Raw genomic sequence first — 71,291 nt, 5'->3', positions numbered from 1 at the left:
GAGAGGGAAGATGGTGGGTGGTCTTTGTGGCTATGGCTGACAAGGGTAGGGATTGGGGAGGGATTTTTTTTTTTTTTTCTCTCTAATTTTGTTGATCATAAAAAAGTGGAATCACCAAAATGAAAAGAAAAAAATGGAATGACCTTTTTACCCCTGCACGTGGATGAGATTTTGATACAAATTTCAATTTGGACTACGATTGATAACGAACTTCACCATAGGGTTAAGATTAACACTTTTTCACTATAACGGTCGATTTAAAAGTAGTGTCTCACCACAGAGATCAAGAAAAAAAATTTAACCTTATTTATTATTTCAATTTATTATTATTTTTTATAAAACACTAAAATTTTAAGTACTTTTTAATCTAAAGATAATAACAAATGAAATAAAAATTAGATAAAGTTTTTTTAAAAAGAAAATAAAATGCTCTGTTTAAATAATAAATAATTAATTAGAGGTAATAAGAATTGTACCAGTTCCAAAGGAAAGCTAGCTGGAATCTATATTGACTCATTTGATTTGAACAATATTTGAGAGAGAGAGAGAGAGAGAGAGAGAGAGAGAGAGTGCTTCCGCCTCTTCCAATCTCCCAACCCCCACACCACCAACCCTTAGTCATTGGCGTTTCGGCAGATACGGCTTCGGGTGAGACGACGCTCTGTGATATGATCATCCAACGGACCAACAGCTTCACGATCATCGTGTCGTCGTGCATGAGTATAATTTCGTTCTGACGCTTTTGACGCCGAGGGCTGCGTTTAAACTAAAATGAGGGCAATCTGTCCAAGTTCCGATTTATGCTTTTAAGATACATCGACGAAGCTCAAGTGAACGAATGCTTCTGATGTAATAATCTTGGAAGAAATTCTGGTATATATTCGAGGACCAACGGGTCTGCAATCTAATCTCTTCTCCTAAAAAAATCAACGGTTTCCATCCTTGAAGATTGACACCAATTAAGAGATTGACGTTGCGCTGCATGAAGAGTCTGTGTCGTACCCGAAATATGGGATTGATGGGGACCCTATATTATTGGTTCAGCCTCTTTGCTTGAATTGTTTCAACTTTCAACCCATGAGCTAACTCCGCACCTTAGATGGTGAGAGTCCAGCAGCCGAAAGCATCACTAGCTTGCGCTCTGATGCGAGTAACATGGGACACGTGGAATCTCATGTGAATCAGCAAGGACCACCTTGCAAGGCTAAATACTTTTGGGTGATTGATAGTGAAGTAGTACCGGGAGGAAAGGGTAAAAAGAACCCCTATCAGGGAGTGAAATAGAAAATGAAACTATAAGCTCCTAAGCAAAGGGAGGAGCCCAAGACTCTGACGGCGTGCCTATTGAAGAATTAACCGGCGACTCATAGGCAATGACTTGATTAAGGAAACCCAGTAGAGAAACAAATTACCCTTTAGATCGACTAAAATATTTCCTCTTTTTCTTTATTAGTCTAGCGGGTATCATGACGTCCACTTATTTTTTTTTGGTCAAGGTGAAACTTTTATTAAACAGCAAATTCAAATTTACAAGCAAACCAAAGGCCGAGATTACACCTATAAACAACCAAAAAAGGGCCTAAAACAACAGAAAAATAGAAAGAGGGCCCAACAACAGTGAAGCCCAAAAAAACACCACGGCAGCCAAGAAGCTTCCACTGTAATCTCCACCTACACAATTCTAGGCCAGCCAAAATAAGTGTCGTCCACCACCGAGTATTGCCTCTTCAAACACCACCTCCAACCTCGAACAACTACCAGAGCACACAACCATAAGCAAGAGATAGTTGGCAGCTATGAGTGATAAGCCAACTATTAGTAGGAAGCTCGTAGAAACCCACGAGCGATACTGCCAAAAGTGGCAGACAGCAAGGAGAACATGGTGGTGTTGAAAATACCTAAGCCAGTGAAAACGTTGAAACTCTACATAAGAACTCATCAGGAAATATGGCTGAATATCGGACCAAGGAAGAGTTGGGAAGAGGTATACCGACGGGAGTTGAAGAACAGGACAGGCCGGAGTGAAAAATGGGGAGAAACATCAGTAGAGGCAAGGAAAGAAGACTCGACAATCGACCCCAGTTGAAGCTAGGGCAGGTGCCACCGAAGAAAAGCCTTTGTCTTTCCTTTTCCTGTTGGAGACATGAAAAACTTGTAATAACCATTAGTGATTGTTAAATGCATGTTTATATCACACCTTTGGGCAAGAGATATAAACTGCCATTGACCTTCATTGTATAGCCATCATTCAAGATGCCATACACTGATTAAAACTACCAACAATTTATACATCCCCTTCTTTGGAAAAGAATGTGAACATTTCATGAGTTTTAAACCACAAATATTCTTCCTTTACTGTAATCGAACAATGTTCTTAATTGTTCATAACATTTTACTGCAAACCAAACTATCATTATAGGAGCGGAAAAGATAGAACCGGATTGTAAACGAGATCAAACCAGATTAACGTAGTGAACAAGCAAACATCTGCAAGTGTGAGTCCATCTCCACACAGGTATCTCTAACTGCTTAAATGATCTTCGATCATGTCCAGTGTGTCGAACTTGTTTACCACTGTATCGTTTGCTTGTTGAAACTGAGCAAACCCACATCTATGAACTTCATTATTGACATTGGGGTAGATTATGCTATTCCACTTGTCAATCTTATGCTTCATTGGAGTTGGCAAATGATCCAGACCCGAATTACGAGCCAACTCATTGAGTTTGAAGTTGAACAATTGGATTGTATGGTAGGTTTTGTTGCAGGCCACTTCATTCCTCTTCGCATACTAAAGCATCGGCACTGTCAATAACCAAAACAGTTGAGAACCATGTTATCCCTGTCATGCAATTTAACTATACAATGGATCTAGGGCCTGCTAAGGGCTCTGATACCAAATGTTGGAGCAAAAATTTAACTTAACATGAACCCTATATCACATGTTAATCTATATGAGTAGAAGACTTACTTGTTGAAGACATGGTGGTCGTAAAAAAAACTCTTCTACTCAGTTAGAGACCTTTATATTCTAATGGTGATAGACCCCGACGTAAAACCCTTTCTCTATGAGTAGGGAATTCATTTATATGATGCAATGGTATCCAACTTCCATCTATCGTGGAGGGTTGGTTGTTCACCCGTTGCACCAAATCCCAACCATGTATGGAGTGGCTTTAGAAGCACGTTGGATGTATTTCCTCAATTATAGGAAGTTAGTTTTACACGTATTCAAACTCTAATGATTTGCATTACCAACATATTACTTCTTTATCACAACTAGTTGAGTCCACATAGGATTCTTACATTCTCCCACATGGATGTTAACTCGCTGTGGTTTGAAGCTACATGTCCATGACAAAATCATTCCTTAGTGATCACATTGAGTTATACGCAATTAACATCTTATATGCATCTACCAGTGATCATTGAAGCTTGAACTCCAGGAAAAAATACATGTAATAGTACTGTATGCACCCTTGAATTACAATCCTCGAACTCATAATACATTCCAAATAATAGACTTCGACATATATCACACTTCAAGCCTCCCACATATTAACCCGGTATACCTTCATTGATTGAACATTGAAATTTAATCTTTAATCACTAGACTTTTCCTTCCAAGCGTCCTGCATAATAGACTCAACTAAACATGTTCTTTGGAACAATGATTTGTCATCTAATTACACATTACAAATTTGAATCAACATAAACATTGTCAATAATAAGTTTGAAGGAAACTAACTCAATCTGTCGTGATACAAGGCACAATGAAACATGCAATAGTTTCCTTTACTCCCACATTTTAGCAAACTCCATGGAATCATGCACTCCCACATTTCAGCAACGTGGGCATCCTTATCATGCACTCCCACATTTCAATAGCCGTAAAATGTTATACCCTAAAAGATCGCATACCATTATACATTCCTCTCTTTGGAAAAGAATATTGATTTATTGAGGTTTAAAATCATAATTGACATAATCCAGTTCCGGAAGTCTTTTCACTTTGATGAAAAACATAAAAAGATATGTACACAAGTCAATACTACAAAATCTTGCACAAAAGTTTTCTTGAAGAAGTAGTGATAGGGATTTTACCACCTACAAAAGTAGGGATAAAAACACTTAAAAATACTTGTAAGAGTACAAGGTTGTCGTAGTATAGCGGCTCAAGAAAGGTCGTTCTCAACAGGGATTGAATGAATAATTTATGTTAAAACCAAATCTTAATTAATTATTTGAAAACAAAGTTTGGAAGAGATTGATTTTATGACCTAAAATATTAAAAACGAATTTAATTAAAAACAATTAAATAAATTGGGAAACTAAAGAAAACAAAAGAAAATAGTTTTAAAAATAAATTTGAGCACTAGGGTTCTGCTGTCACCTTAACAATCCTACGAAGTTCTTTCAATTACTTATGAATTACACATGCATATTTTGAAGGTTAAGTTTTCCTAAAGTATGCCCTACTTAGAATCTCCAACATAGAACATATATGCAACTCGTCTGTGGCGTCCAGATCGAATGTGAACATGCAAGATTCATTAAGTTTTGTGAAAACCTTTTGAAAAACCATATAACCCTTAAGATGTGTCGTCCATCCTAAGAAGTTACACATATTAACCACAAGAAGCCTTAGCCAATTTCAGGGACAGCCTTCCGCCAAAATTGCATCAAATTACTTTTCTAAATATCCTAATGGTGGCCAATCACAAAGACAAATAGATAGTTTAAAGCACAGTGATTAACAATTCAAAACTTGCATGCATAATATCATAAGTAAATTGAAAAGAAACTACATATTCTTACTAAGGCTCGTGGCCTCGCCCTAACAAACAAAACTAGTTATGAACAATCATAAAACAAAATATTATTAAGAATATGGATAGAAAACACCTTGAAAATAAACTTAAATCGTCAAGGCTCTCTAAAGCCAAAGTGCGTGCGTTTTCTCCTCTCTCTAACCTAATGGCTAAAAAGCCTTATTTATAATACTACAAAATAAAATCTACCTTGAAAAGGTCTTAGAAGAAAACTAGGAAACATAATTAAATGATAAAACAGAAAATAAAAGGTTTCCTATTTGAACTAGAATTCGGAGTTCTCAGAAAATTACATTTTTGACTGATCAAATCAACTCCGATTTGGTCCCAAAATGTCTGTTTTGAAAGCTGAAGACGTCTCCTATAAATCCTCAGAAGGAATTTTCCTCAAAATACGCCATCTTGACTTTCAAAATACCCAAAATGTCCAGAAAAGTCAATCTGGGAAAGCTGCGCGCTGGGCCTTTATTTCATTGCCACGGTCAAACGACTTGGTAGAAAAATCTGAAATTTTGATACAATCATCTTAAAAGACTCACAAACATCCTCCAATTGAATGTCCTATTTTAAAAATACATAACAAAGTATCAAAGTTCTACCAAAATAACCAATAAATTAATACTAAAATTAGGATAAAATATATGGTATAAAATTGACTCATCATAGAGGTTAGTGCAAAAAATATTGTTATGATTACAACAAGGAAAAATGTAAGCATGCACCAAGTACTCATTGATGCAACTTAACTTAAGGAAGACAAACTCAATCACACGTGAAAATTTATACACATATTGCAAAAGTTAATGTGAAGCCCAATTTTCTTTTCACTAATTCTCTCATTTGGGCAAACACTCATAAATATATTCTTACAAAGAATGAGACAAATAAAATTGGCTAATATTTTAGACATAATAGAAAATATACCAGAACCAACATAAAGTTGTCAAACTGAATTTCAATAATAAGTTACACTTATTTTAAATTTTACCGTTATTACAATTCATGGCAGAAAATTACGAAAATTTGCAGAAACATATTTGACATATATATGCTAAACATATCAAAAATTCAGGTCATTTGGTGACCAATAGACATGTCATTCATCCGACTTTAATCAAGACATGCAATTTGCCATAAAAAAAAAAATTTATGTGCATCTATCATAAATCTATACATCCATAACAAATTCAATTTCACATCATTTCAATTTTGATGTCCAAAGAAAACTCAAGTAGTTAAATTTCATCCTCTAAACATGCGTCATAGTTCAAATTGAAAAGATTTACAAGCGTAATACTTAAACAATGTGTACCTAGGCAATCCTTGATTAATCTTTACGAGTCCAATATTTTTGCATCAGGTCTCATAAAGAGACATAGAGTATATCATGATGCAACCAATTTCTATGCCACAAAATCACAAACTATAATGGGGCTCATTGTGACGACATGGAACTTAATCCCTAATGAAACTTTATGAAACTATTTTAATTTACACCTTTGGGTAAGAAAATTAATTAGTTTCTAGTACTAGATTATATGTCACAAGAGTAACTTCATGAAAATCTTCAACACCTGCAGGCAAGATGAAGCTTTCATAACTCTTGTGAGATAAAATCCATACTATGACATCTTAATTAAGATGCAAGTTTGATCAAAGTAACCTTAAAAAAACTAAAGTTTTTTTGGACTTTTCGTTAGTTTTCCTTAAAAACAATCCCTTACATCAACTAAGTCACTACAGCTTGCTTAGTTGACGCAAACATGTAAAGAAATGGATCAACTCCAACCTGAAATAAGTCAAAGGTCACATGGATTGATTAGCTGTAAGGGACAAATTATACTTTGAGTCTTGCCAACAAATGACATTGACTTCCTTTAATATTCAATTAATCTCACAAAAACTGTCAGCATGCTTGAAAGAGATTAATCACAATATAACAAGCCGTATTAGAATTGATATTCCTTTAATATTCAATTAATCTCACAAAAACTGTCAGCATGCTTGAAAGAGATTAATCACAATATAACAAGCCGTATTAGAATTGTAATATCATACTTCATCCACATGGATGTCAATATTATAAAGCATGCTGAAAATAATTGCTTCAAAAACCCATAAATGACACACATCTTCTCTCTTGCTGAAGCTAACATCATTGGCTACCTCGAGAACCTAGTTTAATTTCTCTTGTGGATGCCAGATGTTAGAATTGTACAATCCTTTTTTCTTCTCTTTTGACACACGTGTTGATAAATATCAACGAATCAAAGCGCATTGTCCAATTTCTACAGGTGAGAGAAATGAATGCTGCAAAACTAAAAAGAGAGTAAAACCAAATTAACATCGATAATTCTCACATTATCATGGCATGTTAGAATAAATTGAACAGCACATACTTTTAATTTCATATCTCATGCATGTCCACATATATCATCACTACGTGTTTATTGAGAACAGCAATTTTAAGGATACTCCCACATATTGCTACAACCTTAATCATTTGTGTACGTATGTGCTTCATGTTCTCGTGAATGCAAGCTTCTGAATGTGTGATACACGTTTTTGGAAAGAAAATTACAGCACACCCAAAAAAGAAAGGGAATCAACAAGCAGCATAGTTGACTATCTTATGGTGTTAATATCGTGATAAACATTAACTGAATCAAATCCCTAGCCAGTCATACTTAAATACTGGTATATAGTGTGTATATATTGGAAATAATAATTCAAAAATAAAGCACTAATTGTACTGCATTGCTAATGCTCGTCTACCAGGTTATACTTCATACATATTTGAGTCTTTGCATAGGATCATCTCAAGTTAAAGCAATGTAGGACAACTCAATGCTTATTTAAACACACAATATGTCAATTTTGCTTCATGTTTGCAAAACTCAAATTTTTTAATCCATATTGGTTATTTCACACAACAACCAATAATATGGCTATTCAATTCAATCAATATATGTTTACTATACATTATCATAGAACCCAGAAGATTGAAAAATTGATTTACACGAATTTACTTTACCCATTTAAATGGAAATCAAAGGCAACAGGCTTACTCATGTAAGGGTTTTGTCAGGCATCGATCACATATAGAAATAACATGAATGATTCTAACTCCCATAGATGAATCAATTACATGCACTACAAACCAATATCAAGTATTTCTATTTTTCCCTTCAATTACTCACACACACACAATTTTTAGTAATTGATAACTTGATAACAAGAAATCTAAGGGGTTTTGGATCAGCTTAAACCAAAATAGTGATAGGTTGATTCCATCAAAATTCAGATGCCAATCAGATTAAAACACTCATAAATATAGGGGTGTGCTATCCACACACCCCTTTTTTACTTCTCCCACACCCCTTTTTAATTTGTCCTTCTTCAATTCACCCAATCAGACGACCAAAAATTAAAAAGGTGTGAGAGAAGTAAAAAGGTGTGTGTGGATATCACACCCCTAAATATATCATGATTTGGTCAAACTCTCAACCTGTGACTCACTAATTAACATTATCCGTGACAATAACAACAAATTAAACAAAGTATCACCCACATATTTGGTATTAGTTCGTAAACTCAAATACCAACAATATGGAGACCGAGAACTAGAGATGGAGCGAATGTGGGAGTAGGTGTGGCGTGATCTGGTGTGCTCGAGTGTACAAAACCTCTACACTCATCAAGAAGAGTATTTGTCCTTCCTTTTCCTGTTGAAGACATGAAAAACTTGAAATAACCATTAGTGATTGTTAAATGCATGTTTATATCACACCTTTGGGCAAGAGATATAAACTACCATTGACCTTCATTGTATAGCCATCATTCAAGAATCTTATCATGCAATTATTACAAGTCTTTGGACAAGAGTATGGCCTGATCTACTTGATGCCATACACTGATTAAAACTACCAACAATTTATACATCCCCTTCTTTGGAAAAAAGAATGTGAACATTTCATGAGTTTTAAACCACAAATATTCTTCCTTTATTGTAATCGAACAATGTTCTTAATTGTTCATAACATTTTACTGCAAACCAAACTGTCATTATAGGAGTAGAAAAGATAGAATCGAATTGTAAACGAGATCGAACCTGATTAACGTAGTGAACAAGCAAACATTTGCAAGTGTGAGTTCATCTCCACATAGGTATCTCTAACTGCTTAAATGATCTTCAATCATGTCCAGTGTGTCGAACAACTTGTTCACCACTGTATCGTTTGCTTGTTGAGACTGAGCAAACCCATATTTATAAATTCCATTGTTAACACTGGGGAAGATTATGCTATTCCACTTCTCAATCTTATGCTTCATTGGAGTTGGCGAAAGATCCAGACCCGAATTACGAGCCAACTCATTGAGTCCGAAGTTGAACAATTGGATTATATGGTACCTCTCGTTACAAGCCACTTCATTCCTCTTCGTATACTAAAGCATCGGCACTGTGGACTTCTCGTCGTACCCTGGGGCCCGGGATAATGGTATCTCTCATAGAATCCAAAGTGACATAGTTATTAACACATGAGAAACCAGTAATAACCTAAATAGTTAAGTACCATGTTATCACTGTCATGCAATTTAACTATACAATGGATCTAGGGCCTGTTAAGTTGGCTTTGATACCAAATGTTGGAGCAAAAATTTAAATTAACATGAATCATATATCGCATGTTAATCTATATGAGTATAAGACTTACCTGTTGAAGACATGGTGGTTGTAAAAAACTCTTCTACTCATTTAGAGACCTTTATATTCTAATGGTGATAGACCTCGAACGTAGAGCCCTTTCTTTATGAGTAGGGAATTCATTTATATGATGCAATGGTAGCCAACTTCCATCTATTGTGGAGGGTTGGTTGTCCACCCGTTGCACCAAATCCTAACTGTGTATGGAGTGGCTTTAGAAGCACGTTGGATGTATTTCCTCAATTATAGGATGTTGGTTTTACACGTATTCAAACTCTAATGATTTGCATTACCAACATATTACTTCTCCTTTATCACAACTAGTTGAGTCCACATAGGATTCTTACGTGGAAGACAAAGATGAGGGATTGGTGGGAGTTTTTTTGTTAATTTTCTGCAAATAGTTTTTGAGAAAAAGAAAGTGAACAAAAGAGCAAAAAGTAGAAAAAGAAGAATGAAGTTTCCATTGATATGTTGATATGCTGGAGCTGTTTTCCATTGATAAGTAGATCAATATCTTATTATCTTAGCAATTGGTCACCATGAGTCCGATTGTTGAAACACGAGGATGAATACTCAAGAAAACTTGTGAATAAATGTTTGTTTGCACACTCAATAGTTGGGAGAATATGTGTTATTCAATTAAAAGATCAACAATGGCGTTAAATAGCCTTACAAGAAACTGAAAGCTAGAAATAAGCATCCCACGTTTTTAACAAACCTAATAATGCGGAACACGACTAAAGTCAGAAGCAAATTAAACAACTTGTCCCTAAAGAATAGGGATTATTAACAACTACTGAAAACAACCCTACAAACTAGGAAACCTAACCCTAACGGATAGGAAATCCTAACAACTTCAACATCCTCCCTTAAGTTGAATGCTATCAACAATGAGTTTATTAACTCTCGCAGTTTCAGAAACACATCCAGCTTTAATGGTTTGGTCATGATATATGTTACCTGCTCCTGCGTGGAACATTGAACTAGTTCCACAACTTCATTCTTGGTGAGCTCTCGAAGAAAATGGAAATGAACATCTATGTGTTTGCTGCGACCATACATCACTGGATTCTTTGAGAACTTAATAGTAGAACTATTATCGCAATAAACCATTGTGGATTTGCACTGTTCGTGACTGAGCTGCTGCAAAATCCTTCTTAACCAAACTGCTTGACATGCACTTGATGCTGTAGCTATAAACTCAGCTTCAATTGTAGATAAAGTAACCATGGGTTGTTTCTTCGAAGACTATGAGATTGCCCCTAAACTCAACATAAAAACATACCCTGAAGTACTCTTCCTATAATCCTGATCTCCAGCATAATCATCGTCTGTGTACCCAATGCGTTCTTCATTTCCTCCTTTCTTGTAGAACAACCCAAAACTCACTGTGCCCTTCAAGTACCTCAACACTTTCTTCACTGCTTTAAGATGCAGCTTGGTAGGTTGTTCCATATACCTGCTAATTAAATTGACAATATACCTCATATCAGGTCGTGTGGTAGTCAGGTACATGAGACTTCCCACAATTTGTTTGCATAAAGTGCTATCAACCTTTATGCCTTCATCTTTTATCATTTTGAAACCAGGAACAATATGATTATGAACTGTATTACATGAGTCCATGTTAAACCTCTCCAACACTTCTTGAGCATATTTTGGTTGGCTAATATAGATAACTTTTGACCTTTTGCAGCACTTCTAAGCCAAGAAAATAACTCATTCTTCCAAGATCATTCATATCAAACTCAATCATCATAGAATGCTTGAACTCTTTGAACATAGACTTGTCATTCCCAGTAAATATAAGATCATCAACATACAGGAAAACAATGAACATTTTACCTCCATTCATTCTTTTGACAAACAAGGTGTGTTCATGTGGGCACTTTTCGAAACCTTCCTTCATAAAATAAGACTCAATGCGGCTTTACCAAGCTCGATGAGCTTGTTTAAGACTGTATAAAGTCTTTTAAAGCTTATATACCTTGTGCTTCTGCCCTTTTTGTTCATAGCCAGGAGGTTGTGTAACGAACACTTCTTCTTTCAAATTTCCACGAAGAAATGCCGACTTGACATCCAACTGGTAAACTGTCCAATTATTCTGAGCTGCAAGTGATAATATGACATGAACTGTATCCAAGCGAGCTACAAGTGCAAACACTTTGGCATAATCCACTCCATATTGTTGACTGTACCCTTTTGCAACCAAATGAGCCTTGTCTATGATGCCACAATTGAGGTTGATCTTCTACAACTGTGTTGAAACACTTCTGTTCTTGTGGTTGTGTACGAGTAAGAATGATGAACATTCTATTTACAGCCATTGATGTCTCCCAAATCAATCCTCTCTTAGGATGATAAATCTTGCAATTGCCACCTTTTATGAAAATGGCAAGACCTTTCTCTTGTAGTTGCCTAATGCTCAGTAAGTTGTTCTTTAAATCCGGCACATAAAATACCCCAGTGATGACCTGCATGATTCCATTGACTTCTATACGAACATTTCCCTTCCCTAGCACAACTAAGCTTGAATTGTTCCTAAACTTCACAAATTTCCTGAAGGTTTAATCAAAGTCTATGAATATCTCCTTCTTACCACACATATGGTTGCTGCATCCCAAATCCAGGAACCACAATTCCTTTATGTCAGCTTCCTCGATATCCACATAAGTTATCAACAACATTTCTTCACTTGTCTATGTGTAGAAGCCTTTTGATCCTTCTCTTTCTAGGGGCATTCCTACTAAAAATTCCCAAGTTCATGGCAATTATAACATTCAAGGGTAGATTTTTCAGGTCTATTCCTACCCCTCTCTCGTCATCTTTCTTTGAAATTGCTACGTCCACCTCTCTCTCCTAGTTGGATTTCATGAGTCACCTTCAAAGCTTGTTCATTCACCATGTGCCTGCCCATTCTCTGCTTGTGCACTAACAAGCTACTTTGGAGCTCATCGATGGTCAAGATGTCGAGATCATTAGACTTTTCAATAGAGCACACCACATAGTCATATTTAGGAGTCATTGATCTTAGAATGTTTTCGATGACCACCACATTCCTATCTTTTCCCCATGAATCCTCATCTTGTTAGCTATGGTGAGAGTTCGCGTGAAGTACTCATTCACTGATTCCCCTTCCTTCATATGCAGAACTTCAAACTCTTTGTGAAGAGCTTGTAATTGTGCACGCTTGACTTGTGCAGTACCTTGGTATTCTGCCTCAAGTAGTCCTGGATGTCCTTTGTAGTATCTTTCTTCAATATCGTCTCTAGAATTAATCAATTAATAGCCTGGAACAAATAGTTCTTAGCCTTCAAATCTATCAGCCTTTGATCATTAATGGTCTTCTTCTGTGCATCAGTGAGATCCTTCTCGTCTGCTACTGCAGGAATCCCAGTCTCCACCAAGCTCCAATATTCTTTGGAGCACAAGAAATTCTCCATGAGCATGCTCCAGTGATCATAGTCTCCATCGAACCTCAGGATTGCAGGTTGCACAAAGCTACTTTTAGTGGTCATGGTATTATTGTTGAATGATGAAACTAGCTTCGATTAGGCCCCGTAATGGGGCTCTGGTACCAGATGTTGGAACCCGAGGATGAACACTCAAGAAAACTTGTGAATAAATGTTTGTTTGCACACTCAATAGTTGGGAGAATATGTGTTATTCAATTAAAAGATCAACAATGGCGTTAAATAGCCTTACAAGAAACTGAAAGCTAGAAATAAGCAGCCCACATTTTTAACAAACCTAATAACGTAGTACACGACTAGAAGAAAATTAAACAACTTGTCCCTAAAGACTAGGGAATATTAACAACTACTGAAAACAACCCTACAAACTAGGAAACCTAACCCTAACGGCTAGGAAATCCTAACAACTTCAACACTGATAGACCCTACAATGACATGAGATGTTCCAACTTTCACCTAAAAAACCTAAACATCGTCTTCAATTCTAGCTTCAGACTCAATAATTTGACATTGGAACTGGACATGAGGATTGAAGACCTAGTGAAATGCACTGGAAATCAGACGTGACGCGTGTACCAACATACGGGATCTTGCTCGAGCATTTGACATTCGGTACTAGTCTAGTGAACCCGATAGTTGGGTTCGAACACGAGACCTTTGCGCCTAGGCCTGATCCTGAGACCTCGATGCCTAAGCCTAAACCAACCAATCGCTGGAGACATTAGCCCCTAAACCCGAGCATGAGACCTCGATGCTCCATAACCAGGTCATAACCCAGAGCCAGGAACCTAGAGATCTAGCGCTCAAGATTCCAATAAATGAAAGAAGCTACACCACTTTTGTAAAAAATAAAAAATAAAAAAAAAATCGGCAAAATAGTTGGCTATAGCAGCATTTTCATACTATATAATGCGTCAATTTAAATGAATCTAATGTAATTATTCTACCATTTGTCAAACAACAAAAAAAAGTGTTCGCTTGAAGGTTCCTATATAAAAACACTTCAAGAAGTGAGAATTGTGTCGAGTTTCAAGAGACAATTTTCCTTGTGCCGGTAATACAAGTGGTGCATCACGTATTATTATATAAGTTGTAAGAATTTTTATTTTTTATGTTATTAATATTTTAACACAAGAATCTCATTACTTGTATATAGACACGTGATGTCAGCCACATTGAAAAATCTCTCATAGTTGCAAGATTACCCCAAACTGGAATTAACCAACACCTAACATTAAAAAAATTCTTGCTATTCAAATTTTGCGCCAACCACTTTAAAAAACAGTTAGCTCCCCAATGGTTCCTCTCATCTCCTCCACCAGAACAATTTCCTCACACCTCCCACTCTCTCTCTCTCTCTCTCTCTCTCTCTCTCTCTCTCTCTCTCTCTCTACCTCTTTCTGCAACCTCCCATTCCTTCTTCGCAGCCATGTACCGTCCGATGTGGGCCCACCCGATGCCTTCGGCTGGACCTCAGCGGTGTCAAGAGACTTGGGCTCGCCTGCTCACTCCTCTGACCCTCTGGATACGCAGCATGTACACATAAAATTTTCATCTTCAAGATCATTTTTCCTTCCACGGACCCTTCCCTCTCAACAAAGCATTACACTTGTTTTTTCAATTCGATTCGGTTTGGAACCGAACCAACAAGCAATAACATTTGGTTTGGTTTGGTTTTTTCAATTCAATTTTTTTTCAATTTGGTTTTTTTTACTTCAGTTCCGTTTTTTTTCGGTTTTCGATTCTCGAACTCACCCCTACTTCCAACACCACCACCGCCAATTTCCGATTTATGATTTTAATAAGACACATTGACCAAGTTCTTCTGAGTGGATGCTTATCACGTAATAATATTTTCTCTACATGTTACCTTTGTTGGATAAAAACGGGGTCATTTCTTGTGGGTTAGAGTTAAGAGAAAGAAAAAAAAAGGATTCAAAACGAAGTAAACTTAGAGAAAAACAGGGGTAGTAAAACATGCATTGACCCCATTTAAAGTTGAGATAGTAGGGCAAGCATTTTTGGGCGTGGCCTACACTTTGCAAGTAAAGGTTGAGCTCTAGGCATGGTGAGACCAGTCCCTTCACTCATGTCCACCATTTCCTCACCAATTCTCTCCCACTCAAAACACTGAATCAGTGATCCTAAAGCTAGCCCGACTATCCGAGTCGCTAAGCCTTCCCCGGGGCAGCCCCTCCTCCCTGCCCCAAACGGCAACCAAACAAAACCATCTCTTTCCTCCTGTAGGTTATGGAACCTCTCTGGCTTGAATTGGTCAGGTTGTGCCCACAACTTTGGATTATGTTGTATGGCCCATATGTTCACCAACAACATTGTTCTACGTGGGATGTGAAAGCCCCCCACGGTGCAGTCTTCTGACGACTCATGGGGGGCTAGCAATGGGCCTGTTGGGTACATTCGGAGGGTTTCGCTGATGATGCCTTGGAGATAGGGTAACTTGGGAAGGTCTGATTCCTCAAGTAGCCTGCAGCTTTGTCCAATGTGGTTATCAATTTCAGTCTGAGCTTTTGCAAGGGCTTCTGGGTTGTTGAGCAAAAGGGATAGAGCCCATTCCATGGTTCCAGATGAGGTGTCTGTCCCTGCTGTTAACACAACCTGTGGGTGCAATTGTGCAAAAAACCTTAAGCCATAAGGTTTATTTCATTTGTAAAAGTCAATTTACATACAAGTAACTAGTTTGGTGGAGCGATCTAATATGGGAGAAGGGCTTCTATGCAACTGAAATGCTATTGTTGTGATATGACAAGTTGGTCACGCATTGGAATGAAAAAGTCATAAAAGATAGCAGTGCGTTGTCATTTAATACTACGTGCCAGTGATATTGTTCTTCAATTGTAAATAAGAGGTTTTAGGTTCAATTCTCGTAAAAAAAAAAATTAAACTAAGTTACTGTTATTTCATTGTGAGGCTTAACCCAATCCACGTATCCTTAATATAGATAATATCGTTTCTTTAAAAAAAAATTAAAATAACAATACATTATTAACTTAGAATACTGTATAATGACATCGGCTTTATTACATAAAGAAAATAATTTTCATTTGAAATATATGTCTAGCTACGCGAAAAGTTGGACATTGACCTTAGTTTAATTCAAAAAATCCATGTTGCCAATGTTGTATAATATTCACAGGTATCAAAATATGAAAGGTTTTTTTTTTTTTTTTAAATTCAAAATGATCGCTGTGATTAGCATAACTCATTACTTTGATATTTGAGATTTAAAATAAATAGAAGTGATCTCTGAAATTGTTAACCGTCAATCATTTTGGTATTTATGTGAGAAATCTCAATTAAATTGATGGTATTTTTGTCAGGTCAACTCCTCTCCTTGAACTGATGATTTCTTCAATTTAACGGAGTATGACTAAAATGATTGATGATGGACAATTTTAAGGACCACGTCTATCGATTTTAACTTTTAGGATCAAATGAGTTATGACAATTTCAAAAACAATTTTTACTAAAAGGTCAATATAAAATTATTTATGAGCAATGCTAAGTAGACAGACGTATTAGACTAAATTTTCTATTATTATATTTCAGAGATCTAGGTTGAACATCAGCCAAACAAACTAAAAGATTATCTTTAAGCAGAAAATTAATGCATCTGACTCTAAAATTTCTCATATTTTGGTCAAGAGACAGAGACTTACTTGCATGATGCCTCTTATGATCTCATCTGTATAATATTCAGGTTCAGTTTCTTGCAGGGAAAGCAAAACTTCCACCATTGTCTTCCTCCTCTGTTCAGAAACAGAGCCACTCTGCAATTTTCTATGTTCTTCAATCAAATCTTGCATGAATCCATCCCTTTTCTTCTGTAATATCACCAACTTCTTCTCAAGCCCAGTTACTCCCAAATACTTCAAAGCCGGCACGAAATCTCCGATATTCGTAGCCCCGCTCAGCTCAAAGGTCTCCTTCACAATTTGTTTAAATCGGTTCGCTTCCTCCAAATCCGCCATATGTTCTCCGTAATACCGCTTTCCGGCGATTATCCTTATCAGAACATTAAGTGTAAGCTCAAAAAACGTTGACTTCATCTCGAAACTCTGAAATTCACGGCTGTTAGAACCTCGGAAAAGCAGGCAAATCAATGACCTAACTTCATCTGCACGGATGTCGTGAAACATCTGAAGGCGGTTGGATGACAATAACTCGAGGGAGGTTATACGTCGTAGGTTGCTCCAGTGGGAACCGTAGGAGGCCCAGGTGAGGGAGGTGTAGTTGTATCCGAGGTGTTTTCCGGCGAGAAACTTGGGGCGGTTGGCGAAAGCGATGTCGTTCTTGGTTAAGCATTCCTCAGCCGCGGACGGTGAGGATACGAGGAGGACTGGGCGGGAGCCGAATCGGAGGTATGTGATTGGACCATATGTGTTGGAGAGTTTGGCAAGTGTTCTGTGTAGGGGTTTCTTGAATAGGTAGAGATGGCCTATGATGGGGAAACAAAGAGAAGGGCTTGGTGGGAGTTTTTTGTTCAATCTTCGCAAGTAGTTCTTGAGGAAAAGAAAGATGATGAAGAGGAAAATGTAGTAGTAGAATGATGCTTCCATTGGATGTGTTTGATTTATGCAAGTTGTTTGTACTTCTTTATATAATGTATATAAGCGTGCATTATATGTATGACATTGTAATTAAATCGTAACTTTGTGAATGAAATTAAAATATTTTAAAAACAATATATGAAATTATAATTATATTTAAGTTTAACGGTGCAAAATATAATTTACCTTAATTCGTTAATGAAAAATTAAATGTCACTTTATCTTGGATTTTAGTCAACTGATGAGCATTGATAAGATGCAAGAGAAGTATACAAAATTTAGCAATGCTATCGAACAAGACAGCTATGTTAAAATGACAACCTCAAGTTGTAGCAGTTGGCCACGATCGAGTCCGATAGACCCTGACATGATCCAACTTTCACAAAAAAACACAAACATCGTCTTCAATTCCAACGTCAAACTCAATGACTCAATAATTTGACATTGGAAAAGGACATGAGGAACCGGTCAAACGCACCCGAAATCAGATGAGACGCGTGTATCAACATACGAAATCTTACTCGAGCATTTCACATTTCGATACCAATCCGATGCACTCGACGGCTGAGCTCGACCACGAGACCTTGGAGCTTAGATCATCTCCAATCGAAGTGGTTATGTTTAGCTTCCGTTTAGATTATAACTCTGCAATAAATTATTTTTAAATGAACAATATCAGACCATATTTATATATCATCTCCAATCGAAAATGACTATTTTTTAGCCCTTCAATAATTTATTATTTTAAGTTTGTTCTTTAACTTATTGGTTAATTGAATTAAACTACCATATTTCTAAATGAGTAACTCTCCATATTTCTTATCTTTTTGTAATCTTAATAATATTTTGGAATGCTATGTTTGTTTTGCTTCTGTTTGGGCCCAAAATAATATTGTTGGGCCGAGCATACGGTTGGGCTCGGCCCAAAGCTATGTCAATTACTATGGGTTGCTTGATAGATTCTGGGCCAGTTAGCAGGGTTGGTCGAGTTCTATCCTAAGAAGGAATAATTCAAATAAACAAAAAGGTCGAGGAAGTCCTGGTGCAACCAGGATTCCCGGTCAGCAAAGAATAAAGCCTCGGAAGAGGGGAAAGTTCAAAATCCTAATGGGAGTGGGTTTGTACGAAGTAAAGTTGGAACGGGACAAGGACTCCCAATCCAGATAAGGGTGCGATTTGGTTTCAAGGAACGGGTGCTATAAATACAAGAAATCATGCAACAAAAAAGGACCTTCAATTCAGCATACAATTGCCCTACGCAAAGCCTCTCAACTACCTTGAGATTTTTTTCTTTTTCTTTTTCTGCCGACACACCATCAGTTTGGATAAACAGCATTGTGGAGGCATCCGGCGAACACCTTCAGTTTGGATAAATAGCACTGTTGCCGCAGAATCTGCCGACCGAGAAGCACCTTCAATTTGGATAAACAGCACTACGTCGAGGCCGACCGGTTACCTATCTAAGTCTCGGCCGAGAAGGGTTTTTGAACCCTTGTTGGTAGAGGTCACCTGGCTAGCCCTCTCGACGTAGTCAGGTGTCACGAATTGCGTTATTCGGCGTACTGGACGCCGATTGATTTTATGATTGGATACTCACAAGTGAGTTTTAGAGTTCGGCATTCCGACGGTCGAACTACATTCACCATCAAGACATACATCACATTTGAGTACCTGTGTCTATATAGTTTGGTCTCGATTCGACGTGCTTATACTCTTACGAATATAATCACAGTGACTGAATCGGGCTCCGACGATTTGTGAACTTCGTAGAATTAGTAGCCTTGTCTTCATGCTCTAGAACCCAGAGACCAAGAATGTTCCTTCCTCGGTCGCAGTCGCAAGATAAAGAAGTCAACAACGCGCTCAACGCGACATCAACGAATTTTACTCCTCGGCCGACAAGTTGGCACGCCCCGCATTCAACCAAAGGATGTAGTTAGCTTGTTAGTTACTCGGCCTGCGCGCCACGTAGGTTTTGTAATTTTTAGAGTCAACAGCTTCAAAAAAAAAAAAAAAAAAAAGTTAATGTTTTCGGATGGAGTTTAAGAATGTGAAGAATTGAAATAAAATAAGGTAAGATATTATGGAAGGATGAAAATGATGTGAGAAATGGTGTTGAAATAGCTTACGTATTTACATAAAAAGAATTAGATTGTTTTTTTTTTTTTTTTTTTAATTTCATCCAAAAATAAAAAGAAATTCAAAAATCCAAGGCTAGCTAACATCTACTAGCAAGTGAGTTGCTAACAGCTTGGGCCTCTCAAATAGGTTGGCTGGCTTAAAAGTCCAGCTCGATGGCCAAAAGTTTGGCCCAATGGGTCTCCTTTTCTTTTGGCTCAGACCTTTATTGGAGATGTTTTTTGCTAATTTTGGGCTATAACACATCCTATAGCCCTATGACCTGATCCATTGGAGATAGCCTTAGGCTTCATCCTGAGACCTTAATGCCTAAGCTTGAACCAAGACCTGGTGCTCGAGAACTAGTTGCTTGAGACACTAGCACCCAGACCCGAACATGAGACCTCGGTGCTCTGACCCAAAACCAGGTCATAACCCGGAGATCTTGGATACTCAATGCTCATTATCGAACTTAGAGATCTGATGCTCAAGATTTCAATAAATGATGCACGACTACACTACTTTTATAAAAAGAAATTAATCAACGAAATTGTTGGTTATATAAGTATTTCCATATTATATAATGCATCAATTTAGATATATTTGATGTAATTATCCTACCGAACGACAAAAAAACAAAAGTGTTGACTTGAAGGTTCTATACACAAGTGTTTGACTTGAAGGTTAAAACTGACAAGTACAAGATTATCCCAAACCGAAATTAACTAACACCTAACATTCAAAAAAACTTGCCATTCAAATTTTGCGCCAACCACTTTAAAAAACGGTTAGTTGAGCTATGGAAGAACGGGAACCAACGGAACTACCAAACGCAAAACTACTAGTCTTCTTCCCCCCCATCCCCCAATGTTTTCTCTCCTCCCTCCACCAGAACAATAATTTCCTCTCACACCTCTCACTTTCTCTCTCTACCTCTTTCTGCAACCTCCCCATCTTTCTTCGCAGCCATGTACCGTCCGGTGTGGGCCCACCCGACGCCTCCGGCAGGTTCTCAGCGGTGGCAGGAGACTTGGGCTCGCCTCCTCACTCCTCTGACCCTCTGGATATGTGGCATGTACACATAAATTGTTTCATTTTCAATACCAATTTTCCTTCCACTGACCCTTCCATCTCAACAAAGCATTTCACTTGTTTTGTTTGGCAGTTTCAGTGAGTCTCCGATACGGGTACTATGGCGACCGTAGGATGGAGCTCGGGTCGAGCTCTTCGCGATTGATGAAGGCTAGTGCTGTGTTTGTCAAACATGTTGAAGTGAGAGATGTTGACAGAAAAGGGGTTTCTCTCTACGCCTTTTCTGAAGAGCCTAAATTGAACTACCAAACAAATTGGAGTGTGCACAATTACTTGATTATTCCATCGTATAATCGCAAGGTAGGAACTGAAAATTTACATTTTAAAATTAAATTAAATTATTTACTTATGGTTTTGGACTTTTTCCCACATTATGCATTTGCCCCCCAAATTATTGATTTGGATTTCCAGAGGGGTTGAAAATTTCTTTTCAGGGATTTTCCTTCTGGTTAAACAAGGGTTCAAGTTTGTCCATGAGATTGGAAGCTCATGCTACTACCTTAAATCAACTACAAGTTGCTATGCTTAAAGGTTAGTTCCAATTTGAAATCTGTTTTCTCGACCAATTTTGTTAATCAAATTTGTTCATCAAATAACACGTTAGTTCACGTTTTAGTATTTCAAATTTTATAAGCAAATAAGGTTCATGATGGACCCAATTTATTTATTTTCAGTTACATAGTGAACTTTGAATAAATTGAAATTTTAATAAATTGAAAAACTGTCATGTCATTTAATAAACAAATTCAACAGAAACTGTCACGTCTTTGAAAAATATCGTCTTTGTTGTTTGCATCTTATTTAGGTTTTGGACTCATCTTAAAACAAATGTAACGCACGTTTTGACAGGGGAACAAAATATCGAAATATTGCAGCCGGAACAAACAAGTTCTCAGGACAGCCTCGCCTTCAATGAACCCAAAATCGGTAACCGATTCTCCGTTTTCGAAACTATTATTCCACAATTAGATTGCAGAAAAAAGTAGTGTTCTGAGGCATAAAAAAATGATCACGAAGTTTATTTGCAAAACGATCATAAGGGTTTTTTGTTCAGGTAAAGAAGCCGAGTACAATATTGAGGAAGATGACAAGTATTACCTTGAATTCATAAGCACAAATCCTAATAGCGTAATTGTATCAGTGAATGTAAGCGTTTCATCAACGATGTATGATGTTACGAAAGCTAAGGACGTCTGTTCAACAACGAAGGGGTCCTGCCGGCTCAGCCTTGCATTCCCCAATACTCACTATGTCATACTAACCACACCTAACAATGTAAGGCCCTGATTTCATAAATTGTCTCAAATTGTTACTAATTTTGTGCCAACATAAACAATGAAGTCATTGCAGGGAGATCTTGGTGACTGGTACATCGAGCTTTCGTTCGTGGCTCGTGTGGTAACCTACATTGCGATTTTAGGTACGAAATTAGAAATAGACCTCAGCTCTGTTGATCATTCAGTATCTTATATCAGTAATCTTGTAATTGTATCAACTATTGGTCTCATTTATGTCCAACTTCCAGGATTTATTGTGGTGGTTGTTTTTCTGATATTGAAATACCTTGGAGCCTGTGACGGTGATGATAGAACTTTAGTTGAAACAGCAGTGGAAGAAGTTAATGAGACTTACCCTATAGTGCCACAGAAGACGCTTCTTCGACAGACATACGGGACAAATGAAGAAGATGAAGATTCAGGAGCTTCTAGTAGCTCCTCGGAGGAATTATATGACGAGAAATTATGCGTAATTTGTTATGATGAGCAGCGCAATTCCTTCTTCGTTCCTTGTGGTCACTGTGCCACCTGCTATGACTGTGCTCAAAGGTACATACACCGCTATATAGATACACCGCTCACTTTCATGTTCTTCTTTCACACATGTAATGTTTTTCTTTTCGAGATTTTTACCGAAATGCATCTTGCAGGATCATGGATGGGGAGAATAGGGTGTGTCCAATATGTAGAAGGCTCATCCACAAAGTGAGAAAATTGTTCAATCCCTGAAGCAAAGGTCTTAATTGGGAGATTTGGCGATTTAGTGTGATTGAGAGGATTTTATTTTTTGGGTGTGGAAAGAGAAGAGTTTTATACGTACAGAATGAGTGCCATTAAACTCTAACTTGTGCCCACAACCAATGCTTTATTGTTCAATATACCACACAAAAAATTTCTTTTTCGAATCAAACTGCACGGAAGAGAGCGATTCGGGTGCGGTTTATTCATCAGCAAACACTGGAGCATGGAGAAAAAGCTGTTATGTGAACTCTCTAATGGAGATTGCCTCATGTTTTTGAAAAATTTAATCATTTGCAGAGCTGTATACAATTCTTCTGTCTTCCTTGAGAAGAAAAGAAAATAAAACAAAGAGGGTGCACTAATGAAGATTAATTCTAGTTTCTATGAGGAATGTCTAGGCGTCACGTGTTTGATATCTGTTTGGTACGGTACTGGAACATTGCCACCATGTGGTATAATGAAATCACTACAAGTGGATGATGGGTTTATGCCTTAGGTTAGTATAGTATGATCAACCAACATATTATAACATCAAATGATTAGTCGAAGATCCCTAAGATAATTATACTTGGAGTCCTTAACTTTGCAAAATTGTCGGATTGTACCAAGCTTCTACTACTTGGGATTTTCAGCATCTCCATATGTATGTTATATGGATTGGCTACAAATTAGAATCTCAAGCGGCTGTCCTAGTTGGATAGCATCACCATTTGTACATTTCCCCTTGTATATTACTAATTAAAAAACCCACACTGATTAGTACCAGATTATATGATCTTATATAAATTCTTATTATGCAACAAAACAACAACAACAATCAAGCCTTGTTCTGCTTAATGGAGTCAGTTGTATGAATTGTATAACGTCATTGCGCTCGGTTTTGTACTAAGTCTTTTTTTAGCTTCAAGTACTCCATATCTTTTCTTAAAATCTCTTTCCAATTCTTACTAGATCTTCCTCAAACCCTTTTGACCTAAGCCTCCGGCTCATAGTTGCATCTTCTAATTGGAGCATCTATAGGTCATTGGTTCACATGTCCAAACTACCTTAACCACTTTTCTCTCATTTATCTTCGATTGAAGTCACTCCCACTTTACCTTGGATATCCTCGTCCTTATCATATCCTTTCTCATGTGCCCACACATCCAGCGAATGTAACTATACCCACGTCTGCTGATCTTATATAAATTAACATTAGTGTTGCAGACATATTCAACATACCAATGGAAACCTCATTCTACCACTACATTTTGCTCTTCACCATTCTCCTTTTCTTCAAAAACTATTTGCAGAAATATAACAAAAGACTCCCACCAAGCCCTGGTTTCTCTTTGCCCATCATAGGCCATCTCCACCTCATCAAGAAACCCCTCCACAGAACACTTGCCAAACTATCCGAAAAATACGGTCCAGTTTTGTACATTCAATTCGGACCCCGTCATTGTTGTGTCCTCTCCCTCCGCTGCCGAGGAATGCTTCACCAAAAACGACATCAATTTTGCCAACCGTCCCGGGCTGCTAGCTGGAAAACACCTTGGATACAACTACACCACCCTTGTTTGGGCCTCTTACGGCACTCACTGGCGCAACATGAGACGCATAGCTTCGATTGAACTGTTGTCATCTCACCGCCTTCAGATGTTTTATGGCATCCGTGTGGAAGAAGTCAGGTCACTGCTTAGCCGGCTTTTTCGAGGTTCCAAACCCGGTGAGTTTCAGATTTTAGACATGAAGTCAACGTTTTTTGAGCTGACTCTTAATGTTTTGATGAGGATGATTGCTGGAAAGCGGTATTATGGGGAACAAACGGAGAAATCAGAGGAAGCTCAGTTGTTCAAAGAGATGGTCATAGAGACATTCGAGTTGAGTGGGGCTACTAATATTGGAGATTTCATGCCGGTTCTGAAGCATTTGGGAGTAACGGGGCTTGAGAAGAAGTTGGTGTTATTGCAAAAGAAGAAGGATGAGTTCATGCAAAATTTGATTGAAGAACATAGAAAATTGCAGAGGGGCTCTGTTTCTGAACAGAGGAGCAAGTCCATGGTGGATGTCTTGCTTGATCTGCAAGAAACTGATCCCGAGTATTATAGCAATGAAATCATAAGAGGCATGATACAAGTAAGCTCTCTCAACCAAATTATACGAAATACTCCAATAGAAAACCATCCAAAAAAGAAAAAAAACGTTTCTAGCCTCAATAGTTTTCACAAAGTTTCGCTTTTGTCCTAGTAATTTGATTGCATCAAAACAAATTTATTCCCTGCAGTTCAGAAATTGTTTCAATGCAGAGGATATCAGTCAACTTCTGTTTAATTTCACACGAGATAATTAAACAGAAGTTGACGCATGTCCTTTGACCAAATACATGGATGAAAGAGAAACTATGTGAAAACTAAAGACATTAAAAACGTGTGTTTGATAGATTTTCTAGCACAAGAACATCCGTCAGCTTCTCTGTTGATTTCTTGTACAAAATCCATATTTTCTAGCACAAGAACATCCGCCAGCTTCTCTGTTGATTTCTTGTACAAAATCCATCAAACCTAGCCTCCGATGTGCCATGTGCCACGAATACGGCATTCTCATAGACATTAACAAAAGATGATGGATTTCCTTGGACTGGAAGAATTTGCAAACTACACATCAAATTCGACACAATTGAAAATATAGGGATGAAAGTAGAACTTTGTGAAAACAACATGACAATGCTTGGTTTTAACCGTTTAAGGCCTTTTGCACACATAGGTGATGCTATCGGCAGGGACAGAAACCTCAGCTGGAACAATGGAATGGGCTCTGTCACTCTTGCTCAACAACCCTGAAACCCTAGCCAAAGCCCAAACTGAAATCGACATCCAAATCGGAGAAAGCAGGCTGATTGAGGAGTCAGACTTTCCAAAGCTTCCCTACCTCCAGGGCATCATCAACGAGACCCTGCGGATGTACCCAGCAGACCCATTGTTGGTGCCCCATGAATCATCGGAGGAGTGCACTGTGGGAGGGTTCCGTGTTCCGCGTGGCGCAATGCTGTTGGTGAACACGTGGGCTATACAGAACAATCCCAAGCTGTGGGCACAGCCTAGACAATTTAAGCCAGAAAGGTTTTTGAACGTCTGGGAAAGAGATGGTTTTGTGTTGTTGCCATTCGGGACCGGCAGGAGGGGGTGTCCTGGGGAAGGACTAGCAATAAGGATGGTTGGGCTGGCATTAGGGTCTTTGCTTCAGTGTTTTGAGTGGGAGAGAACTGGTGAGGTAATGGTGGACATGAGTGAAGGGACTGGCCTCACCATGCCTAAAGCTCACCCTTTACTTGCAAAGTGTAGGCCACGCCCAACAATGTTTGCCCCGCTATCTCAACTTCAATAAGACTACCCACCCTCCTCATCTATTCACCGACTAAGAGCATCTCCAAGAGTCTCTTTAAAACCTCTCGAGTCTCGGCTAGCTATTTTAATAACAAGGCGGGTTAATCAAATGTTGCTCCAAGAGACAGATAAGGAGCATTCATTCATTTTGTAAGATTGCATGTTTAGAAGGGTGGTGGTGTGGTAGGTCAATCTGATCTGATAGAGGGTGCGGTGAGTAGAGGGCGCTGATAGTGTGGTTGCAGGTTGGGCTTAGGCACAAATAGGGATGGTGCGGAGCTGGTGACTTTCCCCGTGTTTCATAGCTTTATGGAGGAGGAGAATAAGGTGTGTCCAATATGTACAATGCTGATATACAGAGTGGGAAAAATTGTTCTACTCCTGAAGCAAAGGTGTTGATTGGTGAAATTTTTTTATCAGTGTGATTGACAGGATTTTATTTTTTGGATGTGGAAAGAGAATAGTTGTATCCATAGAGAATGAGTGCCATTGAACTCTAGTTTGTGCCCAAATCCACTGCCTAACTGTTCCATAGGCCACACAAATTTTTCCTTTCGGATCAATCTGCGCGGAAGAGAGCGATTTGGGTGTGGTTTATATATCAGCAAACACTAGTGAACTCCAATGGAGATTGCTCATGTTCTTGAAAAATGATCATTTGAAGAGTTACATATAAATTCTTCTGTCTTCTTTATTATAACCATCTCATGCTTAATATATGATTGAAAATTATTATATGATCCTGAAATATTGTCCTGACATCGTATAATCAAACAACTGGTCATAATATGGGGTGGATGACGGGTTTATGCTTTACGGCATAGATTCATCAACCAATCAAATTGTGCCAAGCTTCTACTAGGGATTTTCAGCATCTCCATATATATATATATATATATATATATATATATATGTGATGTATGGATTATTAGAACATAAAATTAAGAGATACAATTCACTGTTTTCTTTTAAAATCTTAATTGAATACAATCGCTAATTAAGAACCCCGTAACTAAACACATGAACTGAATTGAGAGACAAACAAAAAACAATTCTGAATCTTTCAATCCCAATTTACGTCTGTAACGAGTTGATTAAAGAAGCCTCTCCTTAATTTTTTGAAGTAGACCAATTTTCTGTAGTTCAGCCAGTTCATCTCGATCACGACAGCCTCGTAAAACCTCACAACCGGATGATGCCTATCTACGCTTTGAAACGTATACTTGATGCCCCCCGGGGCAACTATCTGCATCTTCATCCTCGTTAAATGTCCGGACACAGACTTCTTTGTCTGCTCCTCCTCCCCGTTGAATTGTTTGTAGTACTCCGCCACCGCGAATTCCGCCATCTCTTCCACATGGGGATCGGACCTTCTCGGCAGCAGGCACCCATCGCCCAGTTGGTAATCGTAACGGTGTCGGGGTCGATTCAGAACAAAGAGGAGGCCAACTAGCGTGACGACGGCAATGAGTGTGAGTGCGACGACGAACACTCTCTCACCGTGACGACGGATCATGGTATCTTCGGCAATTCAGGCGTCCATCTGAGTTGAAGAGGGAGACCGAGAGAGAGAGATTGGCCAGGTTTTGAACATTTCTTAATTTACAAGTACTTCTAGGAAATAGTATTCCCGGTATTTCACTCGGAAACCGTTTGATTTCTTAATCTTACCTAATCACTGTTGATTTTTTCAAACTTGCCCAGTACTTTGAGACAGTTGGATGCAACGGATTGGCTTGGACATAACTAATATCAAAGATTGACTTGGATTGCCTTGGTTAGGATTTATCTTTGCCCCTATCCAGTTTTAAATTTGTTCCCCTCTAACTTTTCAAGTTTTTGTTCTTTATTTGCATTTTTCATTGCACCCTCCCCCGTTATTGTCACCATCCACCATCAATATTTCACTACTATTGACGTAATCATTGTCAATACTATTACCACATTCCAATCACCATTAATGCTATCAACATCACTCTCATCTCAACCATCATCTCTACCACCACTACCATCATTACTACCAAACACGATTTCAATCTTTATATTATAAAAATCATTTTTGGATTACATCACTGAACGCATTCTCAAATCATAAAAATAAAATTCTATTTGTCGCTTTTGTTTTTCAAAACAGTCCTTCAAAAATTGTTATGTAAAACATTATGAGACCGCCCCTCATATTGTATAATCTGGAAACAAAGATTACACTTATGTTTACGCATTTTTCGGTATTGTCTTAATTAGTAGTTGTCTAACAAGATACTATATGCTTCTTCTGTCTTAGTTTTGCTGAGGTGAATCTAAGCGATGATGCTTTAGCTTCAACAGGCATTAGTAAATGTAGGAGTATTGTATTAAACGTAGGTTTTCAGTTGTCAACTGATGATCAGTTGCTTTTATGATTAGCCACACTTAATTGGTTAATTAGAAGCCTTAGATGATTAAATTAATTTACCACTAATTCGCGACATGTTGTTTGTGTCATTTGATATAATCAGCAGTCTTTGCGAGATATAACAAGCAGTCTTTGCTCTCATTTGCCACAAAGAACATGAGACCCATGATTCCGAACGTCCTTTGGGTTCCTGGTAGAGGATTGTTAGGCATATATATGTATACCTTTCCTTAATATTTATGTTAAGACCTATGATCCTTGTAAGGGCATTCCTTTTGTTCTTCATTTCCTCTATGCTGCTTATCTTAGGGGATTCGTTAAAAGAATCCCAGTCCGCCTCATAATAGAAGCTACGCAAACTCAAAGAGAAAGCAAAGAGATATAAAAAATTTAAGCAAAATTATGAGAGCATACTAAAGTTCACCAAGACAGGAAACTCGATTTACATCCTTAGCCTAAACTATTTCTCTGATCAAGGGTGTAAGTTGCGTTCCCTGCCTTGTTGAACTTCAGTATGCCCTCATAAGTTGCCTTCCTCCTTTTCTCCCTACTGTTTTCTCACCTCCATGTTTACATTCATTCTATCTTCTACCTCTCCCAGTTCGCTCAAGCATCCTTTGATCCCGCAACTTTTTGGATCTAAATCCATTTCTTTCCACCACTTTTCGCGGCTTTACTAGAAGGTGTGTAGAGCTTTGGAGGCTCGGGTCTTCACACCGCACCTTCCTTGTGTGTGCAGTTTTTGGCACTGTTGCTTATGTGATGTTTTATTCCCACAGGTTTCATTTGCTTTGTGGTTCAGATTTGTGTGCTGCTTGTTCGAGGATGATGGAGCTTTCTCCTTGTTCGTTTCTGGGGCTTTCGGTGATTGGATTTCAAGTATCTTCAAGAGGTGCGGGTTTGTGCGGGGTAGATGGTGAGCCCATCTGTAATTAATTAATATTTGCAATTTCTTTAATTTGAATGTTCATCTTCTCCGTCCAGATATGCTTGACTGCGTAGCTTCTTCTGGTTTGCCGTCAGAGCCCACCCCCACCCCCAGCTACCACAACTCACTCATGACCTACCTCCACCATCCATCTATCTCTCATTCCCTCTCTCCGCCAACTCCTCGCAATGTGCCTAGAGACTCCAGATCTGTAACCCATATCCACGTCCAAAAAGTTTTTCATCCACGTCATAAAAAAGTTGGGACTCGCATTTGCAACATCATGTTTGACATTGAAGTAAAACGTAATTTTGTGAAATGTTGTAATTTTGAGGGAGGCCTTGACCATTTCTATCGTGGCGCAGGTTCTTGCTGGCCTTTTGCCGCAGTGGCAGCCGTTGAAAGCGTTTACATAATTTACTGGGGAAAACCGTTGGTTTCCCTTTCTGCCCAAGAACTGGTGGACTGATAAGATAGACGGTGGTAATGGCTCCCACGGGGTAACCCAAGATCAGCTTTTTCATGCATCGTAGACGAAGAACGGATCACTCGTGATGAAACTGTTGAGAGTACAACATCTCACAGCAACAATGTACCAGATTAGATGTTTACTTAGCTATTAAGCTTAGCATGGTTAGTGATTAGTTGTACATTATGCTTAGCTGACACATATGGTTGGGATAGGATATTAATGTATAAATACCTTGTGTAATGATTTGTTGATGTCAATGAAATCATAATCTTATTTTACTCTCTCTCTACAATTCTCTCTCTCTCTCTCTCTCTCTCTCTCTCTCTCTCTCTCTCTCTCTCTCTCTCTCTCTCTCTCTCTCTCTATAACTGAAATCTCTCTCTAGATTCTCAGTTTCTACATGGTATCATCACCATTGTCTAACCGACTTCGATCCTCCGCTTCCCTCTCTTTCTTTAAACTTTCTTGTGTTTCTTAAATTTTCCTATCTCCCAAACAGGTCGCTTCATATTGGATTTCTTTCTTTTCGTCCTCAATTCACCAAATTATGTTATGGTGACTGCTGCGAACTCTTCCAATTCTCCTTCTTCACCTAATTCCCCAGTGAATCTCCCTCCCATCGAGATCTCTAATCCTTTGATCATGTCGATTGGATCGATTTCCATTGCAAATGTTGTTGGAATGATTCCAACAAAGCTCAATCGTCAGATGACAAGTGATCCGACACAAACCAGATGGTACCATTGAAAGGTACAAAGCAAGACTTGTTGCCAAAGGTTTTCATCAACATGAAGGATTGGATTTCTTAGAAACCTTTAGTCCTGTTGCAAAACCTACTACTATCAGGATTCTACTATCTGTTGCAGTCACCTATAATTGGTTTGCACATCAATAGGATGTAAGTAATGCTTTTCTGCATGGTCATTTGAAAGAAGATGTGTACATGATCCAGCCTTCTAGTTTTGTGGATCCTTCTAAACCTCATCATGTTTGCAAGCTTAAGAAATCACTCTATGGTCTTAAACAAGCTCCTTGAGCTTGGTATGAAGCCTTCTACAATGCTATTGTCTCTTTGGGTTTTAGTTCCTCCTACTCTGATACAAATCTTTTTATTAGAAAAGATACTTCCATTACTTTCATCTTGGTCTATGTTGATGATATAATCATCACTAGAAGTTCAACCACTGAGTGTCAATCCATTATCTCCAAACTTCAAGCTATGTTTCATGTTAAGGATCTAGGAGATATTCATTATTTCTTAGGCATTGAAGTTCAAAGGTCATCCAAGGGTCTGTTTATGCACCAATCTAAGTATGCTTTAGATTTACTCAAGAAAACAGACATCATTGGAGTTAAACCTTGTGCAACACCTGTGTCTGCCTCAAAACTTGATCACTCAAGCACTCTCTTATCTGATCCTACTTCTTATCGGTCCACAGTTGGTGCTCTACAGTATCTCACATGGACAAGGCCTGATTTAGCCTTTGTTGTCAATCAAGTTTGTCAACATATGCATTCTCCAAGAACTATTCATCTTCAGGCAGTCAAGCGAATTTGGAGATATCTCAAGGGCACTATTGATTCTGGTCTTTGGTTCACTAAAGACATTCAATGCCTCATTGCTTGGTCTCATGCAGATTGGGCAAGTTATATTGTGGACAGAAGATCCACCAGTGGTTATTGTGTTTTTCTAGGCCCTTATCTCATCTCGTGGAGTGCTAAGAAACAAGCAACAGTAGCTAGATCGTCAACCAAAGCAGAATATAGGTATCTTGCTTAAACTGCTGCTAAAATAACCTGGTTGTGCAAAATTTTGCAGGATATCTCCTTTCCTTTGTTAAAGACTCATGCCATATATTGTGACAACAAAAAGTGCAATTGTGCTTGCATTCAATCTTGTTTTCCATGCTAGGACAAAACATGTTGAAATTGACAAAACATGTTGAAATTGATTATCACTACATCCGGGAGAAAGTTTTACTTAGTCATATTGGTGTGTATCATGTTGCTTCAGCTCTTCAAATTCCTAATATTTTTACCAAGTCTTTAGCTGCTAAATCAATTTGTAGATCTTATTCACAAGCTCTCAATTCGATCTCCAACCTTCAGCTTGAGGGGATGTGTTGAGAGTACAACCTCTCACAGCAACAATGTACCAGATTAGATGTTTACTTAGCTATTAAACTTAGCATGGTTAGTGATTAGTTGTACATTATGCTTAGCTGGCACATATGGTTGGGATAGGATATTTATGTATAAATACCTTGTGTAATGATTTGTTGATGTTAATGAAATCAAAATCTTATTTTACTCTCTCTCTCTCTCTCTCTCTCTCTCTCTCTCTCTCTCTCTCTCTCTCTCTCTCTCTCTCTCTCTCTCTCTCTCTCTCTCTCTCTCTCTCTCTCTCTCTCTCTCTCTCTCTCTAACTGAAATCTCTCTCTAGATTCTCAGTTTCTACAGAAACTACAGGTACACCCACTACAAGAAAATTTGTGATAGAAAACAATCAACAGTTCTAAAAGTCTAGAATTGGTTGCGAAGGGTATACGCCACGCCTTTCCGTCGCTGCCCCATCGTTGCGTTTGGTATTAATTATCCGCGACGCCATGCATAATCGTTGCAAAAATGATGCTCAACAACTTGAGCATACGTTACCCACTTTAATATGCAAGAACTCAGTCGTGGTGGACCATTATGGGCAACGAAAATCAATTCGTTGCTTACACCAATAACCTATGACAAAATCGTTGTTTACAAAAATACGATAGTACTCTACTATCTATTAGTCTCTTGACATACTCTTACACGTAAGACAATTGCTCTTTTTATTATTATATTTTTAATTTAATTATTTTAAATATAATTGTGTTTTTATTACAATATATTTTTAAAAAATAATGAATGAACACCCATTATGTGGGGGGTTTTTTGTGACTTTGTTATTTTTTTGAGATCTTAATAGGACAATGATAATTTGGGTATTAAGAAAACTTCTTTTTTTTTTTTTTCTTTATATGTATTTAGTTTATTACTTATTTATTAAAATAACGGACTAATTATTGTGTTAAAAATAGAATGGTTCATTGAAATTGCTAGTTTCAAAAACATTAAACTTAAGTAGTACATAAGAATTTTCATAATATTGAAAATTAATATTTAAATTCATTAATCAGTCTCCTCGCTTGAAGTTTCTCAGAGCTTCAAACTACCTCAGCTAAACAATCTAGATGACAGGCTTACACCAAAAATAAATGACTATTCAAAAATAAAAATGCTAACTTTGAAGCTAAAAACTATTAAGTCTAAACTTCACAATTTTTACTAAGAATTGATTTCAAAACATTTTCTCTAAAACATACTTCCAGTATTTAAAAGCATTTTTCCTAAGCAAGCCTAAGACTATGACAAGTCAGCCTGTAATTAAAACCTTAAAAGAAAATACAAAATTGGCTTCCTTCATGAAATAGTGAATTTAAAAATCCAAACATAATACCCCCAAAGTTCTATAATCCTCCAAGAACTCCACAAAATTCACCATTATAATTAATAATAGTGTGACAGAAATTAAATTCAAATTGCCTTATTCCTATATATAGAAATCAAACTGATTTAAAACACTACGGGAAGAATTGCGGGTTGTAGGTAATGAAGTCATCTAATCATGTAATTATTATTGAGTTATTTCTTATCTCCCTTGTTTGTTAGGCAAGTGGCCATTTACTACATTGGTGGAAAGAAGTTGAACCATTGCATGACGGCGTGGATTTGAATTTTGTTGGTAGTTAATCTAACATCTAATCTAACAAAATATATTTTTTGACCAAATAAAAAAAATAAAAAATTAGTATTGAGTTGGATTTGCTCACTATAATTTGAATATAGTAAAATAAATCTACTGCATGAGCATAAAGTCAAAAGACAAATTTATTCTTTAATCCTAGACAAAAGATAATACTCTTAAAAGTAATACTTTTCAAGAATTGAAATATATAGATCTGTGGATAGATGGGGTCAGAGTAACAAACACCATCAGTTGACACACCTCCCCTAAGCATTCTCATGTATCCATCTTCGTCCCAGTCAGAACTCCAAGAATTTTTCAAAATCCAATACTCGAGGCCATCTTCCGTCTTGTCACAGCCGACTATATTACAAGTTCATGGTCAATTGGTTTACCATCGCCACCATCGTCACAATGTTCTGGGTCAAATACCTCACCAGTATACTGCTTAAAATTAGTATTGTTTGCCCTAACTCAAACTAGACATGTTGCATGGACACTATCCAAGCAAACTCCTCTTCATTATTGGGAGGCACACGAACATATGCATCTATACAAAGAGAAGTTGGTCTGGATCGTATCCATGCAACCTGTCCTAGTCCGAGTTATGGCAAACAATACTGATTTTAAATGGCATACTTGAGAGGTATTCTACCCAGAATACTGTGGTGATGGTAAACCAATTGACCCTGATCTTGTAATAGTCGATGAACAGTCTGAAGATGGTCGCGAATATTGTTTTTAAAAAATTCCTGGAGTTCTGACTAGGACGAAGATGGATACATGAAATAGGTAAGGGGGCGGTATGTCAGCTGATAGTGTTCGCGGCGTCTACACCGTGCCTATCTATCCACAAAGAAGATAGAATCCTATGTTTCAATTCGTGAAAAATATTATTTTGTTCAAGATAAATAATAAATTTGTCTTTACTCTATTTTCATGTATGTTCGACATTATATTTAATATATTTGACTCTATGTTCTTGTGTATGGTTCACATTATATAATTGAAGCTTTAATTTACCATTCTCGCGAGTACAGTGAGCAAATCGAAACTCAATAATATTAACATTTGGTTAGATGACTTCATTACCTACAACCTACTAAATTCCTTCCATAGTGTTTTAATTCAGTTTGATTTCCAACATACGAATCAGGCAATTTGAATTAATTTTCATAACACTATTGTTACAATGGTAGTATGATTTGTGTGAGACCCTGAATTTTGGGGAGTTTGTTGTTGACCGCAGAGCATAAACCCAAAAGAAAAAAAAATGATTACATAAGAATATCATGAGATCACGTGACTCTAATTATATATATAACTATCAATCGACGATAAAAAGAAAGAACTTGCTAAAAAAAAACTGAACTCAAATTGCATGACAAATTCGAACAAACCAATTCATCCATAACTAAATTCTTTTGACGACAAATACGAGTTTCAAATTGCTTCTTTGATATGGCCGTACCTAAAATTGATAGAAAAATACTCTGTGGCAATTGGCATAAAGCAACTTTCTTGCATCTCAATACAGTCCAATCAAATCCAACAGTGGATTGCATTATGTGCGCCAAATGGCATGCATTATTACCCATAAACCAAAAGAATGGTGCTCAATTCGGCTCACCAAATCATTTCTATTTAGACTTTGGAATACTTCCATTATTCTTCAAACAATGTTCAATCTTAAATGATAGCATACAAATTCCGATGAAAAAAATTGGAATGTATCATCATTTTAGAGTTTTTTGGGTGAGAGAACTCTATGCTCTACAAGAGTGAGAGTTTTGAGTAAGGAAATAACAAATATGTCCCCGTTGCAGGTCGCTATCTCTACTGTCACTACACATTCCAAAGTGATCACCACCCCTACCCCTGGACGCGGTATTCGTGTCGTATTTTTCGTGTTCGTATCATACATGATATCTTAACGGGTCGTGTTATATAATATCCGTTAAAATAAACGGGTAAAATGACCCTACCCGAAATCAACCCGATAATATTAACAGGTAATATGATCCGACCCGTTACCCGTTAAGAAAAATATATTTTAAACCAATAAATAATCAAATGAAAAACATAATACTAAATAAGTATATACATTAATACATACCATATCGTCACATCCAAAACATAAAAATGCATTTTTCTTTTAAGTATATTTTTGCTTACCTAAATTGATTGCTTTAACATTTTTCTTTGCAAGACTCGTATTTGTATTGTCTATACTTTTGCTTCCAAGATCTTGTTTTGTTCCCATTATTATCTCCATGAACTCCTCATCACTAAGGTTTATTGAATCTGAATCTCTAGCATCCATTGCTTCTGAAACAAAATGGGTATAAATTAATTAATAGCATAATTAATTAAGTAAAGTCTTTAATAGCTTTTTAATTAATGTAGAAGTGTAAAAAATATAGAAAAAAAATATTAAAACGCTCGTAATGACAAGCTTTACAACTTTCATGAAGAGCTTAACTTCGAAATTCGCCACTATAATCATATAAATCATAGATCAAAATATAACCGTTGATTGTTGTTTACATTTACGCTTCATTGTTCTCATCAAATTTTGTTATTTCATATTTTCTTTTTTGAAAACATGATCTATTAGAGGATGTAGGAAGATGAACGGTTTGAATCGTTGATATTATATTCAGAGTTTTATGGTTAGTGAAAAATTGCTTGATGTTTATAAAGTTTCTACAAACTATATGACATCGACTCATATTTCAGTTAACTGTAAATATCGAAACGTGATATCAAAGATCTGAACCGTTCATCTTCTTACATCTGTCAGATGATCATGTTTTCAAAAAAAGAAAATTTAAAAAATGAAATTCAGTAAGAAGAATAAAGCGTAAATGACAATCGATGGTTAAATATAAATTTAAGGTTGATGGATTATAGTGTTAGATTTTGAAGCTGATCTTGTGACATCCCACATCGCCCAGGGGAGTGATCCTTATATGTATATTCCCGTCCCTTCCTTATATGTATATTCTTGTCCCTACCTAGCACGAGCTTTTTGGGAGTTCACTGGCTTCGGATTCCGTATGAACTCCTAAGTTAAGTGAGAAGGGGGTTAGAGCAATCCCATGATGGGTGACCCACTGGGAAGTTGCTCGTGAGTTCCCAAAAACAAAACCGTGAGGGAATGGTAAGCCCAAAGCGGACAATATCGTGCTACGGTGGTGGAGCGGGGCCGGGAAGTGATTCGCCCTGGGCCGGGATGTGACAATTTGGTATAAGAGCCTAACCTTGGTCGCGTGTGTGCCGACGAGGACGTCGGGCCCCTAAGGGGGTGGATTGTGACATCTCACATCGCCCAGGGGAGTGATCCTTATATGTATATTCCCATCCCTACCTAGCACGAGGCCTTTTGGGACCTCACTGGCTTCGGATTCCGTAGGAACTTCAAAGTTAAGCGAGAAGGAGGTTAGAGCAATCCCATGATGGGTGACCCACTGGGAAGTTGCTCGTGAGTTCCCAAAAACAAAACCGTGAGGGAATGGTAAGCCCAAAGCGAACAATATCGTGCTACGGTGGTGGAGCGGGGCTGAGAAGTGATTCGTCCCAGGCCGGGATGTGACAGATCCTTTCATGAAAGTTGTAAACCTTGTCACTATGAGTGATTGTATATATTTTTTTTTACATTTTTTTTATACTTCTACAATAATTATTATTAATTTTATTAATTTTTCCCTCAAATAAAAAACATTATTCATGAGGGTTTGGAGGATTTTAAAGATCTAAACGATAATGTAAGTGTAACCATTATCTACTTGTGGAGCAATAATGATGAATCACGAGTGTTTATATATTCTTTCACATTTTTCATACTTGTATGTGACATCCCACATCGCCCAGTGGAGTGATCCTTATATGCATATTCCAATCCCTACCTAGCACGAGGCCTTTTGGGAACTCACTGGCTTCGGGTTCCATAGGAACTCCGAAGTTAAGCGAGAAGGGGGCTTGAGCAATCCCATGATGGGCGACCCACTGGGAAGTTGCTCGTGAGTTCCCAAAAACAAAACCGTGAGGGAATGGTAAGCCCAAAGCAGACAATATTGTGCTTACGGGTGGTTCGGTATGGGATACCATACCAAAACTAGTATCCCGAAGCCCAAACAAAATTTTTTTGGGACGGGAATTTGAAGACCAATTCCAAACCAAATTTTCGGGAATCCCAAATTTCGGGAATCCCGAAATATTTTCGGGATTTTGGGACAAATCGGGAATCCCAAATTGAAATATGAAATTATGAATTGTTCTTCAAATATATAATTCAAGAACACATTCATGAACTAGGAATTTCATTTCATTCACACTACCATTTAATTGAACACTGGCATGCCTGCCTGTTTTTATCATAGTCAAAATTCAAATTAATTAAACCCCGGAATGGTAAGCCCAAAGCAGACAATATTGTGCTTAGGGGTGGTTCGGTATGGGATACCATACCAAAACTAGTATCCCGAATCCCAAACCAAAATTTTTTGGGACGGGAATTTGAAGACCAATCCCAAACCAAATTTTCGGGAATCCCGAAATATTTTCGGGATTTTGGGACAAATCGGGAATCCCAAATTGAAATATGAAATTATGAATTGTTCTTCAAATATATAATTCAAGAACACATTCATGAACTAGAAATTTCATTTCATTCACACTACCATTTAATTGAACACTGGCATGCCTGCCTGTTTTTATCATAGTCAAAATTCAAATTAATTAAACCCTTTTTGCAATATGTTGAGAGACAAAAGAATCAAGCCTTCTAAAATCATCAGCCATGGCAGCAGCAATAATAAAATCCACATGAATATCAAACGATTATAAAAGAATAATATATATAATAATTAATATTATATATTTTCGGTTTGGTATGGGATTCCCGAAATATCGAGAAGCCAATCCCGAATCCCATACCGAAATTTTGGGATCGGTTCGGGGTAGCATCCCGAAAATTTCAGGAATTTCGGTTTGGGAAATTTTTGGTTTGGGATCGGGATTTTTTCGGTTCGGTTCGGGATTTTTGGGAATTTTTTCCACCCCTAATTGTGCTACGGTGGTGGAGCGGGCCCGGGAAGTGATCTGTCCCAGGCCGGAATGTGACATGTATGTATGTCTTCTTAGTTCTTGCCTATACAAATACTATACCAGTTTATTTTAATTTTGGACAACAACATGTTAAGTAAAATTTATCTTAGTAATGATAATAAGGAACACTTGTAATAAAAATAAAGAATGACTAAAACTTTTTTTTATTTTTTTATAACTTATATAGAATAATAATACAAAACTATATATTTAATATAGAATATATTGTTATCTAAAAAATATATATATATTTATATATAGAATATATTGTATATATTAATATGGCAATTGTATTTGATAATAAATCTTTTAGTAATTAAACTTTAAAATTATCAAAATAATTTTTTTCTTAACGGGTCGAAACGGGTTACCCACATATTACCCACGTGTATACCCGTTATTAACTGGTTCTTAACGAGTCACCCGATAATGAGGGTTTAATTATCATGTTGACCCGAAACCCGTTATTTTATTGTCGTTTTCATATCATGTCAGAAACTGCTGGTTCTACATACCCCCAACTCTTATCCTGATATCACTACTTCCGCCACAGTTGAAACAATTTATCGACCAATATCACACATTTATGTAATAATGTCTTTCATTAGAAATTCTAAATTTCGTATTTAAAATTCATCAATGTAAACTTTGTCATCTATGTATAACAAAAAAAAGAAAACTAAAATTAACGTGATCCATGTTGCTTCTTCCAAAATGGTAAGGTGAAAAAAAATAATAATAAAAACTCTCATAACAACAAAATTGACAATTTGGACACGTGTCAACCTCCTAATGGCCACAAACATAACATATTTCATCTGCAACTAACATTTTCTCTTTTCCACGTCAACGAAAAAACCGTCTATAAAATGCCAACTCCACACTCCACAAAATCCGACCAATCTCACCGTCCGTCCGTTTAGCAGCCCGCAAATCCTACACTATCTCCAACAGTTCACCACAACTAAAAAAAAATAAAAAATAAAAACGTCGATACGGAGGCGTTTCGGTGCGTTTCTGATTCGGTTGAACCATGAGCGCCCAATTGCGCGAACACGACGACGAGTTGTCGAAGCTGCGAGACGACGCGGACGATGACGAAGCCAACCGCCTGCTGCAGCCGCAGTCCCTGTCGCTGTCGTCGTCAACATGGGACGAGGAGGAGGAGGTCGCGTTCGAGGCCCGGGAGAAGATCCTGATCGTCGACGATGCCGTTGACGACGAGTCCACGGCGGTCCCACCTTTTTCGTGGAAGAAGCTGTGGCTGTTCACCGGACCGGGTTTCCTGATGAGCATAGCGTTCCTGGATCCCGGCAATTTAGAAGGGGATCTCCAGTCGGGCGCGATTGCCGGGTACTCCCTGCTATGGCTTTTAATGTGGGCCACCGCCATGGGGCTGCTGGTCCAGCTGCTCTCCGCCCGGGTCGGGGTCGCGACGGGTCGGCACTTGGCGGAGCTCTGTAGGGAGGAGTATCCGAAATGGGCCGGGTTGGTGCTCTGGTTCATGGCGGAGGTGGCGTTGATTGGGGCGGACATTCAGGAGGTGATTGGGAGCGCCATTGCGATTCAGATTCTGAGCCATGGGTTCTTGCCGCTCTGGGCCGGAGTTCTGATTACGGCTTTGGATTGGTTGGTATTTAGTAATTACTTTCGTTAATCTCGTTTTAAACTCTGTTTTTAAGTCTTGATTTGGGATTTGTGTCCTCTCTTCTTGTCAAATGCTTTTTGATTTGTTCTTGAATTTTGGTTTTCACTGCTTAATTATGGTGATTTAAGTGGATCGTTAAGTGGGGTAGTGATTTTTCAGCTTGACTTTTGGTTGAATCTTGTAGCTAATTTTCTACTGGTTTAAAGGAACTTATGCTATTTATTGGGACAATGAGCTGATCAAGTGGCATTGGATTGGAATTGGATTCGATTTCAGTTGTTGACTTTAATATCCTCACCATTAAAACTCAACTTTTTGATGAAAACTAAACTTAATTACAATGAGTAGGGGTTGGTGATTCATGGTTTCGAAGAGTTCGATTACTTATCCGTGAAAATTGCAGATGGATAAAAAATTTCTTATTGTTTCATGTTAAAATCATGTTTTAATTGATAAGTTCATGTCTTTTTCTTATGGTGACTGGGTATGGGAGTTAGCTGGTCAACTTTGGCCGTATAGGGTCAATTCTGTTAACTAGGGTTTTGTGTTTTCTCTTTCGTGCAACAGTTTCATCTTTTTATTTCTTGAGAACTATGGGGTGAGGAAGTTGGAAGCTGTGTTTGCAGTTCTCATAGCAACTATGGGTTTATCGTTTGCCTGGATGTTTGTTGACACAAAACCGAGTGGGAAGGAACTTTTAATCGGTAAAAATTGTACCTTACTATGCAAACAAGTTGGAAAATTGTTACACTATTGGTTGTACTGAAATGTGTTGATCCACTTCCTCTTCCCTGCAGGTATTGTGGTTCCAAGACTTAGCTCGAAAACAATTCGGCAGGCAGTGGGAGTTGTGGGTTGTGTCATTATGCCACACAACGTATTCTTGCATTCTGCTTTGGTACAGTCAAGAAATATTGATCCGAACAAGAAAGGACGGGTTCAAGAGGCACTAAACTACTACTCAATTGAGTCATCAATTGCACTTTTGATCTCCTTTATGATCAATTTGTTTGTCACCACTGTTTTCGCGAAGGGATTTTATGGTACTAAACAAGCGGAAAGTATAGGACTAGTAAATGCAGGTCAGTATCTTCAGGAGAAGTATGGAGGAGGGCTTTATCCGATTCTTTATATCTGGGGTATTGGGTTGCTGGCAGCTGGACAAAGTAGCACAATAACTGGAACGTATGCTGGGCAGTTTATAATGGGAGGCTTCCTTAATCTTCGTTTGAAGAAGTGGCTGAGGGCATTGATCACACGGAGTTTTGCAATTGTGCCAACTATAGTTGTAGCAATTATCTTTAATAGATCTGAGGCTTCGTTGGATGTTTTGAATGAATGGCTTAATGTGCTTCAGTCGATTCAGATTCCTTTTGCCCTTATACCACTTCTTACCTTGGTGTCCAAGGAGCAGGTCATGGGGGTCTTCAAGATTGGACCTGGTCTCGAGGTATGTTGTTAACATTGTTATTCTACTATTTTGGGCATACTCTATAGCTTTATGTGTACTGTTATATTGTTAGTTTGGTTTGCTCTATCTATTCGGTAATCACTTGTCATGGTTGATATTGATCTTGGATCGCTTTGAAATCCACAAATTCAGCTTTCATATTTCTTTCGACTCTAAAGAGAAAACATCTATATAGATTTTAGAGTAAGCCTATCTGCCTATGGTTATCAGCAGCTCATTTTGCATAGTAAAAGAAAATTTACTTTTCGTAATCTGAAAATTGGAGAAGCATTTCATTGACAAGATCTATGTTGCAGAAAGTGGCATGGACTGTGGCGGTTTTGGTGATGGTGATCAATGGTTATTTGTTGTTGGATTTCTTCATTTCTGAAGTCAAAGGAGTGTTGTTTGCTCTTGTGGTCTGCAGTGGCACAGCTGCGTATATAACATTTATTGTATATCTTGTTTCACGGAGTGGTGCCCTCCCTTCTACTTTTTTGAGTTCACTGTTCAAGAGGTTTGCAGATTCAGGTAACTGAATCAACATCCACGCGATTGCAAGAAGCACGGAACATCTGAGTTGTGTTGCGGACCAAATCAAGCCAGTTAGGCGCAAGGGTCCTCTATCTACACTTTCAGGAGTGAAGCTCTTTCGACATAACATTCTCTAACCTTGGTGCATATGTAAGTTACATCTTTCTGAATCGTCAAAATATCCAGACTCGTTAAAAATGAGTACACAAATTTAGACAACTGAACACCGTTGCATTATGGAGCTACACACAATCATCTTGTACGGGTCGATAAGTGAAAACAGAAAATATTCTTTTCTCCAGTTTAGTGGGCGGACAAAGCATCGTTGCAATATTCGGGATGGATTTCTTTCCATGTAACTGATGCAACTTTCGCCTCTTTAAAATTTTGCTATCAGAACGAATTGCTTTGTTATTCTTGAGGTAACAGTTTTATCTTGTACCATAATGAAACCGGTAAATTCTTGTTATTCTGAGAGTATCGGTAAATACAAAATGAGGAAGTGAAGTTTGCGGAAGTGTTTCGTATCGGTTTCTTTATCCGATTTTGCAAACTTAATGACTTTTTTTTACAGTTTCTTTTAATTAATTTCTTCAGTTCAGACAAATTTAATTGCTGTTTGTAGACCTCAATGAATGGTTTCGTACATATAAATCACGATATGATCTCTAATTTTTTGCATAGATGATTATTATACGATGATTACGAAAATGAACTGTTCCGATTTGTGAGAGTGTATATTACAACTTACAAGGGCGAGGATTAAGAGTCTTACTTAAGCAGACCTCTAAATCTTCCTCGAGAAGATTTTAAGCTTGTAGTTCCAATGCAAGGATGGTATGATATCTCATGAATCACGGTATAAACATTTTAACCCTTAAGTCAGAAAGCCTGCCCTCCAAGTGATGTAGTCAATGTTCAAGGAGTTTTTCCGTCAAATGATGATGTGACAGAGATGAGACCAGTAAAAGAAAATTGATGAAACAAGTGAAGGAAGTCTTGAACATCAGTACAGTAACATTTTGATAATTATACGTGAAAATATTAATGCAAAAGCATGAAAATATCATTCATTGATAATTTGGTAGCAAGAGCGAAATACTTGTCGATGTTGTTAGTTTGGGTATGACGGGGTTGCAACGGTGCTAGACTAAAAAACAAAGAGAAACACTGCCCATCTTTTTATACTCAACAGAAACCAAGGGCTTTGGTGTGTGGTTAATAAAGACCGATGAAGGATTGATTGAAATGAAATCGTTAAACTTTTAAGCAGCAAAAGGAAGACGATGTTTTGTAGATCAATGGACCGATTGCAGGGTCTCACAATCGGTGGGAGATTCAGGAAATATTATTTGGAGGGTCAGTAAGAATAGCGGTTGGCATGTAAATTTTTTGGGACGGAATAATATGCAAATTGGCATTTCATCGAACTTTGGTAGGCCTAAACTCATTTGCCAAGTCATGTTGCACACATCTCAACATATGTTAATAACTTTCGAATGAGCATGTTGACTGACGTCAATAGCTTTTAAGCGAGAATGCTGACATATACTAACATATGCCAAGTGAGCCTATCGACAGATGGCTATAACAACGCATACAAAGACATGAGGTTAGCAGCTACCCTGCCTGATGCCCATAGAGGCAATTCGTAGAGTAGTTGGAAAGTAGCTTTTAAGATTCAAAGGGCAGCACCCAGCTTTTTTATGAAGGATTTCTGAACTTGTGAGGGTCAGCTGACCCACCTTGCTTGAAGGGGGATCTACCCCTGCTCACAATCCAATTTGACACTTGATCTGCGGACTGCATATGCCACATATCTCATAATTTGATGGGTTATTGCACTGTACAAAGCATTAAAAAAAAAAAAAAAAAAAGTTGGCGTGTCTAGTCTTATTCATACTCAATAGCCCAATTTTTTCTTTGAACTTTTCATTACCAACCTTTGATGAGTACAATACGTCATTGCATTGGAAACTAACAACATTGCACAAACCAATGTGATAATCAGTAGTGAAAAGTGATTTTCATATTCTTAATTAGCCATTCACACATCATTCTTTATTTATAAATATTGAATTGAACAAATGAAACAAAATCAACAATAATAATTAAACAATGGAGTATAACAATTCAAAAAGTACGTGTTTAACATTTCCTATCAATAAATACAGAGACACCGAAGTTTTTCTTTCTTTAAATTTCATTCGATTTTTTCATATGATGTGGGACCTATAAAATCAAAAAAATTCATGTAGAATCCATTCTATGCAGCAGAGTTCCGATAAAAATTGATGTCTATCTTCGAATTAGTCGTCGACTGCTGAAGTGCAAGGACAAAGTACTGCATGCAATAAACTCTATTGAATTGAACTGCGTCGATCTCCCCCAACGTACAAGATTCACCGCCTTCCCTTCTCTTTTTCACCGGGGATTGATTCACAAGCGTACCCCCAGAAGGTGATTTTTATCCCTTATTATTCTCGTGTCTCGCAAGCTAAAGAAAATAAGATGCATGGATGGAGGCCACCATAGTTTGGCACCCAAATTACCCCAGGGGAAGGCCCGCATAAGGGTTGGCTAGGGCAGCAGTTCGTAGAGTCCCACATTAAGTATTTTTTGAGTACATCGATATTTTTACATTAGGGGATAAGTAGTTCAGTTAAGCCACATAATTGGCAGCATAATTTGGTATCGAATTCGCCATCCACGATATTCGAACATAAGACCTCTCATTTCTAAGCGAAGAGAAATACCACTAAACCGTAGTACTGACTGATCCCACGCTATTTTAACCATTAAATTTTAATTTTTGTATTTTGAAAAAAAAATTCTAGCAGTAAAACATCCAGAGAATATTTCATTCTCTGGAGTCTTAAATATCGTAGAAAACCACATCTTTATTTATTTCTATGTGTAAGCCATTCTTTATATGTGTGATCGTTGACCACATAATTGCCGAGTCTCACAATATATAAAAAAGTTATAGATACATGTTTGACAATAAAAAGTATGATATGATTAAACACACCTACTCTTCTTTTTTTTTTTTTTTTTGGGAGAAAACACACCTACTCTTTTTATATATTGATCGTATCATACTTTTTATTGTCAAACATCTTAGTATCTGTTACTTACCCTTTTCTTTTCAATTTCTGGTATCTCTGTATTTACCTATCAAATTTTTTTTTTTCATTACAATTATCTCTCAGTGACGTACTCGAGAGGGTCTCTTATTTTTTCCCTTCGGATACACCAAAAAATAAAAAAAAAGAATGAATGAAATTCAAAAACAAATAAAGGAGAATGCTAGGGAGATCATGTTAAAATGTCTCGGTATTAATAGTAAAAAATTGGCAGCAACAATGTTTTTCAACCAAAAAAACCACTGATATGACATGATATGGATTGATAACCCTCACTTTTGTTGCCAAAATTGAGAGCAACTTTATTTTTTTAATAAAATTATTAAACACATTTTTCTATTTTTATTTTAAAATATTTATTATAAATGGCTTTATTCACAACAATCCTATCTATTATTTTGGAGATTTATATTTGTTCCCTTTTATTGGACGGAATTTCAATGAATTAGATTCACATGAACCATTAACTGCCTTTTCCAATACAAAGTGAAGCATTTAGGTTTCTGATTTTTATCTTTTTCTATTTTAATGGTAATTTGACCCTCAAATTTCTTTGTTTTTGTATTTCCAGAAATGCAGAATATGAGTCTGTGACTTAGCCAGGAGGATCCTCTCCGGATCCTCAAATCGTGTTCGTTCACCGTATATCATGCGATCAGTTTTCATGAGGTACTATTTATATTTAATTTAAAATAAAAGTATTAAAAATGATTTATAACCGCACGATGTACGATGAACGGAGAAGATTTGAGGATTCCTAAGATCCTCATTCGTGACTTGTCATAGTTGATCATATGTATAGTACAAAGAATGGATTTGTCATAATATAATGTAATAAAATAATAATTTAGTTTGACATATTGTGTTTGAGAGCAAAACTTTAAAACATGTCACAATGCCAGATAAAATGTCAAATTTAAATTTTATGTTTAAATTTTATCTTTTGGGGCCACTTAGTATTGCGACTTAGTGGCCTGTTCACTTATATGTGAGAGGTCGATTCTCATCAAAAATAAATTTTAACCACTTTATCATTAGTCTATTATAAAACTTGTTCAGGTCAACAAAATACAAAACCCTAGTAGCATAAAGATGCAACGATCCTGTTGGCCAATGGACCCAATATCTGTTAATATTTTCTTTTGGGGCCCATTGTTTGAGGTGACAGACATACGCCGCGAACAGAGAGAGACATGGCCACCTTATTCTCTTTCTCTTCACGCTATCTCGCATGAAAACTTTCCATAAATTGCATGCAAACTCAGACCCCCATTGAAACTCTCTCACTCCCCATTTCAGTCTCCCACTGGTCAAGCTTTTTCCCATATTTTCAATTCCCCCCAGAATTTCCCCTAATTAAATATCTCCCTCTCCCTCTCCCTCTCCCTCTCCCTCTCTCTCTCATCGCAATTTCAGAACCCTGTTCTCTAAAAAATCTCGGAAAGTTCGAATCTTTCTCTCACTCTCAAAACTCTGTTGTCGGAATTTCATAGCTGTTGAGGCAGAGGATGGAGGGTTTTCGCGGTTTCCCGGAAACGGCGTCGCTGTGGGCTCCGGAATTTTCGTTGCCGGAATGTGTGCCCGGAAGCTCATCGTCGCAGAACCACATTGGGGGAGAATCCCATTCTGATCAAACCCTGGAGGCTGCCTTTTCTCGCCTAAATATGTCAGCTTTCAGCCGCCAGCAGTCGCGGATTTCCGGCATTGACGGCGGCGATTACAGTAAGGGGCCGGCGCTGAACTACCCATCAAGCGATCACGGATTTAGCGGCCGAAATTCGATGCCTTTTTGCGGCGGCGAGTCGTTGCAGAGTCGTCTGAACTCACAGAACGGCGGGTGTGGGGATTTAGGGAATTTTGGTCTTGAAAATTGCTGGGTGGGAAATGGCTCGAATGGCTTTGTTCCCAATCAAGATTGCTGGGTGCATTCTGACATTGCTGGGTTTCAAAAACCTCTGGATCGCCTGTCGTTGGCTGATTTGCGCGGAAATATCTCTGCTTTGGCCAAGCAGCAGCACGGCTGTCGTTTTCTGCAGAAAACAATGGAGGATGCACCGAACAGGGATGTGATTGATTTAATATTCTTGGAGATTATGGAAAATGTGGTCGTTTTGATGCTCGACCCTTACGGGAACTATGTCGTTCAGAAGCTTGTGGAGGTCTGCACCGAAGAGCAGAGGACCCGTATGCTTTCGAAGTTGATATTGGAGAGTCATACGTCACTGGTTTGTATTGCCCTCGACACTCGTGGGTATGGTCCGCGTAAATGCTCTTAACCACTTAAATTACAAGCCCGTTGCATTTGTTGTTTGTATATATGTGGGTAATTGTTCTAACTTCTAAGATTGCTGACCAAATAACTTTGGTAATTGTTCCCATCTTTCTTGTGACAGGACTCGTACTGTACAGAAATTGTTGCAGTACGTTACTAACCAAGAGCAAGTGTCGTTGATTATGGGAGCTCTGAGCCCTGCTGCCGCTGTGTTGAGTAAGAACAACAATGGCCAACATGTGATCGAACAGTGCTTAGAGAATTTTTCTGAGGAAGACAACAGGGTAATGTTTCCGTCCTGTTACTCTACAGCCTACGCGATTTGCAATTAACGTTGTATCTTGTTATGTTAGTCTTACATGTTGCAGTTGGATTTGGATTTGAATGTTGGCTGGTTCTGCTCGTCTTTTTTTGTGATCGTTACGTGTTGCAAGAATCCACGATAAGTACTTACTCTTGATCAATAAAGTTTTATGATTTTAAGCCGATCCACAGCTTGTGGCTGGAACTTTATTAGCCTATTAGCTTTTGAAAGCAGGAAACTATCATCCATGCACCTAATGTTATTTCTAATAGGCTATCATGGGTCGTGATTTGTTCAAACAAAGAGTGTGATACATCCATTTGGAATTAAATTTTAACTGCAGAAGGGACTACATTGGACCCTCACTTCCACCCTAATTGAACAACCAAAATTTTAGGCTTTTTATTTCTAAATTTGTCCGGCAAAGCACATGAATTTTGTATCCATGATTTACATGATGGAATCTTGTAATTGAAGTTTATGTAGATCATTAGTTTCAATAGATAATCTTTATTTTCGTAGTTACTTCTCATATCAATGGTTTTCACCTTGTGTTCCACATCATATTTTCACATCCAACGTTGGTATTTTAGAAAGGGACATGCATAATAAAGAGATCATGTCACTTGTAGATACAAGATCTGGCGATCAAGAAGCACCAATCTTTCCATGTTACTTAAAGCATCATTTTAGAAGCTCTTTGTAACTAGTCCTTGAATCCACTCCTTAAGTACAGGACATTGTATCTTGATTTCTGGCCACATTTTCTTTGGCAGGGTCTTCTGCTTGTGGTGGCTATTAATTGTTCCACAATTGGGAAGGACAAAAGTGGCTGTTGTGTGCTACAAAAGTGCATTGAACACTCTAGTGGTGAAAATAGAGAACGCCTTGTTGCTGCTATCATAGCGCAAGCAACAGTACTTGCAGTAGATCGCTACGGGTTTGTTCCTATGATATTTCATCCAAACTTTTTAAACATAATGCTCTAAATCTTTACTTAATGTTTTCTGTTATTTTCCCAATACCCTAGAAACTACGTGGTGCAACATTTACTGGGTTTGAGGATCCCGCAAATCACACAAAATCTTTTGAGACAACTTCAAGGCAGTTATATTTCTATATCATTGAATAAGTTTGGTAGCTGCGTTGTGGAGAAATGCTTGTCCGAGTCAAGCGAAGAACAATCTTCACAGATTATATTCGAGTTGGTCACCAACCCAAATGTGTCAATGCTTCTTGTTCACCAGTATGGGAACTTTGTCATCCAGACGGCACTCGAGGTTTCTAAGGTTAGACCATCTAAGTGCTTGGATGTTTTTACTTTACTTCATTTTACTTGAAAACGTTTTGTGAAGATTTAAATTGATACGATATCCTAGCACTCTACGTTTCTTAACTATCAACTTATGATCTCTGTAGCTGTGAAATTATCTTTTCATATGCTCATCGGTCTTTTAAGCCTAGATGATTTTGATTAAGTTTCAATTGTGTGGTTTTTAAATCTCATTTATTGCACAAGAACAGGGTATCTACCATGAAGCTCTACTAAATCTGGTTAATTTATACTCCGACTTTCTGCGTGGAAATTCTTATGGAAGAAAAGTACTTGCTCGGCTTGACAGGTGCCTGCGACGGATATAGACATGCAAGTAAGAAATTGCATCTCTAGGTGTCTGTTGTGTTGTTCTCATTTTTCAGTCCCAAATATAGATGCAGATGGATTGATCTCACTGTCCTGTTGTTTCGCTATCTTGTAGAGTTTCTTCCGCCTACGTTGCAAAGTGACTTTTGTAGGTGTTGGAACAACAGAAAATATGCGTGTGGATATCTGCAGCCTGTTAGGAGCTAACTTTAGTATTGTAATATCGAAATCCTGTCGAAAGGATCCCAGAGGGATGGTTAATGTCCGTTACGAAACTGTAGAGTTGTGTGATCCTCCCATTGTATTGGGGGAATAGGTTTTTGTATATTGTGATCTCACCCACACTTGATTGTTGTACTCTGTTATGTCAACTAGGAAGGCAATAGCTACGTTGGAATTGTTCTGAATTAACTCTGCTGTAATTTTCTTTTCTTTTATTTACGTAAAAGTTAAAACAATTGAGATGCTATTTGTATTTACATAGGGAAACTTTTATTCACAATTCTGGATGGAATATTGTTCAGTAATTTAAAAAATAATAATAATCATATATGTTTGCTGTATTTGGGATAAAAGAAATTCATTTAATTTTTTTTTTCCCTTATTGTTCACTTTAGTCCTTCCGTTTGGATTTGTTGAAATTGATGTATATTTTGAACCAGCGATATTCTAAACTATGGAGATTGAGATTGTGAGAAAAGTTGGTGTTTGGCAATAAGAAGAGTGAAACAACTTCTTATAAGGTCTTGCAAATTTTTTTTAGAAATCGTTTGATAACTATTTAATTTTTTGTTTATGTCTTTTACACCTTTTTTTTAGCTTCTTATGCAATTTTTCTTTGTTTTTGAGCATTGGATTGAGTAAATCAATTGAAAACAACTGACATGAGGGTGAGATTAAATCTTCTGCACCTATTTTGTGTCACCTATATCATTAATTGACACGTGTTAAATTTATAACAACAAAGTTAAGAAATGTTAAGTTTATTAACACATGACAACCACAGATAAATGCTACAAAGAAGCTACACACGAAATAAGGACAGCAGATTTGAACTCATGCTCCGTGAGGGTAGGAGGAGAAAAAACATTGTTAATTATTTTCCTACCAAGTACAAAGAAGGACCGAAAAATATTAATTTTCCATTCTATTAAGAAAATATTTTCTAGAGAAACGAATAAAATTATTGGCTAACATAATTGAGAAGATTTCTGGCATTCGCTAGCAAACATTGCATTCCAAAGTTTTTATTCGTTGACTTAAGTTGACGTCGAACGGCCCAATTAGTATTTTTGCCGCCGTAAAATTAAATCGCCGCCAATTCCACACCAAAAATCACGGGACTATATAAACCTTCTGAAAAAATCAAAATAAAAAGTAAAATTCAGGTCCAAAGAAATTTCATTTGTGAAGCAGTGCGTTTGAACCGTGCGACGACGGACGACTAAAGTCCTCTACGTCTCCGTTGTAGTACGCAGCAGCCATGGCTCGGCGGACCTCGCTCCTTCTCATCTACTTCCTGCTGCTGAACCTCTGCGGCGCGTTTGCTTCACTTTCCGACGATCACCGCCGTCCGATGATCCTCCCTCTCCATCTCTCGTCTCCCAAATCCAATTGGCTCCACCGGCGACCCTTCGACGGCCGGCGACTCCAGAGATCGGTGCCCAACGCCCACATGAGGCTCTATGACGACCTCCTTGCCAACGGGTTTGACTTTCCTCCCAAATTTCCCTAGTTTTGTAGCTTTTGATATTTCGAATTATATGCTGATCGGAATGTTCGGGAACTTGGAATTGGAAACAGGTACTACACGACGCGGCTGTGGATTGGGACGCCGCCGCAGCAATTCGCGCTGATTGTGGATACGGGAAGTACGGTGACTTATGTGCCTTGCTTTGACTGTGCGCAGTGTGGTTATCATCAGGTTCGGCTTCATTTCCGTGCTTAAGTTAATTGTAGTTATTAGTTACTGTGCAATTAGGTTTTACCTGTTTAACATACAGTTACTTATTTATTTTTATACTTTCCCATTTCTCTAGTTTTGGATACCTTCCTAATCATGTTAAATTGTTAATTGCATCGAAGAAATGCTTGAATCGCATCTAGGATCGACTTGAATTGATGAGCGGAAAAAGCTCGACAATTGTTGTCTAGTGTTCTTTATTGAAATTCTATATAAAGTTTAGCATGGAGTAGGATTCTCTCCTCGCATAAATTCCCTTCTCCTTCCCTCCCCTCCTATTTGAACAGTCACGTTTAAGCCACATCAACATCTTGTGATGACTTTTTAATAGAGAAAGACAAAAATGAAAGTGAAAGGGGACGGGAGGGAAGGGAAGGGAAGGGAAGGGGAGGGGATTAGGAGGGGAGAGAATCCTACTCTGTTTAGCATGCTTCTTAAAAATAATAAGGCAGGGACTAAAACAATGTGCATCACATTTCACTAGGTTAGTTGTTGTTTAGTAATGTTTTAGTTTCTATTCCATTTGCTAAAAACAATGAAATAACGGAGAACTGTTTTTGGTTTTCCATGAAATAAAAATCCAACTTTACCAAATGGGTTCTTAGTTATTCTTTGTTTGGAGCCAAACAATTCCTGTTTTCCTAATTCTTTTCAGTCATTCTGTATAAATTATTTGAATTAACTCATATGTATCGAAGCTAAATTGGGTTTTGTTTTGCAGGACCCCAGGTTCCAGCCCGATTTATCTAGTACATATCAACCTGTGAAGTGTAATATCAATTGTAACTGTGACAATAAAGAAGCTCAATGCACTTATGAACGGCGGTATGCTGAGATGAGCTCTAGTAGTGGGGTACTTGGTGAGGACGTCATTTCTTTTGGTAACGAGAGTGTTCTTGTGCCCCAGCGTGCTGTTTTTGGTTGTGAAAATATTGAAACTGGTGATCTTTACCGTCAACGTGCTGATGGCATTATCGGTTTGGGTCGTGGTCGACTCAGTGTGATGGATCAACTTGTTGACAAGGGTGTTATTAGTGACTCATTCTCATTATGCTACGGAGGGATGGGTGTAGGAGGGGGTGCCATGGTTCTTGGCGGGATGAAATCTCCCCCTGATATGGTATTTGCCCATTCAGATCGCTTTCGCAGGTACAGACTTTTATAATACCAATAATTTCAAACCTATTTTCATGAAGAATGTATTTTGTGCATCTCACACATATACTTTAGTTCTGGGATTGAAACAGTCCATATTACAACATTGACCTGAAGGAAATACATGTGGCCGGCCAACCTTTGAAGTTAAATCCCAAGATCTTTGATGGCAAGCATGGAACTGTATTGGATAGTGGAACTACTTATGCGTACCTTCCAAAGGATGCTTTTCATGCGTTTAAGGATGCTGTAAGTTTTCATCTTTTGACTTTCCTACTCTGTTTTAATACCTCTAAAATCTAGCTGATCCTGATACTTATAAGAAAAGGTCAAGAGTTTTTTTTTCTTTTCATGTGTTTAGGGATGCTGTAAGTCTTCATATTTTGAGTTTCCTACTCTGTTTTAATACTTCTAGAATCTAGCTGATCCTGATACCTATAAGAAAAGGTCAAGGGGTTTATTTTTTCCTTTTCTTTTTTTTTTTTTTTTTTGAATAGAAAGGTAAATGGAAAAGGTGCTTTATTGTTTACTTAAGAGAAAAACAATTGAACTATTTACCTGAGGAAATTATTTAAGGGAAGTATTTCCGTTTGCAGTCCATCCCTCTCTGAACCATCAAGTAATGGTAAATTTTTTTTGGTTGGGAAATGTGCAGATTAAGAGGCAAATTGAGTCCCTCAAACAAATCCATGGTCCTGACCCAAATTATCAAGATATTTGTTTTTCAGGAGCTGGAAGGTAATTCTTGTAGAAAACTTGCATTGCGTGATGTTTGCATGCATGTCTTGATTCACTAATTGACTTAATTCTTTATCTGAAAGTTTAACATGGAATTGTGCTTTAGGGATGTCACCCAACTATCAAAAGTTTTTCCACAGGTTGATATGGTATTCGGCAATGGGCAGAAGTTATCACTGTCTCCAGAGAATTACCTGTTCCCGGTAACTTGATTATTTACTGTTCTTGAGGTTATCTTTAAATCATTAATGTGGCAAATATGATTCAAAATTGTTCTGAGGCTATTAGGCTTTCATAATTCGAAGCTCTTATCTATAATCTATGCTTTTGTTAAGAGAACTCTCTTTGTCATTCATCACATAGGAAAAATCAAATATTCTATTATTTAAGTAATTCCTATACTGGGTTCACAAGTTAAGAATAGTGTAATAATTTTGTATAGCCTCATTTCTACGTTGCATTCTCTCCGCTATAAACCTGGTTGTGTTGCACTAACATTGTGTATATGATTCTTATTGCTCATATCTCACTTTACACACATTTTGATGCATTGTTTCTCTCTGTTTTGCTTGTTCCTCAGCATACAAAGGTTGGTGGTGCTTATTGCCTGGGGGTTTTTGAAAATGGTGATGATACTACCCTTTTAGGAGGTTAGTGGTTGCAAAATCACTCTATATCGGATGGTTTTGTATTGTTTTGCAAATCCTTTTGTACAACCACATATTGCGTACACATTGGAAATAACATATGCCCTCCCCTTTTATGTCCCAAACAGGTCCCAGCATTTGCACAACTGCAAGTGGGGATAGCTTACTATAAGTTTGTTGAATTGTACAGGAATCATTACACGTAATACCCTTGTGACTTATGACCGGAAAAACGATAAGATTGGCTTTTGGAAAACTAATTGTTCTGAACTATGGAAGAGATTGAATTATAATAATGCCCCACCTCCAGCACCTTTAGCTTCTGATGGCCGGAATATGAGTGTAGAAATTTCTCCTAACATTGCCCCAGGTGGATTGCCTGAAACATTTCTTCCAGGTAGAGTTAGTTTTTCAGTCAAATGTTCTAATGACCTTTATGATGCTCTCAAATTCAAGAATGTCATTATCGAACCATATTGGACTTTGATTCAGAATACATTAACAGTGTATCTGAGGTTGTTAGTGCTGGATGTAAAATTTCTTACTCTGACATTTCAATGTTAGGTTGACTCATTTCCAATCCAATTTGTCAATTTTTTTTCGTTTATAGTTTCTCTTGTAATGCATTTGAAACTTGCTTTTCCAATGCAAGTTTTCCTATTGTTTTGGTTGACATCTCAAATGTTTGATAACAGGTGAACTTCAAATAGGGCTAATAAGTTTTGATATGATGCTGAGCATCAATAACACTATGAAACCCAACTTCACAGAACTGGCAGATTCTATTGCTCGTGAGCTGGAAGTAGATATTTCCCAGGTATAGTTTTGCGAAGTTTAGCTATTTTATCTTGGACTTGAGAGCGTAGTTTTTTGTTTTGTTTTTATTGGGTCTTGCATGATTGACATGGGTTGGGTCTGGGCCACCCTAACCATGTAGCATCATCCTTTACCAATGCTCAAGTATGATTCAAGAATTTAACATCTACCTGTGAATAATCAAAGATGAAATTACTCCACCCTCCCCCAAGGTGTCATAAAATTTTAAATAAAAGGTCTTTCATAATTCTGTGGATTTCTTCATTCTTTGAGTTTCATCTTTGTCATGTTGTCAATTAAAATACTTGATCTCGGACTCATTGTTCTTGGTAACATGCTCTAACCCAACCGATTGCAACCCTTTGGTGATCTTTATTGTGTGGCAGTATACCTTATTATTACTGTCTGCTGATATATCTTAATATTACTTTGCTTGTATATCTTCAGTTACTTTACTAAACACAGCACTAACTCTTCTCAGGTTCGCTTAATGAACTACACCAATATGGGAAATGGTTTCGTTGTTAGATGGACAATCTTCCCTGCTGAACCTGCAACTTGCTTTTCTGCTGCGAAAGCAATGGTAATAGGTCTTCTGTTGCTTGGGTTGCTGGATAACATGTACTTGCAACTGGCGCTTTTTCCATTTGCTGACTAGAGTGTTGACTCAATCCTTACTCAAAATTGCAGGGCATAATTGTGCGCTTAAAGGAACATCATATGCAGCTTCCTCAGAAATTTGGAAGTTATCAGTTGGTCAAAGTGAAAGCTGAGCCTGGGAAGAAGCGGTATGCTACTTCACCCTTTCTCCATCCTTTTCTTTTCTCGCTCTCTAAAATTGCTTCTCATGTGTTGCATTCTTTTCACTGGAATGAAGTATATGGTTTTGGAAATTTGATTTTGTTGATTTCATCATTCAAGTATTCATAATGGTAACCTCATGGATGTTGTCTTTGCTGCTTGATTTTCTGTTTCCTTTCATGTTTCTTTAACCAGATTAGCTTTCGAATTTTGCTACAAAGTTATACTCGAATGATTTTTTCGTTATTAAAATTGGACTGTGTTGGAGAATTGTAGGTCGTGGTGGGAGCAACACTCTTTGGCGGTGGTAGTTGGAGCTATAGTTACCTCAGCTGTTGGATTATTAGCATTAGGGACATGGCTGGTTAGGAAATACAAATTGCAAGACATCGTTTCGTATGAGCCAGTTGGTGCCAGTTCCATTGTTCCTGAGCAAGAGCTTCAACCGCTTAGATAGTAACTTTCGTGCCAGTGTAGTTAGAACGTTCCGACTCACCGTGGAGATTCCGATTATGGACAGCTCCGAAAGCAATACATACACACCGACATCGGGGCATTGGAGCCGAACATTCGGAGGAGATGAAATCTGCAATCCCTCTGTGCAATATAATTTCGGTATAGGAAAATGGAAAGACAAATAGGTGATAGAAAACTTCAATTAATATTTCATTTTACTCCTGCTGTCTTTTTAACTTTTATGTACATATAAAAATACTCTTCAAAGTTTCAGCTAATTTGTCTATGACTTGTCCTTTCACCTTTCGCCTTTCGCCTTTCGCCTTTCCGTTCGGCGGTAAATCGGATTTACCTGCTCACTCTTTTTGTCTGTTGATTCTGATTTAATTTTTTTAATCTGAATTTAGAAAATAAGTAAAGATGCGCAGAGGGAGGAAAGGTATTAGAAAATTACGTGCTTGTTTGGATGTGCTTTTAAAATGATTGAAAGAGTTTTTGATAAAAATGTTTTTGAAACCAATCCTTAGTAAAAATACAAGTAAATTCTGAAGAAAAAAAACACTTAAAAAGTGTTTTCTGGAAGAAGCACATAACTGGTGCTTCTTGCAGAAAGCACTTTTGGTGTTTTTGGAACCAAAAAATATTTTCTTTAAAAGCGTTTTCAATCATTTTAAAAGCGCATCTAAACAAATCTTACTTTATCGAAAATACGTAGAACAAATGAGAGTTAAAGGCTGTAGTGTATTAAAATTTATACGCACTTTTGTAGAATTTTTAAAGTGATAAGACATTCTCGAATTTGGTAGACTTTTACAGGCTACCTTAAACTTTGTAAAATTTTATTGACTTTAGTTAATATACTTTTGTAGAAAAGAAATGAGTTAAATGATAGACTTTTATCGAATTTTGGAGAGTTCAATGCTAGAATATTATAAAAAATATGTACTGTCATGAATTTTTTAATAACCATTTATTAATAAGTATTATTATTTTTTTTAGTTTTCATTATTGAGATGGTGGTAGTAAAGTTGGTGCTTTTTGTGGCAGCAATAATAGGAGTGCTGATTGTGGTGGCGGAGTGATGTTCGTGTGGTGGATGAGTAGGGATGGGGCAGTGGTGATGGTGGTGGTAAAGGTGGCAATCTTGGTGATTATGGTGTAGGTGGTGGTCACATGTTGATGATTCTCATGCCAATGATGGCATGGTAGTGGCGGTGGGGATTAGGATATGGTCATGGTAAGATGGTGGTGAAGACGTGGTGATGGGTGTTGATAATTATAGTCATTGTTTTATGTTGGGTGGATGAGTATATTATCAGAAAATGGAGGAAAATGAAATCCATTAAATCTTAGGGGTAGAGTTAGAATTTGCTATCACAAAAACTTACCATAAAACTAGTCAAAATTCATGACTTTTGATAATCATTTAAAATAATTTAAATTTTGAATACACATGGATTTTTATTGACACACAAAAACACAAGATTTTCATAGACTTTTTAGAAATCACAAAAGTCTTTATTCAATATAAATTTTTTTACTCTTTAACAATATATATCGAATGGATTTGAGAGTTTAGCAAAGTTTATCAAACTCCATATACAATACACCTTTTAAGTATGGAGGAAAGATGGTGGATGAGATGTGGAAAACTTGTACGTACATAAAATGACAAATAAAAATTTGTCACCAGTTTCAAGTTTCTATTTCATTCATTCTCCTTCATTTCTCCATCTTTCCTTTCACCAATCTTCTTTATCCGTTATTTTCCTCCATTTATTCTCTTTTTGGTTGTACAAAAAATAAAAACGAAATGGTTACAAGTCATATGCCATAAACGATATGTGCCTAGGCCTGGCAAACAGATCGTGTCTGTCGTGTTCGTGTCGTTTTCGTGTAACACCTGTTATCTTAACGGGTCGTGTCGTGTCACACCCGTTATCTTAGCGGGTCCTTAACAGGTCGTGTCACTTTACCCAACGGGTAAAGTGACCCGACCCGTTATGACCCGTTAAGAAAAAAATATATTTTTTTACAATTTGCACATACCACACATTGCGACATAAATATTACTTGAAAATATTAAAACATTTCTCATTCAAGTACTATATCTACACTCGAAAATGAAAGCCTAATAAAAAAAATAATACATACACTACTAATCTATTACAAATATTAAATGTATATAATTATTAATATTATAGTTGATTCATACTTTTATTAAGTATATAAATTCCACTAGTGTAAATATTTTAAATTGAAGATCAAAATCATTCTTTGTATTCATATAGGGTCAAGGAGTGTAGCTGTTAAAATTCATCAAAATCAGAGTTAAAATAACCGTTAAATCTTGATTTTTTGTTTATAACCGTCGAAAAGCTTTGTCCCGTTACTTGATCTCTGAATGTTTTTTTTTTGTGATTTTTTGCTGATGTGATCTCCAAGCATATACAAACAATTTTGACGGTTTGGATCGTTGAAATTAGTTTTGGAGAATTCGTAAAACGATAGATTGACTAACACTTAGAGTTTATTTATACTTTCATTAAGTATAACATAAGATTTTGTGGTATCCACTTGTGTAAATATTTTAAATTGAAGATCGAATTCGTTCATTGTATTCATATAGGGTCAAGGAGTGTAGTTATAAAAAATCATCAAAATCGGAGTTAAAATAACCGTTAAATCGTGATTTTTCGTTTATAACCGTTGAAAAGCTTTGTCCCGTTACTTGATCTCTGAATGTTTTTTTTTTGTGATTTTTTGCTGATGTGATCTCCAAGCATATACAAACAATTTTGACGGTTTGGATCGTTGAAATTAGTTTTGGAGAATTCGTAAAACGATAGATTGACTAACACTTAGAGTTTATTTATACTTTCATTAAGTATAACATAAGATTTTGTGGTATCCACTTGTGTAAATATTTTAAATTGAAGATCGAATTCATTCATTGTATTCATATAGGGTCAAGGAGTGTAGTTATAAAAAATCATCAAAATCGGAGTTAAAATAACCGTTAAATCGTGATTTTTCGTTTAACCGTTGAAAAGCTTTGTCCCGTTACTTGATCTTTGAATGTTTTTTTTTTTGTGATTTTTTGCTGATGTGATCTCCAAGCATATACAAACAATTTTAACGGTTTGGATCGTTGAAATTAGTTTTGAAGAATTCGTAAAACGATAGATTGACTAACACTTAGAGTTTATTTATACTTTTATTAAGTATAACATAAGATTTTGTGGTATCCACTTGTGTAAATATTTTAAATTGAAGATCGAATTCATTCATTGTATTCATATAGGGTCAAGGAGTGTAGTTATAAAAAATCATCAAAATCGGAGTTAAAATAACCGTTAAATCGTGATTTTTCGTTTATAACCGTTGAAAAGCTTTGTCCCGTTACTTGATCTCTGAATGTTTTTTTTTTTTTGTGATTTTTTGCTGATGTGATCTCCAAGCATATACAAACAATTTTGACGGTTTGGATCGTTGAAATTAGTTTTGGAGAATTCGTAAAACAATAGATTGACTAACACTTAGAGTTTATTTATACTTTCATTAAGTATAACAAAAGATTTTGTGGTATCCACTTGTGTAAATATTTTAAATTGAAGATCGAATTCATTCATTGTATTCATATAGGGTCAAGGAGTGTAGTTATAAAAAATCATCAAAATCAGAGTTAAAATAACCGTTAAATCATGATTTTTCGTTTATAACCGTTAAAAAGCTTTGTCCCGTTACTTGATCTCTGAATGTTTATTTTTTATGATTTTTTGTTGATGTGATCTCAAAGCATATACAAACAAGTTTGACGGTTGGGATCGTTGAAATTAGTTTTGGAGAATTCGTATGCCATCAATCAAGTTCCGTGTGTGTGTGTGTATATATTAAGTAGATTTAAATCTATTTATTTTGTACGTATAAATTATAATTGACTGGTACACGGAATAGTACATACATCACGTGTCACGTGTGTCATTATAAAAATAGTGAGATATGTCATGACAGTCATGTGTGTGATAAAAAGTTAATAACTTGAAAAAAAAAAAAAAATTTCTCACCACTTCTATTAATTTTCATTTTTCCCTCTTTTTTTTGTTTCCTTTTCAACTTTTTCTTATCATTTTCACTTTTCCCTCCAACATCTTTCCCTAATTCCCTCACTTTTTTGTTTTATTTTCAACTTTTCTTAACATTTTCATTTTCCCTCCATTTTTTTTTTCAAAAAGGGCGGCAAGTTGGCAAATGCATGATCATGATTCATGCATATTAAATTATTAATTAATATGCATTATAGTTTTTATAAAATTTAATATATATATATATAATTAGTATAGATAGACTTAATATTTTGGGGGTATAATTATTATAGTATATATAATAATTATAATTATTATAAATTTTATAGTTAATTTAATATATATATATATATTTATTATAATTTTTAGGGGTATAAAATTGTAAAATTAATGTATATAATTATTACAGTATTTTTTTAGGGTTATAAAATTATAAAAATAATATTCTGCTTATCGTGTATCGTGTATCGTGTTTACCCACGTGTATACCCGACCCAACCCGTTATCTTAACAGGTGCTTATCGGGTTACCCGATAAGACCCGATTCGTTATCGTGTCGACCCAAACACCTGTTAATTTCGTGTCGTGTCGTGTCGGGTTATCGGATCGTGTCAGAAATTGCCAGGCCTATATGTGCCTAAGTGATCTGTAAGTTGAAGGCTGTTCACAGTGGGGCATCTATATATGCTAGCTGCAAAGCAACAACTGGAACCTAATGAGTAAACTGCATATCATTTCCGCATTCCTCGTTTTCGGATAATAGTATGTGGAAACTGCTACTTCTGATAAAAAATTAGGTTCGGCACTGGTTCACTTGGTTATAAAGGAGACGGGAATATCTTCAATGCTGTGCAACATTAATTGATACAGAAAATATATTATTGAGATTGAAAATAGAAGATCTTAACAGTTGCGAAAATCAAATCTGACGGTTAAAATATCCGTAACACTGAATGATATGCAACACTGAAGTTACACCTACTGTAAATTACGAGTATTTATCAATAATAGCCAAAATTTAACACCTAATTTCATAAATGTCATTTTTTATAAAATATTTCAAATATAGCAGATAAACCACTTTAAAAGACCCAAATACCTTCAAAATTAAAACCAAATAAACATAAGAAGCAAAACCCTATTAGAAGTTCAATCGTTCCAAAGAAATCCAAAACTAAAATTGAATTTCCAACATGATCAGAATAACAGACTTGTATAATGAAAAGTGTGATCGATTCATGACATCCATTCGCTTTGGGTATAAGAATTGGGACGAGTTGAGATCAACAATTTAGAACTTACAAAAAGGTGTTGTAGATTAATTAGATTGGTGGGGAAGAGAAGAAAGAATAAAGTTGGAATGATCCACTTGTGAATTAGATTGGAATTTGATTCCAATGAGTTGGAAGCCTCAACCAGTATCATGTCTGCTAAATTGATTGAACAAAACATAATCGTTTAAGACGATCTTGTATCAATAGTAACGATTGAGTTTTAGACATGAGTGGCAAAATTTCAAGTCCGTACTCCATTAGTTGATTATTGAACAACACTACCCGCACTTGCTTTACAACGTTTATCAACTACCCTTGTGGCCTCACACTTTGAACGAAGATGTAAAAGAGATCTATTCAAGGGTTTTGGCTTTTTTGTGTAATTAGGTTTTGGATTTTTAGGGCATTTAGGTCTATTCACAAGGGTTTTCTGCTACATTTGAAAGTTTTTATAAAAAATGATATTTATGAAATTAAGTGTTAAATTTTGGCTATTAATAATAAAAACTCGTAAATTACTAAGAATATTTCATTGAATGTGTGAGACACTTGAGAACTTTAAATCAAGTAGTGTAACTAGTTGGATGGTCCGACCATTCAAGCCATGACACCATGTTACTTGGTGAGATCAGAAATTGTTTTGAGGAGAACAAGTCAGTAACAAGCTGGATCTTGCAAATATATGTGACGTGTCAGAGTATCAATCGGACTGTTAACTGGGTCTCATAAGAGTTGGGATGGGGACCTCATGCATGACAAACACGGTGAAAATGGCCTCTGAAGAGATGAGGCGCACAATATATGCATGTGAAATTGTTACGCCTTTGCCCTGCATATCTGTCAACCTCTCCCACGAAATCTTTTCTTTTAAATGTTTCGCCGGTCATTGTTTGTGTTCGTCCAATTCAATAATGTAATATCATATGTAAATTCTTCTACACATTGTATTATAGAGTCGAAACACCTTGTAGTAGTAAACTCATTCATATAAGTTGTTCTCCATTTATGGCTTTACATATATATATATATGTGTGTGTGTGCGTTATGATTCTCATCAATTTTATACACGAGTTCACCGTTACGTATAAAAAGCCATATTACTAGAAAGTGAAACTCGAATACGGGGCTTGAATGCATGAGTGAATGACCTTAACCGACTTAATCTTAGAAATTATAGTAAGGAACGTTATTAGTGCTTGTTTACAATGACAAAGTTGTTTCACTCTTGCTAATTTATTACTTAAAATATCATTATTTTTGGAAAAGAATGAAATACACCTTAACATTGGTACCAACCTCCACTTTATTCACTTGCATAACATGAAATAACTAACTCTTTACAAGTGCATAAATATACTATTAATAATAATAACAATAATTTGCTTTAACATCAACTCGAATTTGGCATTGACTTAGACTAATAATATAAAAATTACACAATAATATCAACTTTCGTTTATATTTTTGTAGGGTACGTCCAAGGCACAAATCCGTACCAACACCATCACAAAGGCAAATGAATCGATTAAGGGCACTTGTCCTCGCCCTTGGAGTTTTTGAGGTCCCTGTAGCAAGGGCACTCGTCCTTGTTCCCATAAGTCCCCGATGGAACGCACTGACATTTCTCACAACAGATTCCACAGAACCTCAAGCACCTGTTCTTAAATCCAGCTTTTGAACATCTCACCCCACACTTGGAGTCACAAAAAGCTGCAAAATTCATAACAAAATTCATACAAATAGGTTCATTAGTTAATTAGAACATCATATATACAAATTGGCATAATTTTTTTCGATAAAGCTATATCATAAACTACTCTAATCGACAAAAAGATACCCGAATTAGACAATAAGAAAGCGAATGCACTATCCGACTAATTAATTGACCGAATTCACATTTGTCGTATATTTTTAGTTTTAGAAACAAATTAAGAGAAAAAAGAAAAATGTAAGAACAATATTACGAACTCAAGAGAAACATGGTTAATTAATTACATAAAAGGAATCATTAGTTGAAAAAAAAGTATGATCGTACTAGAACCAGCAATTGATGCCTCGAAGAAAGAGGAGGTGAGGACAAGGCAAACAAGCATGAAGGTTGCAAAGACGAGCTTCATTGTTGCCAAGAAGAAGATGAGAGGTTGAAGATGGAAATATTCGTATTCTAGTGAGCAAAGGAAACGTTTTTTTTGTGAGTGTGTGGTGCTTTAGATGTGAGAAATGAGGGGTATTTATAATACGATGAGTTGGTACGTAGGTGAAATAAAATAAAGGAGATTATTGCTTCAACGTAAAAATAAAATAAAGGGTGGTGCAGCTGGTGGTGCAACTGGCAGAGATACTCACAAAGCTAAGGTGGGATATAGCTCAGGAAGGTTTTTTTGAAACTCATGTTTTAATGGTTTATGTTAATGCATGTAGCCAACCCACCTAATTTCAGTATATGTTATCATTTAATGTATATTTAGCACATGATAAGTAATAAATAATACTTTTTATGTCAAAAATAATAAATGAGTTCTCTCTCCCTTCCTTTTTCTTTTATTGTATTTGTTCAAGAAAATGCATTTTACCCTATGCAATTTAGCTTTGTACTTCTTACTCAAGAAACGAAAAATAAAATTTTCTTTGGATTCACCATAAAATCCTACCTTCGCAATTTCCTTACTTTCTGTTGAGATTTTTGAATGAATGTCACGTTTGGTACGTTCTTAATCTCTTTGTTTACTTATTCTAGACTTAATTAGTAGGCTAATTATTTATTTGGTCCTTGAATTTGTTGATTAGGGTTATGATTTTGAGAATAGTTTATATTCCATTGTTATTTTGATGTGGTAGAGACTAACACACAAATTAAACCCTGTATATTATGCAATAATAGTACGAGTAAGTAGGGATCGTTCTATTTCGGGGATTAGAATGGATGCTAATCAACACAAATTAAACTTATAAAACTAAAAATTAAGTTAAATTAACAACAAAACAATGACTGGGGAATTTGGATGAATTTAATTAAAACAAAAATAAATGACAGTAAGTAAATTAAGTTGTGAATGAAATATGGATGAAAGGATAACTAAAGGATTCTTCTCCACTCATGAATCATATACATACAAATCGATTTTCAATTATTCTTTCTATAAACCATGAAAGACAATACCCCAAATTAACTGTAAACAACACTAATTAACTCATAGATTTTCCTAAGTTCATTGAATTGGACTCAGTGATGTGACCAAATTATTATTCTCAAGTTCCCTAACTATGACAAGCATGATAGAGATACATTTGAAAGATCATTAAATTCTGTGAAAATCATAAGCATAGCCAAAACATTCATAACTATGAAAGCATGACACTCCTGCCAAATATTTACTTAACTTAATTATAACTAATGACGTTTACTACTTGCAAATAATAAGTTCATAACGATTAGATGAAATTCTCTTATATTCTAGCATCAAATCCCTGCAAACTAAGTATGCACCCTTAATAAACATAAAAGAATAAATTTTCTATAAAACAGATAAGTAAATCACATTCATGTTTTCAGAAACAATAGCTAGAAGTAATTAATAAATCACATTCATGTTTTAAGAAACAATAGCTAGAAGTAATTAATTTATATAAAACATAAGATCATGGCTTCAAATTCACCTCTAGGTAAAAAGAAACTTAGTTACACATGTTCATCATAACTGAAAAGAAATCTAAAATAAACATTGAAACTTAAAATAAAGATGGAAAAAACTCTGAAAATTCCAGCAACTTCTATAGATGAATGGTAAGCGCAGCACACTTCTTATATAAGGCACGATTGAATCCAAAAAGGAAAGGGATTATGCATTTTGAATTATTTTAGGACTCTAAGAAACAGGTGGAGAGTGTTGAAATGTGATTAGGATTCTTCCTTGAATTATTTTAGGACTCTAAGAAATAGGTGGAGAGTGTTGAAATATGATTAGAATTCTTTATTGCAGTTGGAGATAGGATAAGATATGATAAAATAGAATAAGATAATATTTCTCTCAAACTAGGATTCCTCTTTCTTGTGTAATTTCTTGCCTTCCAAGCCTCAACTTTAATTTCTCCAGATTTTAGCACATGTTTAACACATTTTAAACACCAAAAACGTCCAGCGTATATGCTATCCACGCACGCTATCAAATCCAAGTTCAGAACTGCTCCAAATTGCTCCATTTGACTATTTATTGTTATCTTTACCAACTGGACCTACAATAAAACAAAAATAACCTAAATTACTATAATAATGGAAATAAACTAAGTAAATGCAAATAAATAAGATAACAAAATCGCATAAATATACTCTTATCATGTTTCATTTTGATTATTATATACTTTTATGTAGGCAAAAAAAAATTAAACATATGATTTTATGGTACTAATTTTAGCTAGCACACCTAAGTTTAAAATCCTAGCTCCGCCCTTGGTGCTATTCACACACCCATTTTTACATCTCACACACCCCTATCAATTTCTAACCATCAGATTGAATGAATTGTAGAATATCAATGAACAAAAATTGACAAGAATGTGTGGAAGTTAAAAAAGGGTGTGTGACTACCCTAAAATAAATAGGAGATTGATTTCAGATAATGAATCTATTGAGCATCCTCATCAAATATGATATAGCATAATTTTATTTGATGAATGATGTGGCCAATTCAATATAGATGTTAAATCTTCTTCCTAAGTAATGTTAGGTATACTAAATTTGTACACTAAATTTGCAAACTACATGATGTCGCCAATAAAAAATAAGCATATTAATCAACACTTAAGTAATAATTCAATAATCACCTTTCATGTCATTTAGTTTAGAAATTTTAGTTTACAAATTTAGTCTCCCTACCCCACAGATGTGTCAAATATTTATTTTATTAATATATTGACCCTCATAGTTACATTTTTTTTTAGTACATCGATATTTGTACACTATGGGGAGGGGGAGTTCAGTTAAGCCACACAATGGACAACCTAATTTAGTATCGAATTCGCCATCCATGAGATTTGAACCTAAGATCTCTCAATTCCAAGTGAAGAGGAATATCACCAGATAGGGGTGGGCGCTGTGCGATTTCAAGTGAAACTGCAACCAAAACCAAAATTTTTTGAGGTGCGGTTCGGTGCGGTTTTGAAGCCAAAACCGAAATGAAACCAAACTGTTTGGTTCGGTTCGGTTTGGTTTTTGAGAAAAAAAAATGTACAATTTAAAATATACACCTATTCTATTTATGCATAAGACTGTCATTCCTGTGTTGCAGTTGCACCATTTGAAATGTTCATCAATATACATTGTTGCACATAAAAGAATTTTCTCATTTAATTTAGTTCTACATGTAAAAGGATTTGTACAGTTAAGTAATGTATATTATGCTGGAAGCCATGGGATGGATATAATGGTCCCACCAAGGCCACTAAAGCCCTGCGATGGCAAGAACCACACTACAACCATGGATAAAAAGGCAGCAAAAAAACAGCAGCTAACATGTACCAAACTTGTACCAAAACTGCAGCAAATGACAACTACTAAAATTGAGACAACATCCAAATATCCAACGCATTAATGGGTTTAAATCCTTACACATCACATATACTAAAATTCAACTTCAACGCCAAATAACCAATGCATTAATAGGTTTAAAAATACAAGTGAGTGATTTGTCAAGTCTATTTTGCATAGCTTTTGATTTGCAGAGTTCAGGGCTTATAGATGAAGGGGATCTGGGGATGCAAGCAGTGAGGTAGTAGAGATGCAAGCAGCCAGGTCGCACGCAGAGATGCAAGCAGTGAGTTCAGGGCACTGATGTCAACTGTGGAAGAGATGAAGATGAGTTTTGAGAAAGAGATGAAGATGAGTTTCAGTGCACTGATGTTGAATAGTGGTGCAAAATTGGATGATTAGTCTAGTTAAACTAATTAAACATAACATTCAATATATGGTGCGATTTCGGTTTCGATGCGGTTTTGAAAACCCAAAACCAAAACCAAACCGTTTTCTTTGCCGCGGTTCGGTTTTGAAATCGCAACCGTTTCAAAACCGCAAAACCAAACCTTTCGGTGCGGTCCGATTCAATTCATGTTTCGGTTTCGATTTTTGGTTCCAAGTGCCCACCCCTATCATCAGACTGTAATACTGAGTGGCAGCCCCATAGTTACATTAACTATTAAAAGATAATTAAAATTGATTTTAGTTTTCATTCTATTGGTTGTCAATGAACACATGTATTAAAAAATAAATTAAAAGCATTTAACTACATCTTTGTTTGCTATAGAAAAAGGCAAGCTAGAAAGCAAAAAATCATTCAGAAAAAAAAAAAGACTCAACTACACGTCAATTATGACATCTCCCTTTGAGAAAACCTTGATACCTTCAAGAACTAGTTGACGTATTTGACATCTCCTTTAACAACCGAATACTTTAGCCACTTAGTACTACGATTTAGTAGTATTCCTCTTCACTTGTAAGTTTGAGGTCTTAGGTTCGATTATCGCTAAAGGCGAATTTAGACCACATTATTACTAGCCTATTGTGAAATTTAACCCATTTCCCAATTCCTTTAGTATAGTTAATATCGTTTGTTTAAAAAAAAAAAATCAAATACTTTAAAATATAAGATATCCTAAGTGTACTAGAATTTTCATAACAAAGAAAGTTGAGAAGCCAGCTGGAGGAGTGCATATAACCACGGGAACAACCAAAACGAAGCATTGACCCAATAAAAAAAAATACAAAAACGAAGCAATTAGTGAATTTGATACTCACCAGAGGTCAATGTTAACGTTTTTAAATGCTTCCTTTTAAGTGGCATTTCTTGGATTGGTACGTAATAACAAGGGGACTTAAACAAAAGAAAATGGGAAGAGAATCCTCATCGGATATACTTTGTGGGAATTTTAGGGATCATCACATTCTAGCCGTTCATTGTACATCGTGCGGCCAATTTTTGTCAGATACTATTTGTGTTTAATTTTAAATATAAAAAAGACAAAATGATTTCTAATCACACGATACACGATGAATGACTAAGATGTGAGAATCCTAGTAGATCTGGATGGGATAAAGTTCCAAAAAATATTGACAAATAATTATGTAAGTTATAAAATGCATTTTGCATCTTTCACTAAAATGGAGAGATCGCTAAATAACAAAGAAGGTTGTAGGTAGAGGCAAAGAGTGGTAACATGAGCATGAGTTGTATGATTAAATTTGTGTAAGTGATTGTTAGGTAGTAATGCATTTTGCATAAATAAACAGTTATTTATGCATGCATGAAGGACTGTCAGCTGTTAATACATAAAAAGTCTTACTTGCATGAATACACTACTATTCATAGACTTTTTAGCCAAAATGGTTCATGAAATTGACGTTACTCCTTACTTTGGTTCCTCGAGATTTAAAATTGATACAAGTGATTCCTAAGTTTGTTCACCGTCAATCATTTTGATCCTTGTGTGAAAATTCTCCGTTAAGTAAGAACCAAAAATGACAAAAATGCCTCTTAATTTTTATCCGATAATTTTGGCCCAGTGTTTAATAAATTAAGGATGATTTTATCATTTTGATTCTTATTTAACAGAGACTTTTCATGGAATGACTAAAATTATTGACGGTGGAGAAACTTAAGGATCACTTCTATCAATTCCAAATCTCGAGGAACCAAAATAAAAAGTTATGCCAACTTCAGAGACTATTTTAGCTAAAATGCCTTACTTATATGAACATATAAGGCCTAAGGTACCTAACCTATAAGCCAAGCACTTTTGTAGATTACTAGAACATTCTAGATAGATTTAGAATTAGAACACCGTAGATTCTAACTCCAAGTCCAAAGTTGAAATAAAACAAAGATCTATAACTTTAGCCTTTTAGAGCATCTCTGTAATTGGGTTGAGTTGCCCTTCACATAAAATTATAAATGAATAAATAATAAATAATAAATAAAAACTCCTCCAACAGCTCACAAAATGGGAGGCAATTGGGTTCAAGATAGTTACAAGGGCAAATGCCCCTTCAACGATTGCAAAGGCTTTCGCCCTACTTGAAGTCTGGCAGATAGGAGCCGCCCCCCTCCCCCCCCCCCCCCCCCCTTTTGATTTAAAAAAAAAAAAATCAATTCAACTGACGGAATTAATCCAAACTCTAAAAAATTTTAAATTTTTTTTTATCACAAATGGTCATTGAAATTGAAAATCAATCAATGTAGTCCCTGAATATAGGTGTCGCAAATCAATGTGGTCATTTCATCACAATTCTGTTAAAATTTCCGTTAAGTGCTGATGTGACACATAAATAGGTCTCATAAGTCTTTTTTTCTTCTCACAAATGGTCCTTAAAATTGACCCGTAACATCAAATTGGTCCATGAAATTGATCCAAAACATCAAAATGGTCCCTGAAATTGAAAATCGATCAATGTAGTCCTGCAAATAAGTGTCCCAAATCAATGTAGTCGTTCCGTCATAACTCTGTCAAAAATGTTATTACGTGCTGATGTGACGCATAAATAAGTCACATAAGTCTAATTAAATTTAAAAAAAATTACAAATAGGTTTAATAATTTAATAGTTAATAAAAAGTTGTCAACCCAAAAATCCAGTTTTGCAATCACCTCCGATCCCAGTCCACATTCCACTACCTCCTTCCTTTTCTATTCTCAAAAAAAAAAAAAAAAAAAAAAAAAAATCTCAATACACACACCTTTTCAGACTTTGACACCTTTCACCAAATTGAATCTGGATCGAGATCACCTTTGGTGACGGCTTGGCTGATTAACAATGATTTTTGGGACATCACCATTAACATTTAAGCGATCAACATCCTCACAAACTTAATCTTAGAGAGCTTGTTAGGCACTTCCTTGGTGATCTAGTGACTCAAAGAACGGCAATGTCTCCTTTGAGATAATGAGGTTATAACCAAGGTGCATCTATTATGGGTTGAAAACTATTTTCAAATTCCATCCTAGGCCTTGGTTAAGCCTTGTGCCTTTGAGAATTTATGGAAATGATTTCTTTTCGGAGTAGGTCTTACTATAAGAAAAATAAATTTCGTTGTGCAAAAAGGTATTTAGACAACTTTTTAGATTAATTATTAAACCCACATCAGCACACAATAAAAAAATTTACAAAATTGTGACAGAATGATCATATTGATTTGTAACAACTATTTTCAAGGACTACATTCATCGATTTTCAAATTTATGAACCATCTTGATGGTGTGTGTCAATTTCAGAGACCATTTGTGATAAAAATAAAAAATAAATAAAATAATAAAATAATAAAATAAAAACTGTAAATCTTGTAGGCCAATTTATGTGTCACATCAACACTTAACGGAAATTTTAACATAATTGTGACGGAATGACCACATTAATTTGCGACACCTATTTTCAAGGAATACATTGATTGATTTTTAATTTAAGGGACCATTTTGATGGTGAGAGTCAATTTTATGGACCATTTGTGATAAAAACCTTA

The 71,291-nt window shown here is 36.5% G+C and overlaps 7 protein-coding genes and 1 pseudogene across 8 annotated transcripts; 5 read left to right on the top strand and 3 right to left on the bottom strand.

Annotated features, from left to right (window-relative positions):
* Positions 1–14,983: 14,983 nt before the first annotated feature.
* On the bottom strand, positions 14,984–17,630 carry LOC137717775 (cytochrome P450 81Q32-like). Its single transcript, XM_068457256.1, has 2 exons — positions 16,691–17,630; positions 14,984–15,629 (listed from the first exon to the last, which is right to left on the bottom strand). Exons 1-2 carry the CDS (start codon positions 17,588–17,590, stop codon positions 15,006–15,008), a joined length of 1,524 nt encoding a protein of 507 aa, XP_068313357.1. The 5' UTR covers positions 17,591–17,630; the 3' UTR covers positions 14,984–15,005.
* A 2,900-nt stretch (positions 17,631–20,530) lies between these two features.
* LOC137718335 (E3 ubiquitin-protein ligase APD2-like) lies at positions 20,531–23,227 on the top strand. 2 transcript variants are annotated; one of them, XM_068457864.1, is made up of 8 exons: positions 20,531–20,770; positions 20,865–21,091; positions 21,226–21,322; positions 21,641–21,718; positions 21,846–22,066; positions 22,142–22,211; positions 22,317–22,617; positions 22,719–23,227. In XM_068457864.1, exons 1-8 carry the CDS (start codon positions 20,668–20,670, stop codon positions 22,795–22,797), a joined length of 1,176 nt encoding a protein of 391 aa, XP_068313965.1. In that variant the 5' UTR covers positions 20,531–20,667; the 3' UTR covers positions 22,798–23,227. The 2 variants fall into 2 exon arrangements, with proteins under 2 accessions (XP_068313965.1, XP_068313966.1); XM_068457865.1 differs by having other exon boundaries at positions 20,549–20,774.
* Positions 23,228–24,014: 787 nt separating this feature from the next.
* LOC137716935 (cytochrome P450 81Q32-like) lies at positions 24,015–26,175 on the top strand (annotated as a pseudogene).
* Positions 26,176–27,237: 1,062 nt separating this feature from the next.
* LOC137716934 (uncharacterized) lies at positions 27,238–27,690 on the bottom strand. The gene has a single exon (XM_068456281.1). It carries the CDS (start codon positions 27,688–27,690, stop codon positions 27,238–27,240), a length of 453 nt encoding a protein of 150 aa, XP_068312382.1.
* A 12,073-nt stretch (positions 27,691–39,763) lies between these two features.
* LOC137717916 (metal transporter Nramp2-like) lies at positions 39,764–43,025 on the top strand. Its single transcript, XM_068457421.1, has 4 exons — positions 39,764–40,488; positions 41,075–41,211; positions 41,305–41,957; positions 42,275–43,025. Exons 1-4 carry the CDS (start codon positions 39,893–39,895, stop codon positions 42,494–42,496), a joined length of 1,608 nt encoding a protein of 535 aa, XP_068313522.1. The 5' UTR covers positions 39,764–39,892; the 3' UTR covers positions 42,497–43,025.
* Positions 43,026–46,762: 3,737 nt separating this feature from the next.
* LOC137717915 (putative pumilio homolog 7, chloroplastic) lies at positions 46,763–50,337 on the top strand. Its single transcript, XM_068457420.1, has 6 exons — positions 46,763–47,888; positions 48,031–48,193; positions 48,990–49,153; positions 49,244–49,502; positions 49,738–49,862; positions 49,971–50,337. The coding sequence occupies exons 1-5, from the start codon at positions 47,146–47,148 to the stop codon at positions 49,852–49,854; spliced, it is 1,446 nt and encodes a 481-aa protein (XP_068313521.1). The 5' UTR covers positions 46,763–47,145; the 3' UTR covers positions 49,855–49,862; positions 49,971–50,337.
* Positions 50,338–51,249: 912 nt separating this feature from the next.
* On the top strand, positions 51,250–56,717 carry LOC137717584 (aspartic proteinase 36-like). The gene is made up of 12 exons (XM_068456996.1): positions 51,250–51,562; positions 51,659–51,779; positions 52,540–52,967; positions 53,066–53,222; positions 53,629–53,711; positions 53,818–53,914; positions 54,292–54,361; positions 54,549–54,755; positions 55,054–55,175; positions 55,656–55,757; positions 55,865–55,962; positions 56,252–56,717. The coding sequence occupies exons 1-12, from the start codon at positions 51,339–51,341 to the stop codon at positions 56,430–56,432; spliced, it is 1,890 nt and encodes a 629-aa protein (XP_068313097.1). The 5' UTR covers positions 51,250–51,338; the 3' UTR covers positions 56,433–56,717.
* Positions 56,718–63,161: 6,444 nt separating this feature from the next.
* Positions 63,162–63,976, bottom strand: LOC137716737 (peamaclein-like). Its single transcript, XM_068456116.1, has 2 exons — positions 63,826–63,976; positions 63,162–63,500 (listed from the first exon to the last, which is right to left on the bottom strand). Exons 1-2 carry the CDS (start codon positions 63,905–63,907, stop codon positions 63,316–63,318), a joined length of 267 nt encoding a protein of 88 aa, XP_068312217.1. The 5' UTR covers positions 63,908–63,976; the 3' UTR covers positions 63,162–63,315.
* Positions 63,977–71,291: the final 7,315 nt, after the last annotated feature.

Source organism: Pyrus communis, chromosome 15 (assembly GCF_963583255.1).
Source record: "Pyrus communis chromosome 15, drPyrComm1.1, whole genome shotgun sequence".
Lineage (NCBI taxonomy): Eukaryota > Viridiplantae > Streptophyta > Magnoliopsida > Rosales > Rosaceae > Pyrus > Pyrus communis.
Note: the sequence above shows the minus strand (reverse complement) of the source record. Positions and strands in the feature narration are given on the sequence as shown.

Bases quoted from the DNA above. Each gene is read 5' to 3' on its own strand.
- LOC137716737 (XM_068456116.1), bottom strand. From the start codon at position 63,907: ATGAAGCTCGTCTTTGCAACCTTCATGCTTGTTTGCCTTGTCCTCACC. The intron at 63,501-63,825 runs GTACGATCATAC...TGAATTTTGCAG, and splicing joins GGCATCAATTGCTGGTTCTA to CTTTTTGTGACTCCAAGTGT.
- LOC137716934 (XM_068456281.1), bottom strand. From the start codon at position 27,690: ATGATCCGTCGTCACGGTGAGAGAGTGTTCGTCGTCGCACTCACACTC.
- LOC137717916 (XM_068457421.1), top strand. From the start codon at position 39,893: ATGAGCGCCCAATTGCGCGAACACGACGACGAGTTGTCGAAGCTGCGA. The intron at 40,489-41,074 runs GTTGGTATTTAG...TTCGTGCAACAG, and splicing joins CTGATTACGGCTTTGGATTG to TTTCATCTTTTTATTTCTTG. The intron at 41,212-41,304 runs GTAAAAATTGTA...TCTTCCCTGCAG, and splicing joins TGGGAAGGAACTTTTAATCG to GTATTGTGGTTCCAAGACTT.
- LOC137717775 (XM_068457256.1), bottom strand. From the start codon at position 17,590: ATGGAAGCATCATTCTACTACTACATTTTCCTCTTCATCATCTTTCTT. The intron at 15,630-16,690 runs GTAAGTCTCTGT...TTGCACCCACAG, and splicing joins TCATAAGAGGCATCATGCAA to GTTGTGTTAACAGCAGGGAC.
- LOC137717584 (XM_068456996.1), top strand. From the start codon at position 51,339: ATGGCTCGGCGGACCTCGCTCCTTCTCATCTACTTCCTGCTGCTGAAC. The intron at 51,563-51,658 runs GTTTGACTTTCC...AATTGGAAACAG, and splicing joins GACGACCTCCTTGCCAACGG to GTACTACACGACGCGGCTGT. The intron at 55,758-55,864 runs GTAATAGGTCTT...TCAAAATTGCAG, and splicing joins TTTCTGCTGCGAAAGCAATG to GGCATAATTGTGCGCTTAAA.
- LOC137718335 (XM_068457864.1), top strand. From the start codon at position 20,668: ATGTACCGTCCGGTGTGGGCCCACCCGACGCCTCCGGCAGGTTCTCAG. The intron at 21,323-21,640 runs GTTAGTTCCAAT...ACGTTTTGACAG, and splicing joins ACAAGTTGCTATGCTTAAAG to GGGAACAAAATATCGAAATA. The intron at 21,719-21,845 runs GTAACCGATTCT...TTTTTTGTTCAG, and splicing joins CTTCAATGAACCCAAAATCG to GTAAAGAAGCCGAGTACAAT.
- LOC137717915 (XM_068457420.1), top strand. From the start codon at position 47,146: ATGGAGGGTTTTCGCGGTTTCCCGGAAACGGCGTCGCTGTGGGCTCCG. The intron at 48,194-48,989 runs GTAATGTTTCCG...TTTCTTTGGCAG, and splicing joins TTTCTGAGGAAGACAACAGG to GGTCTTCTGCTTGTGGTGGC. The intron at 49,154-49,243 runs GTTTGTTCCTAT...CCAATACCCTAG, and splicing joins CTTGCAGTAGATCGCTACGG to AAACTACGTGGTGCAACATT.